This window comes from Lissotriton helveticus, chromosome 5_1 (genome assembly GCF_964261635.1).
Source record: "Lissotriton helveticus chromosome 5_1, aLisHel1.1, whole genome shotgun sequence".
In the NCBI taxonomy this organism is placed as follows: domain Eukaryota; kingdom Metazoa; phylum Chordata; class Amphibia; order Caudata; family Salamandridae; genus Lissotriton; species Lissotriton helveticus.
Genome location: NC_136065.1, coordinates 354,536,341 through 354,608,429, shown reverse-complemented (window position 1 = coordinate 354,608,429; position 72,089 = coordinate 354,536,341).

The window sequence follows — 72,089 nt, the reverse complement described above, 5'->3', positions numbered from 1 at the left end:
TGTCTCCTCTTCCTCTAGTTCATCCTCTTCCTCCTCTGTGTTGCTGATGAACTGGGGAGGTTGTCCTCTCTTCCCATGAGGAGGTGGAGGTGGTGGTGGGGGTGCACCAGCTGAAGCAACTAATGATGCCATTGCTCAACTATCAAAAATGGTCTTCCTCTCACAAAGATGAAAGTCAGAGTGAGGAAAGAAGGAGGGGTTTTCATCATTTGGGAAAAACAATAGTTCTAAACCAATGAAAAGTGTTATTTTTAGGTCACCTGACCTAGCCTTACATCATTATGAAACCAAAAGTGAAATGAACCAATGAAAAGTTTTATTAACAAATCACATGACCTGTTACGCTTATGTTACGCGCTGCGGATCGCGCCCCGGATCGCTTCCGGTTCACGCTCCGGAGCACTTCCGGGTGCGCTAACGCGGCGCGTCATAAGACGCATTACGCGGCAACGCGATACGTCGCGCTATCGCGACGCGCCGCGGATCGCTTCCGGGGAGCTGCGCTTTGCGTCTCAGTTCGCGTACCGGAGCACTTCCGGATGCGCTAACGCGGCGCGTCATAAGACGCATTACGCGACAACGTGATACGTCGCGCTTCCGCGACGCGTCACGATGTTGATTTCTAACGTGGCAGTTGCGCTAACGGAACGTTTACCGGTTCGCGGACTGGGTCGCGGCATCAAGATGAGCTAACGGGAAGCTTCCCGGTTCGCGAACCAGGAGCGAACAAAAAAAAAGTATTAAAAAAAAATTATTAATAAACATATAAAATATATTTTTGGATTTAAAGAAGAATACATTTTACAGCTACAGATATTAGCTTTTAAAAAACCAATGAAATTCACTGAAAAAACCATAGGTTATAGACCATATATAGTTAGGAATTAGCATTTACAAAACCTTGAAAATTCACTGAAAAAACCATAGGTTATAGACCATATATAGTTAGGAATTAGCATTTAAAAAACCTTATTTTACTCACACAAAACCATTGAAATTCCATATATAGTTAGTTGTACTAACTATATATCGCGCACCCGCAATCCACTGCTGATGATGTCACATATTACATCATTCATGACATGGTCAGTGACATCACTGATGACATCACTGATGACATCTCAAATGACATCACTGATGACATCACTGATGACATCTCAAATGACATCACATATATGCCGAGGAGTGGACATTTCACAGGAAAGCCAGGATGGGTTCCACAGTGGTATGAATACAGCGCTACGAGACCTCTGGGTAGAAGTGCGCTATATAAATACAAACACATGTGACACTAATGGGTTTGTACAAAGGTATTCACCTTATCACCTCATCATGTGAACTACGAATTGAGAATAAAATAATCAAGCGTAAAAGAAAAGTGATGTTCGTGCGCTTTATGTTCTTACTGAGAAGGTGAAAGGGCGGTTTTGAAGAAATCGATGTATATGTATAAATAGGTATGTATATATATATATATATATATATATGTATATGTATATGTATATGTATATGTATATGTCTCTATATGTGTGTGTGTGTATATGTATATATATATATATATATATATATATATATATATATATATATATATATATATATATATATATACACATATATATATATTCACTGAAAAAACCATAGGTTATAGACCATATATAGTTAGGAATTAGCATTTACAAAACCTTGAAAATTCACTGAAAAAACCATAGGTTATAGACCATATATAGTTAGGAATTAGCATTTAAAAAACCTTATTTTACTCACACAAAACCATTGAAATTCCATATATAGTTAGTTGTACTAACTATATATCGCGCACCCGCAATCCACTGCTGATGATGTCACATATTACAGCATTCATGACATGGTCAGTGACATCACTGATGACATCACTGATGACATCTCAAATGACATCACTGATGACATCACTGATGACATCTCAAATGACATCACTGATGACATCACTGATGACTACATCCAGTGACTGTATAATTCTGTAAAGTTAAAATATGTCTTACATATTGAAGAATGAGTGGATGTATAAGTGTCTTGACGAAGGATTTAGTAGGGGCATGACTGACTGTATGAGTGACTGATTAAATGTGTCTCACTGAGTGCATGGGTTAGTGACTAAACTGTCTTAATTTGTGCATCATTATCTCTGTTGTTCTGTAAACTGCTGCATGTGTTGATCAGTAGCTATATGATTGCCTTTGCTATGTCTCAAGATATAGGCTCCAGTGGTTTTTACGAAAATTAACTGTATGGGTTATTGATTGGTTGCCCAAGCATTTGTATGGGAGACTGAGTGTGTGTGTGGGTGGCTGGGAGGTGTATGACTCTCTGCATAGATGTGTGAGCAGTTGATTGACTAGATGTATGGGTTCAAAAGTGCATGTGGAAACAGCTGTATGGGCAGTTGACTGTGTGCATGAGTGTATTGGTGAGTGAATGGATATCTCAGTGCTACATGTTAAAGTAAGTACATATGTAAAATACAGTACATGTGAGAGTTGACATATATAAATAACTGTGCATAAAGGATTCCCCTGAGTGGTCTCTCTCTGTTCCTTTGGAGTGGATTGTTGTGGATACTTTCGCGCTAGTCAGAGGCGCGTGGGAGACCCCGTTACATCAAGAGGTTGGAGGTTTACTGGCAACCCGCTGCTCGCAGCCACAGACTTTTCAAGGTATTGATTCATCTCCAGCCCACCTTGTGTCATACGCCTGTATCCTGAGATTTTGCGCCAAGCAGCCTGTAACCCACAGGGAGACGAGGACACTGTGCCACTGTCTCATGGTTCAGCCGGCACACTTGTCACGAGGTTGTAACGTAGATGGGGACCGGAGAAATACCGGCGAGGAATGAGGGCTGCAACTCGCAATTGGACACTGCGCACATTTCCACTTATCAAATCCACCCATCAAGGGGGCTTGAATCATTCAGCTTCTGCCATTTCGCACTTACCCGGTTTGATGCATTCTGGGTGCTGCAGTTGTGAGAGAGCTGCAGTGAAGTCTGGCCCATGTGACTACTAGGTCAGAGGATCACCTCCAATGGCAGGGCTTCTGGACATTCAAATGTGCGGGTGGAGTCACACGCAGCCTGATCAGCAGCATCTGAGGAAGGCCGTTAGGCCGAAATGCATTATGCACACGCTGACATTCAGAAAAATAAAGGTGTTCCAAAGGATTCCCCTGAGTGGTCTCTCTCTGTGCCTTTGGAGTGGATTGTTGTGGATACTTTCGCGCTAGTCAGAGGCGCGTGGGAGACCCCGTTACATCAAGATGTTGGAGGTTTACTGGCAACCTGCTGCTCGCAGCCACAGACTTTTCAAGGTATTGATTCATCTCCAGCCCACCTCGTGTCATACGCCTGTATCCTGAGCTTTTGCGCCAAGCAGCCTGTAACCCACAGGGAGACGAGGACACTGCCACTGTCTCATGGTTCAGCCGGCACACTTGTCACGAGGTTGTAACGTAGATGGGGACCGGAGGAATACCGGCGAGGAATGAGGGCTGCAACTCGCAATTGGACACTGCGCACATTTCCAGTTATCAAATCCACCCATCAAGGGGGCTTGAATCATTCAGCTTCTGCCATTTCGCACTTACCCGGTTTGATGCATTCTGGGCGCTGCAGTTGTGAGAGAGCTGCAGTGAAGTCTGGCCCATGTGACTACTAGGTCAGAGGATCACCTCCAATGGCAGGGCTTCTGGACATTCAAATGTGCGGGTGGAGTCACACGCAGCCTGATCAGCAGCATCTGAGGAAGGCCGTCAGGCCGAAATGCATTATGCACACGCTGACATTCAGAAAAATAAAGGTGTTCCAAAGGATTCCCCTGAGTGGTCTCTCTCTGTTCCTTTGGAGTGGATTGTTGTGGATACTTTCGCGCTAGTCAGAGGCGCGTGGGAGACCCCGTTACATCAAGAGGTTGGAGGTTTACTGGCAACCTGCTGCTCGCAGCCACAGACTTTTCAAGGTATTGATTCATCTCCAGCCCACCTCGTGTCATACGCCTGTATCCTGAGCTTTTGCGCCAAGCAGCCTGTAACCCACAGGGAGACGAGGACACTGTGCCACTGTCTCATTGTTCAGCCGGCACACTTGTCACGAGGTTGTAACGTAGATGGGGACCGGAGGAATACCGGCGAGGAATGAGGGCTGCAACTCGCAATTGGACACTGCGCACATTTCCAGTTATCAAATCCACCCATCAAGGGGGCTTGAATCATTCAGCTTCTGCCATTTCGCACTTACCCGGTTTGATGCATTCTGGGCGCTGCAGTTGTGAGAGAGCTGCAGTGAAGTCTGGCCCATGTGACTACTAGGTCAGAGGATCACCTCCAATGGCAGGGCTTCTGGACATTCAAATGTGCGGGTGGAGTCCCACGCAGCCTGATCAGCAGCATCTGAGGAAGGCCGTCAGGCCGAAATGCATTATGCACACGCTGACATTCAGAAAAATAAAGGTGTTCCAAAGGATTCCCCTGAGTGGTCTCTCTCTGTTCCTTTGGAGTGGATTGTTGTGGATACTTTCGCGCTAGTCAGAGGCGCGTGGGAGACCCCGTTACATCAAGAGGTTGGAGGTTTACTGGCAACCCGCTGCTCGCAGCCACAGACTTTTCAAGGTATTGATTCATCTCCAGCCCACCTCGTGTCATACGCCTGTATCCTGAGCTTTTGCGCCAAGCAGCCTGTAACCCACAGGGAGACGAGGACACTGTGCCACTGTCTCATGGTTCAGCCGGCACACTTGTCACGAGGTTGTAACGTAGATGGGGACCGGAGGAATACCGGCGAGGAATGAGGGCTGCAACTCGCAATTGGACACTGCGCACATTTCCAGTTATCAAATACACCCATCAAGGGGGCTTGAATCATTCAGCTTCTGCCATTTCGCACTTACCCGGTTTGATGCATTCTGGGCGCTGCAGTTGTGAGAGAGCTGCAGTGAAGTCTGGCCCATGTGACTACTAGGTCAGAGGATCACCTCCAATGGCAGGGCTTCTGGACATTCAAATGTGCGGGTGGAGTCACACGCAGCCTGATCAGCAGCATCTGAGGAAGGCCGTCAGGCCGAAATGCATTATGCACACACTGACATTCAGAAAAATAAAGGTGTTCCAAAGGATTCCCCTGAGTGGTCTCTCTCTGTTCCTTTGGAGTGGATTGTTGTGGATACTTTCGCGCTAGTCAGAGGCGCGTGGGAGACCCCGTTACATCAAGAGGTTGGAGGTTTACTGGCAACCCGCTGCTCGCAGCCACACACTTTTCAAGGTATTGATTGATCTCCAGCCCACCTCGTGTCATACGCCTGTATCCTGAGCTTTTGCGCCAAGCAGCCTGTAACCCACGGGGAGACGAGGACACTGTGCCACTGTCTCATGGTTCAGCCGGCACACTTGTCACGAGGTTGTAACGTAGATGGGGACCGGAGGAATACCGGCGAGGAATGAGGGCTGCAACTCGCAATTGGACACTGCGCACATTTCCAGTTATCAAATCCACCCATCAAGGGGGCTTGAATCATTCAGCTTCTGCCATTTCGCACTTACCCGGTTTGATGCATTCTGGGCACTGCAGTTGTGAGAGAGCTGCAGTGAAGTCTGGCCCATGTGACTAGTAGGTCAGAGGATCACCTCCAATGGCAGGGCTTCTGGACATTCAAATGTGCGGGTGGAGTCACACGCAGCCTGATCAGCAGCATCTGAGGAAGGCGGTCAGGCCGAAATGCATTATGCACACGCTGACATTCAGAAAAATAAAGGTGTTCCAAAGGATTCCCCTGAGTGGTCTCTCTCTGTTCCTTTGGAGTGGATTGTTGTGGATACTTTCGCGCTAGTCAGAGGCGCGTGGGAGACCCTGTTACATCAAGAGGTTGGAGGTTTACTGGCAACCCGCTGCTCGCAGCCACAGACTTTTCAAGGTATTGATTCATCTCCAGCCCACCTCGTGTCATACGCCTGTATCCTGAGCTTTTGCGCCAAGCAGCCTGTAACCCACAGGGAGACGAGGACACTGTGCCACTGTCTCATGGTTCAGCCGGCACACTTGTCACGAGGTTGTAACGTAGATGGGGACCGGAGGAATACCGGCGAGGAATGAGGGCTGCAACTCGCAATTGGACACTGCGCACATTTCCAGTTATCAAATCCACCCATCAAGGGGGCTTGAATCATTCAGCTTCTGCCATTTCGCACTTACCCGGTTTGATGCATTCTGGGCGCTGCAGTTGTGAGAGAGCTGCAGTGAAGTCTGGCCCATGGGACTACTAGGTCAGAGGATCACCTCCAATGGCAGGGCTTCTGGACATTCAAATGTGCGGGTGGAGTCACACGCAGCCTGATCAGCAGCATCTGAGGAAGGCCGTCAGGCCGAAATGCATTATGCACACGCTGACATTCAGAAAAATAAAGGTGTTCCAAAGGATTCCCCTGAGTGGTCTCTCTCTGTTCCTTTGGAGTGGATTGTTGTGGATACTTTCGCGCTAGTCAGAGGCGCGTGGGAGACCCCGTTACATCAAGAGGTTGGAGGTTTACTGGCAACCCGCTGCTCGCAGCCACAGACTTTTCAAGGTATTGATTCATCTCCAGCCCACCTCGTGTCATACGCCTGTATCCTGAGCTTTTGCGCCAAGCAGCCTGTAACCCACCGGGAGACGAGGACACTGTGCCACTGTCTCATGGTTCAACCGGCACACTTGTCACGAGGTTGTAACGTAGATGGGGACCGGAGGAATACCGGCGAGGAATGAGGGCTGCAACTCGCAATTGGACACTGCGCACATTTCCAGTTATCAAATCCACCCATCCAGGGGGCTTGAATCATTCAGCTTCTGCCATTTCGCACTTACCCGGTTTGATGCATTCTGGGCGCTGCAGTTGTGAGAGAGCTGCAGTGAAGTCTGGCCCATGTGACTACTAGGTCAGAGGATCACCTCCAATGGCAGGGCTTCTGGACATTCAAATGTGCGAGTGGAGTCACACGCAGCCTGATCAGCAGCATCTGAGGAAGGCCGTCAGGCCGAAATGCATTATGCACACGCTGACATTCAGAAAAATAAAGGTGTTCCAAAGGATTCCCCTGAGTGGTCTCTCTCTGTTCCTTTGGAGTGGATTGTTGTGGATACTTTCGCGCTAGTCAGAGGCGCGTGGGAGACCCCGTTACATCAAGAGGTTGGAGGTTTACTGGCAACCCGCTGCTCGCAGCCACAGACTTTTCAAGGTATTGATTCATCTCCAGCCCACCTCGTGTCATACGCCTGTATCCTGAGCTTTTGCGCCAAGCAGCCTGTAACCCACAGGGAGACGAGGACACTGTGCCACTGTCTCATGGTTCAGCCGGCACACTTGTCACGAGGTTGTAACGTAGATGGGGACCGGAGGAATACCGGCGAGGAATGAGGGCTGCAACTCGCAATTGGACACTGCGCACAATTCCAGTTATCAAATCCACCCATCAAGGGGGCTTGAATCATTCAGCTTCTGCCATTTCGCACTTACCCGGTTTGATGCATTCTGGGCGCTGCAGTTGTGAGAGAGCTGCAGTGAAGTCTGGCCCATGTGACTACTAGGTCAGAGGATCACCTCCAATGGCAGGGCTTCTGGACATTCAAATGTGCGGGTGGAGTCACACGCAGCCTGATCAGCAGCATCTGAGGAAGGCCGTCAGGCCGAAATGCATTATGCACACGCTGACATTCAGAAAAATAAAGGTGTTCCAAAGGATTCCCCTGAGTGGTCTCTCTCTGTTCCTTTGGAGTGGATTGTTGTGGATACTTTCGCGCTAGTCAGAGGCGCGTGGGAGACCCCGTTACATCAAGAGGTTGGAGGTTTACTGGCAACCCGCTGCTCGCAGCCACACACTTTTCAAGGTATTGATTCATCTCCAGCCCACCTCGTGTCATACGCCTGTATCCTGAGCTTTTGCGCCAAGCAGCCTGTAACCCACAGGGAGACGAGGACACTGTGCCACTGTCTCATGGTTCAGCCGGCACACTTGTCACGAGGTTGTAACGTAGATGGGGACCGGAGGAATACCGGCGAGGAATGAGGGCTGCAACTCGCAATTGGACACTGCGCACATTTCCAGTTATCAAATCCACCCATCAAGGGGGCTTGAATCATTCAGCTTCTGCCATTTCGCACTTACCCGGTTTGATGCATTCTGGGCGCTGCAGTTGTGAGAGAGCTGCAGTGAAGTCTGGCCCATGTGACTACTAGGTCAGAGGATCACCTCCAATGGCAGGGCTTCTGGACATTCAAATGTGCGGGTGGAGTCACACGCAGCCTGATCAGCAGCATCTGAGGAAGGCCGTCAGGCCGAAATGCATTATGCACACGCTGACATTCAGAAAAATAAAGGTGTTCCAAAGGATTCCCCTGAGTGGTCTCTCTCTGTTCCTTTGGAGTCGATTGTTGTGGATACTTTCGCGCTAGTCAGAGGCGCGTGGGAGACCCCGTTACATCAAGAGGTTGGAGGTTTACTGGCAACCCGCTGCTCGCAGCCACACACTTTTCAAGGTATTGATTCATCTCCAGCCCACCTCGTGTCATACGCCTGTATCCTGAGCTTTTGCGCCAAGCAGCCTGTAACCCACAGGGAGACGAGGACACTGTGCCACTGTCTCATGGTTCAGCCGGCACACTTGTCACGAGGTTGTAACGTAGATGGGGACCGGAGGAATACCGGCGAGGAATGAGGGCTGCAACTCGCAATTGGACACTGCGCACATTTCCAGTTATCAAATCCACCCATCAAGGGGGCTTGAATCATTCAGCTTCTGCCATTTCGCACTTACCCGGTTTGATGCATTCTGGGCGCTGCAGTTGTGAGAGAGCTGCAGTGAAGTCTGGCCCATGTGACTACTAGGTCAGAGGATCACCTCCAATGGCAGGGCTTCTGGACATTCAAATGTGCGGGTGGAGTCACACGCAGCCTGATCAGCAGCATCTGAGGAAGGCCGTCAGGCCGAAATGCATTATGCACACGCTGACATTCAGAAAAATAAAGGTGTTCCAAAGGATTCCCCTGAGTGGTCTCTCTCTGTTCCTTTGGAGTCGATTGTTGTGGATATATATATATATATATATATATATATATATATTCTATCATAGTCTTTAAGCATAGGATTAGCACAGTGCCATCCACACGAAGATAGAAAGGGACAATGTATTTTGCCAGTATTAAAGCAAAGTCTTTAAGCATAGGATTCGCGCAGTGCTATCCATGCCGAGCTGTAAAATGGCCGAAGCGTTTTATCTCTCCAGGCACAGTATTGCAGCTTTGGATTGGTAAAATACTATCCAAGCCAACCTGAAATGAATAAAAGCAACCCCTGACATGTGTTTCACCGTCTGCCTATCTGGGTGCCCTGGTTCAGCACTCAGACAGGCAGTGGGAGCCTGGGCATGTTCTCTACCCATGCTGAAATGCAGCCTAGGTGGAGAACATGCAAAGTGCAGACTGTTTGACTGGCCCGAGACAGCCAGCCAAACATTCATGCACAGTTACAGTTTCCCACCACTCCTCCCCCTGCTCCTGTGTCAGCAGCCCAGCCCCTCCCTTTCCACAAAGCTGCTACAGCAGGAAAATATTTAATTATAATAACATCATGTTAATATCATTTTATTTTTCCATTTTTACACTGATGAAAAGTAGTGGGGTGATGATCCTCGGGCTTAGCGGAGGAGCTGCCATTGTCTGTGAGTCTGTGCATAAATGTGGGCTTGTGAATGAATAGGTAGGTTATGTATGTATGCTGGTGTGTGCATGTGAATTGATATGTGTATATGAGCATATCTCCCTGTGTATGCTTGTAGATAAGTGGAAGTAAGTGTGTGTGTGTGCGCACTCTACTCATTTTAATTGATGAGCTACACTGAAGGAAACTACAGTTTTCTATTGCTTTTATCACTCCATGCCAGGACATTTGCTCTCCCAAATGTGCTCTCCTCAAATCCGCGCTCCTTCACACTTTCTCCGTTTTGCTTCCACAAACTTGTCTGTTGCTTGCTCCAGTTTCTCCATTGCAACCACTAAATTTTGTACCACAGAAACTCGAGTGCTCCTTTGACACCACGTTCAATCCTGCCATTTCCCATTGTTCCTCATTTTCCCCATCCCCCCTCCACTCTTGGGCATTGACCTCCCTACACCCTCTCCCTAGTTCCTCCGACCTCTCACGTTTTGGTTCTATTTTTATATATTTTAGGTTTCTTTTGCTGCAATTTGCTACCAGGCAACACCTTTCTAAAAAGGAGCTTTACTCACATTTTATTATTATTTTTTATTTACCACTCCAGGAAGAGAGTACAACATTTTCTAACAATAAACACAAAAAATGGTGACAGCTTCATGCCCTGTGTGCATGCATGATGATGCATTCCTACGTACACATCACCATCATAGACTGGTATGGGAAACATCCATTACAACTCAGTCATTACATCGCACTGCTTTCACAATGCAACTGTTACAACGCAACTGCCTTTATTCACATGCCATTACAACGCATGCCATTACAACAGATGTCACTACAACACATGCTATTCCAACGCAAACCATTACAATGCATGCCATTGCAAAGCATTATAAGGTAAGTGATGGAGATTTTTGAATTTTAGGATGGGTATGGGTTTTGGGGTAGATGGGAATAGTAATTGTTACCCCTACACTATCCAACACTTTCCGTACTGTTGCACTCACTGGAGTGGGAATAGTAGTTTTTACCACCACACTATCCAACACTTACCCTACTGTTGCCCTAAAAGTATTACGCGTTGTAATGGTATGCATTGTAATCGTATGCGTTGTAATGGAATACGTTGTAATGGCATGCGTTATAAACTCATGTGATCTAATGGTAGTTGCGATGTAAAAACTGTGTTATAAAAGCATGCGTTGTAATTGTTTACGTTGTAACATCATATATTCGCTGGTATGGGAGCATAGTGCATCTGTGCACGTGCATAAAGCATAGATCAATAGATAAACAGGCAAACATATAGATAGAGGTAGATAGATAGATAGATAGATAGATAGATAGATAGATAGATAGATAGATAGATAGATAGATAGATAGATAGATAGATAGATAGATAGATAGCTAGATAGATGATAGACAGACAGACAGACAGACAGACAGATAGATAGATAGATAGATAGATAGATAGATAGATAGATAGATAGATAGATAGACTTAACTTATTCCTGATAATGAATCAAAGTTATTTAACACAGATTAGGCCATCCGTTAAGCTAATGCTATGTGCCAGTTCTTGCAAAACTATAGAGTTTGATTTGTATCCAACTCGGTCTATTGTTTTAAACAAAATTTACTTTTCAATTCTGTTACCAATTTGGTCTGTGCCATTATTTGGAGCTCTATTCATAGTTAAATCTCTGGAAATGTTTTAGCTTCTATGTCTGATAACTTTCACTTTACCGACAAAGAATAACTATTAGTTAAAAACAAGATACTATATAGAGAGATGGCTTTTTGATGACTCCTTCATTGCTATATCATACAAATGGCCAAGGTAATAAAGTAGTTTAATTTTGGGACATGTTTAAACTAAACACCTGTTAGCTTGGGCAGGTCCTGTAGGAAAGAAATAGTAATTATAGTAAATGTAAGTAATAAAGGGGCACGAGAGGAAAGGGAGGCCAAGAAACATAAGCATGAAATGCTAAAATAATTCAGTACCAGAGCCTTGATAAAGAACCCCACAACACTTACCAGTCCTCAAGAACAAAAGGGCCTGCAAGATTGAAAGGTTAGGCTCCAAACAGAGTTAACATGAATGCGGATGGAGAGGTGACCAAGAGTAAACCAGAAGATTTACAGAGAAAGGAAATTACTGAAATCTGAAGTATGAACAGGCAAAGATTTGGTTGAGAAACTAGGCATTGAAACAAGAAATAAACCAAATGCAATATATTGGATTCAAAAGAAGCTGAAATTACTGGTAAGAGACATTGAGTGTCAAACCCATGTTCCAGTGTGGTAGGAAGGTGCTAGGGTTTGCCCAACTCAATGAGAAGTGGAGTATTTGGTCTACCACACAGTGTGGGCTCTAATCACTAAATGAGAGGTGTTATTGCTGGTTGGTGGAGTAGATGGTGAGGGAAATGGAACCTCAAGGGGAAAATCTGGTTGTTCAGAATTTCCCACTTTGTTGTGGAATGTGGGAGGTTATTGGACTCAGACGAGTGATCAAATAAAGAATGAAATGAATAGGACACACAATATATGGGAGTAATATGCGCCTCTGAAAACATTTGACCATTTAACAAGATCAATCACCACCACACTTCAGATAAATGAACATTTAAATGGAATATCTACTTCTAGGAGTACACAATCCATTCCTGTATCAATAGCAGTACATTCCTCTTAAAAAGAGAATTATGACCAAGTACGCAGAAGAAGTTGTGGCTACAAAGAAAAACAAATACTGAAATGTGGCTATTAAAGTGAGTAACATAACTATTCCTACCCCAATACAGTACTCATCATGATCTCATATTCCCTTCCAAAAATACAAATGGGCACGATCATATGCCATGTTATGGGAACAATAGGTCAAGGGCCTGGCCTTTGACCAGACCTGGTACTTTGACCTGAGTGGCCCAACACAGCACTGATGGAGAGGGGGGGTAAGGGGGGTATGGTAATAAGTAATTTCTATTATTTGTGTTTTCATGTGATGATAACTCACATCTTTCTGAAATGGCACATTTTAAGTAGCCTTAATATAACAACATCTCACAGAAGCTGCATCCGACCTCAGGCCTCTAAACAAAGCCACATATTACAGTTTATCCGAGCATGCTGGACTACAACATGTGTACTGACCTGAATGCAGACAGATGACTCTTGGATCTGAGTACCTGAGCATGGCAAGGCTTGTGAACTGTGACATATGGCAAAAAAATATGGCAAATACATGCAAAACAAAACAGTTTCTATACTCTGTTAATTAAAACTGGTAGCGCTCTTGCAATGTCTTCTGGAGTAGTTTTGAACTTGTATTATTTCCCTGAGCCAACAATGGTCACTGTTAAGAGTGTGCTCTTATCACAAGAACTGTGTAACATGTTGAATGTTACTGAGCTTCGGAATTGTGCTTTAATGCTCCGTCAGAGGAAATGTATTAAACACTTTCCCCACTGTGGCTCTGATTGGAGTGGGAATAAAAAAATCTAACTCCTTCAAAGTCCAACACTTTCCCTGTTGTTCTGGTTACATTAGGAGTAGGCCCCCCTCCCCAAGCTTGTAGTTGCCGCTGAGTGCTTCCCCAGTACATTGATCCCAGACCCGTCTTCTGTGGTCCTCGCCTCAGCAGTCTCTCTTTTGTAAGGCCTACTTTGCCTGTATCTGCTGCATGTGTGCCTGTAAAACGCTGAGGGCCGGTACGCCGAATTCATCCGTGTGCTGACTTTGCAAAGGTGGGTCCGGAGGAGGTGGCGGTATTGCTGCAGTGACCGGGAGAGCTGACTGTGAGACCTGGCCTGGCGCTGGCAGAGACATTGGTTTGGCGGTCACCGAGGACGAGGTGCGGACTGGGACGGCGCGCTCTGGCTGAGGCGGGCCGCTGCCACAAGGCGCCGGAAACAGGGAAATTGAGCCTGCAGCCTTCGGAGTGTTCATCTGCTCATCTCCCTTCGACTAAGCTGCGCCCCCAGCCTTGGTGCACTGTGTGCGGCCGTTGAGGAGGTAACGTGGGTGCCGGGGTGCTGCCGCAGCTCGCCGCAGACTTGAGGGGCAGCGTTTTGGCTGGATCTCTGCGGCAGCCTGTCGTGCCTAGCGGGGAGTGGCTGGGATCTGTTGGCTGGTGAGTGCCGATTGAGGACAGTGACTCTGCCGCCACGTAGGCCCCTGCAGTACAGATCAGTGCATGGGTGCCCCTGGGGCCTGGATATCAAGGCGCCATCGTATTAACTTGAGATATCCTTTACCGAGAAGCCCTCCCCATAGCACCAGGCTGCCTCAGACTGCTCGGGCACTCCTCCTAGGATCAGGTCTGCCCCCCTCCTCCTTTCCATGGTGATTATCCTGGGCAGCATCTGCACAGGAGGGAGTTGCGGTGCCGGGTCTTTCTTTTTTAAGTTTAAAGTTTATTGAAGAAAAGATTAGAACATACACGGAAAGAAAAAGCATATGAACAGAAATCACAGTGAAAAGATTCTATGATCATTAAATTGGGGAAGAAAAAAGGAGGGAAGGGGAGAGGGAGGAGGGAAATATTACCTGAGTTACAATTCTAATTAAAACACCATTTGCAATAAGAAATACAATATAGCATATAAAACAAAGTATTCATGAAAAGGAAAAAGGAGTCACATCGGAAGTTAATCAACAAGAAACAATAAAATAAATAGACAACAGAGAGTTTATGGGGGTTTCCTAACTTCATCTGGAGTGCAGATTATGGTGGAGGAAGCTAGAGCTGAGGACGATAAATATGAGGATAAAGGAAGCCATAAAAGATCTCTTTTAATACATAAAGAAATAGGCATGACATTGCTTGTGTCTAACCTATGATAAAAACAAACAGCATTCCACCAAGCCCTGAAAGTAAATTTCTCAGCTTGTTTCCAGTTAGAAGTAATTAGGTGGAGGGCTATTGCTAATAGTAAATCGATTAGTGAGGGATAAGCATGAGCGAAAAATCCGCTCCGATCGCGGATTTTGCGGATTTTCGGTAAATCCGCGATCCGCGAACTCTCGCGAATTTACCGAAAATCCGCAATTCGCGAGCGGCGGATTCCCGGTCAAAAGTTCACGCCTTGCTGCTCTGTAACTGATTTACGATGGCGCCGGCAAGCTGCCAGCGCCATCCTAAAGTTACTTAATTAGCTTCAGCAGGAAGCTCTAATAGATAAGATAAAGCAGGGGCTCGAGCGCCTGCTTTATGTTACCAATTAGAGCTTCCGGTTGAAGCTAATTTAGTAACTATTTTAGGATGGCGCTGGCAGCTTGCCGGCGCCATCGTAAATTAGTTACAAAAAAACGGTGGTGTCTTCTTCAATAAATATGAAGGGCAGGGTTCATTCTGGCACGACGGTCCTGGCACAAAAATTACACCTCTTTGAACAAACTTTTCCGTGTTCCAAAAGAGTCAGAGCATGTCAGTTAGTTTGTTATTTGCAGGCTGAATTGAGACTATTTTTAAGCATAATTGCCCATGTGTACTAAAGTATTTTCCCCAAGCCCAACCTTTTGATGCTTGCTGCACTAAATGCCAAACAATGCTGCTGTTTTGGAAAAATACTTACATCATGTAGTCACAATTTCAAATGTGAATGGGATTAGGAACAAGAAAAATAACATACATGCAAAATGGCCCATTTTAAGAATAGGGTTTGGGGGGCAGCTGTCCTTGGGAGCTGTGCCCCGGGGGATATTGGTGGATGGGACAGCCAAAGCTACATTTGGGCTTGTCGATATAACCAGCAAGTTTCATCGTATCAGCCACCATTTTGGGAAAAGTGGCATTGTGGCCCCAGTAAAATTTGTTAGGTGCATTGAGGAGAATGATGGCAGACGATTCAGGCGGGAAGCCATGCGCCTACTGGCAGAGGCAGGACACATAGATTTCATTACATCGAGACGCATGTAGTGACATGCCCGGTGTGGCGTGCTGAGGGAGAAGCAGCAGTTTTCTCGTGCTCTGATGAGCCGCTGGCTAAGGTAAACAATAGGGGCCGTTCGAGAGCAAGGAGAGATCCCCAAGGACAGCGTGTGGCACATACGGTGTGAGAGACACTGCACGTAGGTCCTCGTTGGAATTTATAGTATCGCGGGCATACAATGAGCAATTGGAGGAGGCTGCATGGGAGACAGCCTCCTCTCATGAGATGAACAAGAAGGGAAGGTGAATTGAGGAAAGCTTTAATTCAGTGACTCATTCATCAGCCCAAAAACAATCCTGAGCGTTGTGGAGGCTGGGCAGTTGTGCCTTCTTCCCAAATATACCGTCGAAAAACAGCTGTGACGCTGGATACAGGCCTTTGCATCTTTGACCTTCACGAGCGCAACCCCCGTGCTGTTCTGTGACCAGGAGCTTCTGTTTCTACATCTGTTGCTCCGATCAGTCTCTGACCTTTTATACACACAAGAGGCATGTGCACTCGCATGGAAGCCCCGTCCGTTTGGCCCCGCCCACACACTCGAGGTGTGCACCGTGTTCCCGCACTATACATTTACCCAACGAGGTAGCACTTACTGATTATCCAGTAAAGCCCCGCCCCCAAATCCGCCAATCCGCCGATCCGCAAAATCCGCGGATTTTGCGGATCCACGATCCGTGAATCCGCAAATTCGTGAATCGTGGATCCGCAAAATCCGCCCATGCTTAGTGAGGGAGTGGAGGATGAGAACGGCCAGGAGGGAGATAAGGAGCCCAAAAAGATATTAGAAATGGAGAAAGGAATTTGAGTATTGAACATTTTATTAATTTAGGACCAAACCGAAAGCCAAAAATGGGAAAGAGAAGGACAATCAGAAAGCATATGCTTTAAATCGGCTGAAGGCCCTTTACATGACCAGCAGTCTGAGGGAAGGTCTGAAGAAGAAAAGGAGGCTAATTTCATTGGAGTGAAAAGAAGGTGTTTGTATATGAAATATAAGGTCTGAGAAGTATTAGCTGCTCTTGATGTTTTATGGATTTTTAACCATAATTTGTCCCAACATTCTACAAGATCCTTTTCCCAGGCCAATTCACATTTTCTTTTGAGTCTATCCTAAGAGAAAAAATAATTTCGATAAAAAGAAGAGGCCGAAGTAGTAGAAGATATTGGAACATTTGGTAGAAATAGTGGGGTTGGGTGGCAAAGAGAGAGGATATTGCCGAAGAGGAGGAAGGAGTGAGTCATATTGAGATTTACAGGAAGAGGGTAAAGAAAAGTTTAATTGAAGATCCGAGAAAGAGAGAGGAAGATTGTTAGATACCAGTTGAGAAATCCAGAGTAAACCTTTGGCTCTCCATGTTTTCCAAAAAAAGGTACGACCTTTAATACGTAATAAGTGATTATGCCAAATGGGTTGAAGGTCTAGTGAGGATAAAGCAGGGGAGGAGGATGGGAGAAGAGGTATTAATATTTTACGTGTTTGGGAGATCACTTGAGAACGAAAGGAGGAAATATTGTTAGTGAAAGCAAGAGATTCGTTAAACTGAAATGGAGCTACAAAGTATTTCTCGATCGACAACCAAATAGGAGGATGAATACTCTGACTCTGCTTCTGAGATAGCCAACGAGAGGATTGCCTCAAGGAAAAAGAAAGATGATAGGATTTGAAGTCAGGAAATTTAAGACCACCAGAAGACTTATCAGCTTTAAGAGCATTAAGAGCTATACGAGGAGACTTATTCTTCCAAAGGAATTTGTTTAAGATAGAGTTGATTTTTAAAAAAAAAGAAACCGGGAATATGGACAGGAATCATGGATAAAAGATAGAGAATTAGCGGAGAAAGTATTATCATAATAGAATCCAGGCGCCCTCACCAGGAGGGAAAAAGTTGGGGCCAATGATCTATAGAAGCAGACAAAGTTTTTGAAAGATAACCAAAGTTTTCTTTCAGAGTCTCTGGGATGGTAGGAGAAAACCATAAGCCTAAGTATTTAATTCTAGAAGTTTTCCAAGAAAAACCAGTAGAAATAAAATCATGTTTTAAACAAAGAAAATTTAAGGGAAGAACTTCACACTTATCCGAGTTAAGTCGGTAGCCAGATAATTGAGAGAAAGTGTCTACTTGAGAAAGGAAAGCTGGAAGAGAGGAAGAGGGGTTGGAGCAATAAAGAAGGATGTCGTCGGCATAAACAGACATTTTAACCTGTATATTATCAAGTTTAAAACCAGAAATTCTGTCATCTAGCCGGATTTTCATTAAAAAAGGCTCCAAGGCAATTATAAATAAAAAAGGGGATAGGGGACAACCTTGACGAACTCCTCTAAAAAGGGGAAAGTAAGGAGAGGTTTTCCCATTAACAAAGAGAGAGGCTTTCATTCCTGAATATAATAATGAGATGAGAGAAATTAATTTAGCAGGGAATCCAATCCACTTAAGAGCTTGGAACATAAAGTCCCACCCAATCCTATCAAATGCTTTTTCAGCATCTAATGCTATAGCAGCAATGGGATAATTAAGGGAAGAGGCTTTACTTAGAATATTAAAGAAAACCCTGGAGTTGTCTGAGGATAATCGACCTTTGACGAAGCCAGATTGTTCCGGTCCTATAATATTGGCTAGAACGGGATCAATACGGAGAGCAAGAACTTTAGCAAAAATCTTATAATCTAAATGAACCAAGGAGATTGGGCGATAATTTTTACATAAATAAGGATCCTTATTATCTTTGGGGATTAAACAAATCACTGCTTCTTGGAAAGAACCTGAAGAGAAATTATGTTGTATAAAAACTGAAAAAGCAATAAAAGATGGGGAAGTAATAAAGAGGCGAAATGAGCATAACATTCAATAGTGAAACCATCAGGGCCAGGAGCTTTACCTCTTTTTAATTTTGAAATAGCAGTTTTAATTTCAGATAAGGTGATATCTGAATCTAATAAGGAAAAACCTGTGTCAGGAGCGAGAGAGGGAGGAATCAAGTGAAAGAAAGAGGAAAGCGCAACAGAGGAAGTTTGTTGTTCCGGTGTGTATAAAGTCTTATAAAAAGAGACAAATTCATTGAGAATATCATCATCTTTGAATAATGAGTCGACAACATTATTATGGATAGACTCAATTTTTGTCCGCTCCTGACGAATTTTTTAATAATTTGCAAGTAATTTGCCCATCTTGTTCTGGCCTCCATAGTAATGGGCACTACTTCTCAAAAGATAAGAAGTAGCAGCTTCAGTAGAAGATTTCTTAAAGAAAATTTTTGCTTCAATAAGGTGTTTTAAGGAGATCTCAGAATTAGAGCGATAATAAGAATACTCAAGAAGGTATACAACCGTTACAACACAACTATTACAAAGGACTACTTTTACAACTCAATTTTTACAACGCAGGATCCATTACAACGAAATACCATTACAACGCATTTTTTAACAACGCAATACCTTTACAACGTAAGTATTGGTAAGTATATAATTATAGTAAAAATGTTTTATTTTGGGGTTTTTGGGTAAAGGGGTATTTTTAGGGTTCAGGGCAAGGTTTGGGTTTTTGGGTAAAGGGGTATTTTTAGGGTTCAGGGCTAGGTTTGGGTTTTTGGGTAAAGGGGTATTTTTAGGGTTCATGGCCAGGTTTGGGTTTTTGGGTAAAGAGGTATTTTTAGGGTTCAGGGCCAGGTTTGGGTTTTTGGGTAAAGGGGTATTTTTAGGGTTCAGGGCTAGGTTTGTGTTTTTGGGTAAAGGGGTATTTTTAGGGTTCAGGGCTAGGTTTGGGTTTTTGGGTAAAGGGGTATTTTTAGGGTTCAGGGCCAGGTTTGGGTTTTTGGGTAAAGGGGTATTTTTAGGGTTCAGGGCTAGGTTTGGGTTTTTGGGTAAAGGGGTATTTTTAGAGTTCAGGGCCAGGTTTGGGTTTTGGGGTAAAGGGGTATCTTTAGGGTTCAGGGCAAGGTTTGGGTTTTTGGGTAACGGGGTATTTTTAGGGTTCAGGGCCAGATTTAGGTTTTTGGGTAAAGGGGTATTTTTAGAGTTCAGGGCTAGGTTTGGGTTTTGTGGTAAAGGGGTATTTTTAGGGTTCAGGGCTAGGTTTGGGTTTTTGGGTAAAGGGGTATTTTTAGGGTTATGGGCCAGGTTTGGGTTTTTGGGTAAAGGGGTATTTTTAGGGTTCAGGGCCAGGTTTGGGTTTTTGGGTAAAGGGGTATTTTTAGGGTTCAGGGCTAGGTTTGGGTTTTTGGGTAAAGGGGTATTTTTAGGGTTCAGGGCCAGGTTTGGGTTTTTGGGTAAAGGGGTATTTTTAGGGTTCAGGGCCAGGTTTGGGTTTTTGGGTAAAGGGGTATTTTTAGGGTTCAGGGCTAGGTTTGGGTTTTGGGGTACAGGGGTACAGGGTAAAAATAAATTAAAAATAATATTAAATTAAAATAAATTAAATTAATTTTAATTAAATAAATTAAAAAAATTATTATATACTTACCATTTTGGGGTACAGGGTAAAAATAAATTAAAAATAATATTAAATTAAAATAAATTAAATTAGTTTTAATTAATTACATTTTAAAAAATACTATATATTTACCAATACTTACGTTGTAATGGTATGCATTGTAAAAGTATTGCGTTGTAAAAAAATGCGTTGTAATGGTAGTTCGTTGTATTGGTTCCTGCGTTGTAATAATTGCGTTGTAAAGGTAGGCGTTGTAAATGTATGCGTTATAACGTCATACATCCACTCAAGAAGCTTAATTTTGGCCAATAACTGGGTATGTTTGCTGTCAAAAAAATTTTTTTTCCGTGAAATAAAATTTATAATAAAACCCCTAGCAGCTGCTTTAAAGAATCCCAGATCATTACTGGAGAAGAGCCTGAAGAAGAATTAATAGAGAAGAATTCAGTTGCAAAAGAAGTAAATTGGCCTGTGAAGTTAGGGTCTGACAGTAATGAATTATTAAAACGCCATCTGCCATTATGAAGAGAAAAAGGCAACAAATCAAAGCCCACAGAAACTGGGGCGTGATTTGATATTAGAATAGAGCCAATCTCTGAATGTGAAACGAGTTAGGATAGAGGTTTACTGAAGAAGAGGTAATCTATTCTAGATTGAGATTTATGAGGGGGAGAATAAAAATATATTCTTGTTAATCCAGATTGCAAAGCCTCCAAATATCAGTTAAAGCTTTACGGTGTATGGCAGAAGTAAATTGTGAGTGCATCTTGGTGTTAGAGAATTTTACAGTGGAATGTCTATCTAGAATGGGGTCAAGGGCCTGATTGCAATCACCTCCAAAAATAACATAATCATCATTAAACATAACAAGCTTGTCTGAAATCAAATTCCAAAACTTATTATCAACAGTAACAGGAGCGTAAACATTAAGCAGTACTTGAGGTATCTGATCAATAAGTAGTTTAACAATTACCCAACGACCTTCAAGATCATTCTCTTGATGTACTACAGAAAGTTGATGTTTTTATGGCATAGGATAGATAAACCATCATTCTTTCCTAATGCGGGGAAGAGAAAACATGACCACCCAAACTTTTCTCAATTTAGTTGCTTCAACCTCTGAAAGATGAGTTTCCTGAATAAAAGCAACATCAGCATTTAATCTAGCTGGATGATTTAACACATGTTGCCTTCTTATAGAATTATTAACTCCTTTAACATTACAAGTTAAAACTCTAAGGGCCAGATGTAGGTCGCCAATTACCGGTCGGTAACGGCCGATTTCGGCTGTTACCGACCGGTAATTGGTTTTTGAGATGTAGGGGGCCCGAATTTTACCGAATCTGTAAATTTACCGATTCGGTAAATTTACAGATTCGGTAAAATACCGACTCGGTATATTTTCCGAATCGTTAATTCCAGATGTAGGTGGCACTTAAAATAGTGCCACAGGCCCTTAGGAATTCGTTATTTACCATGAAAAACTATCTCATGGTAAATGACGAATTCCTGTGTACATGCACATCTGTGCATATACAACTGTGCCATGTGGCACACATACATGCCCTAAGGGCATGTATGTGTGTCACATTGTACACAAGCCAGAATTAGGGGTGCAACAGGGTGTCAAAGTGACACCCTGTCCCCCTTGTAAATTCGGTAATTTTACCGAATCGGTATTTACCCATTCGGTAATTGACATTGATTCCTATGGGCCTCAAGGCCCATAGGAATCAATCGCAATTACCGAATCGGTAAATATCGATTCGGTAATTACCGAATGTTACAGATTCGGTAAAATATTCTGTAAATATACCTACATCCCGATTGCCAGTTCTTAAATACCGAATCGGTATGATTATTCGGTATGGGAGCATGCTCCGCTCCTAGCTTTGCCAACCTATTTGTAGGTTGGTGGGAAGAACAGGCGTCTTGGTGTAACATCAACCAGGATTGGACCAACCGGATAATAGGTTGGCATCGTTATATAGATGACCTGTTTATTATTCTAGACTGCTCTATAGAAACGGCCAATGTCTTTGTTGACGTACTTAACAACAATGATGTGAATCTTAAATTTTCTGGTCACATAAGCAGGAGTGCTGTCAACTACTTAGACCTCACTGTGTATATTGATGAATATGGTAATTTACAGACTAAACTGTTCAGGAAAGAGACGGCAGGTAATTCTACGCTTTTTGCTAAGAGCAGTCATCCTCGCCAATTAATCGAGAGTATCCCTTATGGAGAACTCTTGAGGTTAAGGCGCAACAATTCCAATGATGATGACTTTAAAAAGGCAGCGGATGCGAGCCTCCAAAGATTCAGGATAAGAGGATACAGAGATGGTGTTCTGAAACGTGCTTATGAGAGAGCTAAAAAGATACAGCGTAAAGATCTATTGAAACCCAAGCAGACTATTAGATCTAATAATGTGGCGTTCCGTCTCATTACCACCTTCTCACGTAATGCTGGTCAGATCAAGAAAATATTCAAAAAGAACTGGAATATCCTCTTGTCTGACAATATTATCAAAGCTGACCTGCCGACCAACCCATTGGTCACTTACAGGAAGGCTAGATCCCTTAGGGATCATTTAGTTTCCAGTCACTTTTCGGCTCCTGCTAGCATCCCAAAATTACCGGTACTCAGCGTTTTTTACCCGTGTGGCCGGTGTAAGGCTTGCAAGTTTAGTAAGCGGACGCTTACTTTTAAGATACCTGGTCTGGCTACTCCTAAAAAAATCATGAATTTTTTGACATGTTTCACGCCATATGCGATTTACTGTCTCACCTGCCCTTGTGGTTTAAACTACATTGGCAGCACCACCAATGCAGTGAAATTGAGAATTTTGGAGCACATGCGTGCCATTGCCAAGAAGGACGAAACCTATCCTGTGGCTAGGCACTTCGAGAAGATGCATAATAGCAACAGGGACCTGTTGTCTTACATCTGTCTCGATAGTGTTCCGGCACACATTAGAGGAGGTGATCGTCTCTTGAAACTTAGACGGCTGGAATCCAGGTACATAATCGATTTACAGAGCAAGAACCCTAGGGGCCTTAATATGCACGAAGAACTATGGGTACACCTGGGTTAGGCCGATTGTATATTTATGTGTATGCCTATACTCTGTCTGTTTCTTACTGTGCATTTTGACGTATTACGTTCATTGCAACTGTGTTTTTCCTGTTTTTCCTAATTTTGTATGGTTATTAATTTTTAATCATTATATATTTGGGATTATTTTTGAATATTTGACTTGGCTAATATATTTATGATGTAGAGATGTCAACGGCTGCGTCTTGTAGGTATTGCAACAATGCCCATCCAGGGCGAGATTAACTTTCATATTCATTCATATATATGGAGAGCGTCAGTTTATACACAGTACCATGAGCATTTGTGCTTTGATGTATGGTAATATTATGTGTTTTCTGCATATGGGACTTTGGCACGTGTTCTCAAATGTTGATCCGATTGCAACTCATAAGCGTGTCATGAAACATTAACTGGCTCACTCTCCTCTAGTGTTGTAATGCCTACATGTGTCATTAATTGCCGTGAGCATTGGAATTGGATTGCTTTTGCCCATCCAGGGCTAATTGTAGAATTCTGCTGAATGTACAATTTAGTAGGTAAGCCATGTCACATATGTGGACCTTAAAATTGATACCGTGTAGCAATATATGCGTAGTAAATGATGATATATATCGTTCCAACATGGCAGCCATTTAAGACTAAGACCCTGTAGTCCTTCCTTGCTCTTGATTGTGCTATGACGTCCTTTTAAGATTATGCGCGTCAATGCTTTCTGTACAACTTGACAAAGCCCTACGGCGAAACGCGTCGTTGCTGTTTAGTTCCTCCACGAATAAACTGATTTGGAACTACCCCCTGCGAGTGCTGCTTTCCTTTTGGATTATTGTCCTTGGATTTGTGGAGCTGAGATATATATATATATATATATATATATATATATATATATATATATATATATATATATATATAATGTACACAACAAATAAATAAGCAATATAATAGTGCAAAACCTTATTAACTAGGATAAAATAGAAGAGAGAAAATAAGAATGTAGAGGAGAATTAGGTGTAATTAAAAGAATAAGACAAGAAAAACAGGTATAGTGATAAAAAGAGAAGAGGGTAATAGAGAAAAAGAGAGACAGCGAAAGAAAGAAGGGAGAAACAAGGAGAAGAACAGGGAAAAGAAAGAAAAGCGTAAAACAAAGATGTAATTGAATAATAACATAAAGCATTGAAGAAAAATAACAAAGAGACATGCCACAAGAAGACAATGAGACGGGGGTGGTGGAACCTCATGAGGAGATGAGCACACCAAACCGGGAAGAGACCACAGGGACAAGTGAGGGAAAAGACGACCTCCAAATGCACATGAAGAATAAAACAGCTCATGAGGTCACAAACCGCATCTAAAGGAAGGTAAAAGAAGTGATGTTAACAAATTAAGGCAATAGAAGATCAGATTACAATACAAGATAGAGAATACAAAGCACAAAATTTAACAAACGAAAGGGTAGAGATGCAAAAAGAACACTATGACGAGGTATACCCCATAAGAGAGAGTAATTATGCATAGATATTTTGAATGAGGGATTACCATCGAGTCATTTGCACATGAGTCAAGAAAAAGTTGAAGCTGGGCTGGATCTTCATAATTGGTCGTCTTGTTGTTATAAGTCACTTTAAAAAGGCATGGATGGAATAAGCCATAGCGAGCATTCAAGAAATGAAGAGCAGGCCTCATGTCCAAAAATTTCTTGCGACGATCTGCGGTGTTTTTGGCGTAATCTTGTGCGAAAAAGAGATTGTAGCCATTCCAAGAGACCTTCCCTTTCTGCTTGGCAGACTGAAGAACTTTGAGTAAGTAAGTATACTCCAGAAAGTACAAAATAACACCTCTAGGCTTTACTGTAGAAGAAGAAGTAATGGTATGAGAGGGTGGACCCAGACGGTGAGCTCACTGAATGTTTAAAGCTGGAGAGTTCGGGAGTCCCAGGAACTGAGGCAAAAAAGTTTGAAAAAAGGTTATGGGATTTGATCCTTCAAGGCCCTCTGCAAGTCCATAAATGCAAGGATTATTACACCTGTTCCGATTCTCTAAATTTTCCACTTGATGTTTAAGACTTTGAATTTCTTTTTGCATGTTGGGAAGATGATCAACTTTTTGCTCCGTGTGAGACCAGTTATCCTCAAGATTTTGAAGACGAGCATTAGTGTCTGCCATATAAGTTTTGAGTGAGCGGATTTCCTCCATGTATGGCTTGAGCGAACAAATTTCTTCTAGTATAGGCTCCATAGAAATAGAAGAGGACTCATTGGTCGGTGATGGGAATTTATTTTAACTCGCTTTCTTGTAGGGGCAGACGAAGAAGGTATTTTAGTAGTAGCTTTGGTGGTCGAGCGAGAAGTATGCAGAGAGGAGCCTTTTGTGGACTGTGAGTCATTAGCTACATCTTCTGAGTTTTCCTGCAGAACACTGAACGGGTTAGCATCCTCCAGGGGCGCCATAACTTGTTGAGAAAAATTATGATTATGGCGCGGCATTGCCATTGGAAGAGCAAAAAGATCCAAAAGTGGAATGTTCTGACAGCAAGAATGGATCATGAATATTAGAGATTAACTCTCAACCTTTACATCCGAGGAGAGATAAATGTACACAGCCCTGTAATCTAATGGGAGAGAGTTACCATGCAAGACCTAGTAGGAGGAACAAATATATAAAATATCCAGGTGTAAAATTCAGAAAAAATAAATTGTTCCTTAAAAGTAGCAATGATAATTCCACAAAATGAGAATCATTTGTGAGAAAAAACGTTGGTAGGAGAAGAAACCCACATGGAGGAGACAATTGTAGACTTGTGAAGTGAAGATCATCTCAAAATGGCAGCCAAAGCATAACTATAGGCTGAAAGAGTAAAGAAAAATGGCCCATAACCAAAGGATTCTTTGTGCCAAAAAACGTTATTCACAGTCAGAAGTGCAAAGCAGAGGATATGTGGAGCTTAGCATAACATGACAGGAATTAGCAAGTGAGAGAGAGTGAGTTGCGCATATCGAGATGAAAGGCACCACCAAATGGCTGTCGCGATAAGACGTGAGCCGCCAATGCCGAAAATGCGCTAAAACAAAGGATTCCTCTCACCCCATGCAACGGCAGGTATTTCCAAAGAGGCAGCGAGCATTCTGCAACTCGAAACTGCGGCTCAGCGGACCTCACAGGCGGCGGTGGCACTTGGAGGAGTCTCGTCCCGGCTACGCCGCTGCGGAGATCCCCGGGACAGCAGCCATCTCCGTCAGTGCCGAAACCACGCCCCTCGCCGGGTCTTCCTAAACCTGAGACTTCTGGCCTCCAAATAGACCGAAATCGTATCATCAGCAGCAGTACTAACAGAGCGGAAGTGAGCCCATTATTAACCTTACTGACACTACTCGCATTTTGGAGTTACTTTTTTAGGTACTTTCGAGGTATTAGTTGGAGGCATCCTGACAACAGTGGCACGCCGTCCATTTCACCGGCGGCTAGGGAACTTCAACATCCATTGTCCCTTGCGCTGCTGGAGCATCATCGCGTGTGATCTGCGCCAGGTGGTGCATAAAGGCGGCTGCAGCTGGCCAACCCCTCTAAGCCGGGCTACTGTTTAGTGGACTGTGGAGCCCCTGTATGAGTAAGACTTTACTTTTCCTTGTTTGGGGTGTCATAAACTGTTATAAGCATGAGCAAAAGGAAGTTGAGACATGTAGTGCAACCTTCCCCCGGAACGACAAATACAGTCTTAAAACCTGTGGGACAACCTTCCTTACTGACTTATTTGACTGGTGCAATGGGTGCCATTGAAGATCAAATTAACACAGTGGAGGAGACCATTACGAAAGGGAGGCGGGGGGGCCCTAACGGATGGCTCAGCTCATTCGAACATATTAATTCTCTCTATTACCCCTATAAATGAGAAGCACACTGTCCAGGGTAGTAAGAACGGTGTATACAGGAAATTTACGACCACCTATAGGTGAGCGAGTTAGAGGAGGATCCCCGACCACCATCTAAACACATTAAAAACCCGACCTTGGACAGTACATTAGTAAATGAACCCGTAGGGGACAGTCAGGAAAATCGGTCTAAAAAATGAACAACTAAGAAAAGGAAAATCACTGGGAAACAACCAGCAGCTAAAACACCAGCATGCAGAAATATGGGCAGTACAGGAAAATCCAATCTGAATGCGCCAGTCGAGGAACAAACCCTGACACTAGAAAAAATATCTAACAAAATTGATGATGTGTATACCTATATGGTCTCAGCCCTGGGGAACCTAACAGAGTGGCGAATTTAGAGGGGAATTTAAAAGGAAATAATAAAAACACAATAGGAGGTGTAAACACGCAAGATGATGGTGTCCTATTAGATACTGACTCAGGGAATCGCCAAAGTGGTGCTATTGATATCAAACCCACTGTAATTTTGGATTCAGATAACCTACAGGTCGTATCTAGACCCATACCCCAAAAACATATTCACTCTGGAATGGGATAGAAAGCAAATAATGGACCAACTAAGTGTGGAGCTGGAAATAATAATACTTATACCAACCATGGGCCACTGGTGACCAAGCTGGGGTTTTCATTAGGTTTTATGGCGGGTGATCGCCTCAATTTACCGCCGGCAGCAACACCTTATTTAGTCATTTTAACTAATGTCCCTGTAATACACACACAGAAACAAGAACGTTGGAAGGAGCTCCAAAATAAATCTCTGCATTGATTGGGAACACACACTGATCTTAGTGATGTACTACATGACAAGTTCAAGATGGCCAGACAGGTTAAGTGGGTGGGAAAGAAAGAAAAAATCCTCCAAGGATATTGTATAGTTTTGACGTTCAGCGATCCCAGGCTAGTGCGCCTAATCCTCAATAGGATAGGGAATTTATCCTTTAACTATAATGAAATTAATGTATTACCACTAGGGGCTTTTTATCCCCCCTAATCGAGACACCCCCAAAAAACTCAAACTAGGTACCCTGGTCATGACATAATAAAACCATGGGCTAACCCACTTTATAATCGATTTGACCAGTTAGGGTCAATGGAAGACCTAGATTGACCAAACGCACAGTATGGGAGAAGGGATGGTGAAAGTGGGGAGGAAGGGTTACTTAGACAACACAATACCCTTAGAATACAGGGAAGTGGTTACATCTCCGCAAATGATGAGATATTAGATTGCATGGTGTAGCAAGAGGATAGAACAGAGAATGAGGAAAGCTATGGACAGGTATCCAAAACTAATGACAACAGTAATAATAGACTAGTTAAAAACATGAACCTTGAGTTTGACGGGGGATAAGCTAGGAAAAATTATACCTACTGCTACTACAGGGGAAGGGCTGCTAAAGGATAAAACTCGTAAAGTGTGCAAAATACTGTCTTGGAACGTTGCAGGGCTTTTATCCAAGGTGAGAGACTCTCATTGGTTAACCTTTATAGAAGACTACTCCTTAATTTTTCTTCAAGAAACCTGGGTAACCGAAGAAGTACAAATCAATGGCTTTAGAACATTCAGCACCCCAGCCAGTTTTAGTAAGCCGGGGCGAAATAAAGTGGATTTATGCACCTATGTGTCTAATACGTCGGGGTGCGCTAAAGTGAAGATCGTTAGTGAGACTGAGTTTTATCAGATATTTTCAGTGAGTCTGGAGAGAGAAAAGGGTACAGTCCTAATTAACTATAATAACATCCCCAAACCTAAGATAGTAAAGGTCTTAGGGGATGTATGTCAAATGTTGAACCATATGGAAGAAGTAATTTCTGGGTATATGTGCATTATATGGGTAGGTGACTTCAACTGTTTTTTATATCAACATAGTAAACATGATATTTGTGGTCTCAGTAAGGACTGTGAAGAAACTCTGACCCATTTTTCTCACACAACCGTGGGAGATTCACTAAATGAAATAGTCTTTCGTTTTGATCTGGGGTACGCAAATGAATTGTGTACACCCCTTGTACCCTTTGAGCCAACATTTAATGGGAGGGGATGTAATTCGATAATTGACTTTGCTTTGATGTCTAACAGGTATTCTCGTAATGTCTGTATTTGTAAAACTTGTGAAACACTAATGAGTGACCATTATCCGATTACCATGGAACTTTTTGTCGAAGGGAGTGCTAGAACCTCTAACAAGAATGAGATGAATTATAATTTCAACATTAATCTCGCTTGTACAAATGGATACTCCATAAACTGGACTAAAGTGGACCCAGTGGTCTATCTTAATACACTGGTTAAAAAGACACGAGAGAACTTTGAAATCTGTCTCACTCAGATGATGGATGACGTACACATTTTTGAAACCTTCCTTAAAATAACGGGAAGCTCGAATATTACGAACTAGGGAACGGAGACAGAGGACACATAATGAACAGGGCTGGTTCGATAGGGCATGTAGCAAGGCGCACACCCACTTGAAAAATGTCCTTCGAAATGAAAACAGAAGTAGGGATGAACTTAGATAGGTGAGATTCTCCTATCGATTAGCAATAAAAAAATGCAAGTTGTAATTGAAAAAGGAAGCCTGGCAGCCCCTCCATAAGGCAAGCGTAAACAAGGATAGTATTGGCTTCTGGAGAGCGGTAAATGCCCCCTTTTTTTAAATAGGGAGATTGATGTCATAGACGTAGCGATTACTGAGGAAAAGTACGTTGAATTCTTCACGGGTCTTTACAATGACAAAACTCTGGATCAAAGCGAGCCACCCTCCGCGGTTGGGGGAAGAGCAGTTAATGTACAACCGACAGCACTCCCTTTAGATATTGACATTTCATATCAGGAAGTTAGTAGGGCCATAACCGAGAGCACCTCAGGGACGGCACCAGGACCAGACGTTTACAAGTCGAACATTGGTTCATGGGCACCGCTCTCGACTAATGAGTTAACAAGTTGTAATCGCTATAGGTTTATCCCCACATGGTCAGATGCAATTGTTATCCCCATATTCAAAAATGGAGATAGAGATGATCCAAGCTGCTACCACCCAATTTCCTTATTGGACGCTCTAATGAAAGTTGGTGGGAGAGTTATTCTGAATAAATTACAAATTTAGGCAGAAGACACTTGCGTTTTATCAAATTTTCAATACGGGTTTCGAGCAGGTCTGGGCACGATAGAGCAGGGTCTAATCCTGGCATTAATTATGGGTAAATATTCATTAGCCAAGGAGGCTAACCTTTACTTGGCGTTTGCTGATTTAAGTTTAGCCTTCGATTGAGTAAAGCATGACAAATTATGGCGTATCCTCATAGACATGAAAATTGACCCTCCCTTACTATCCTTTATCAAGGAGTTGTATAGGGATGCAGGGGCGAGGATTAGATATGGGCTAAAGGGGGAATGTTCAACCAAGTTTTGTATAAAAAAAAAGGGGTGAGACAAGGCTGTATACTTGCACCTTTTCTTTTTTCCTTATATATTATTAGTATAGGACAATATTTGTTTGATCGCCGACAAGATTACCCTATTATTAATAATACTCCAGTCCCTATTTTATTGTATGCAGATGACGCAGTTATCATGGCACGTACACGTATAGGTCTACAAAGGACAGTTGCTAATTTTCCTACCTACATGCAAGAAATGGGTTTGAAAGTAAATATTAACAAGACTTATACCATGAGCTGTGGCATACAAAAGAGTAAAACATGCAACATTTTTATTGAGAAGAAAAAAACAGAAAGTACGGCTAGATTCTCGTATTTGGGGATTCATTTTGATAGGACTGGCTCGTGGAAAGCGGCCATGCAAGCCAGAAAATTGACTTTCTCAAGAGCTATAGGCGCTGTCGTTAATTTTTCAAAAAAATTAGGTGGTAGACCGGTCCCGGAACTACTAGACATTTATAAATCGAAATGCGTATCTACTGCGACATATGGCGCAGGCATCTAGGGGCTAGCAGATGTTGAACATATACAACATTGCGAAAATGCTTTTATTAGCTATCTTCTGGCAGTCCCCAGATCAACTGTGACTTTTAGCTGGCATAGGTAACTTGGCTTGACATATGTATCTGATATTATTAAATTAAATCCACTTTTATTGTGGCATAAGGTGTGGGTAACCCTGTAAACAGGCCTGAATAGAGATGTACTCAGGGATTGCCTTAAACTTGATGGGGCGGCAAAAATTCCTTGGAATAGTTATGTAAAAAAATTGTCATACGATATGGGTCATCCTGAATATTATGATTCCCCTATAAGTTTGGAAACAATATCGAGAAAAATGTTAAAATTAAATTGTTTACAGAACCTAGAAAACAAGCGTTGGCTCATTGAAAAAGGAAAAAGAACAGTCATGGAAAACCAGTTGATGATGACATGTTTAGGTATACAACCCTATTTAATAGAGGTAAAGAGTAGTTTTAGTCGAATGCTCCTATCCCGTTTTCGCTGTGGTTCTTTTTATAGAATGGTAACCTTCCCTGAAACAAATGATTGGTCTCAAAATTTGACGTTATGTGCTTGTGACGACATCTCAATATAATCTACATTACATTGTATTCTTTTTTGTAAATACTATGTCTTACCAAGGAAAAGGTTTTTAATTCCAATGTTGAAGATGTTGGGCCTTAGACAATGTAGACTAGCACTTTTGAGGCTACAATTTTTAGAAAATGAAATGATTATTATGTCCATCTCTTCTTTTTTAAAGGCGATTATAAGATACAGGAACACAATGTAAGGCTTGCATACAGTAATCATGAGTTTGATGTATTTTTCTATTTTTATTAATGGATTGTTTTAATGAACTGGCGATTTCATTATATCATGTAAATTATACTTGTGCTTGTTATCCTGTACTGTGCTTTTATGGTTTTTACTGTACAAAAATCGAATAAAGCTGTTTTTGATTTGATTTGATACATTAGGAATATTCATTGTAACTCCTTTGAATTTCAACATTTACCCTAGTGTTGGTTAGTTTGTCGTGGGATATAGTGAAATGTTAGAGACTTACAGAATTCTGAAGGCTGGTTTTCCAAACTGCACACAGTCAAAGAAAGACCTGCAGCTAACTAAACAAAGAGTGGAGTTAGGTTTTGTCTGTGTAAATAGGCATTTTAAGGGCAACATTCAGCCACACAAACGTTTGTGCATGCAAACCAGAGATGCCCAATAGATTACATGTCCCTATAAGGATGGTGTTTTGAGCTCTGTCAGAAGTTTAGTGCTTTAAATAACACAGGAAATGATCATGGGTGCTTGAAAATGACTTTGAATTCAGCCCCTTTGTCAAAGAGAAGCTCTGATCCCCGTGGATTTAACTTTTGCCATAAGTCTGACTACCAGATTACATGATAGAATGGTAACGGTAAATAGTTTCAAATAAGGAATCCTCCCTTAATAGGGGAGGTAGATGATTTTGAGGCTTTAAAATGGTTTAGTCAGATAAATACTGACATAGTAGATTGTATAATTCCATTAGTTAAAAAGTATAATTTTATCAAACAAAGATTCAAATTCTCCCTGATGGTAAACAAACAGACTTGGTTTAATAGACAATGTCAAGAGTTGAAAAGAACACTGTTGAAAGTGCAAAACAAACCCTCTGGGTACATGGGAGAGAGCAGTATTTAATAGGGTGAAAGAGTAGTCTAAGGCTCTGATAAAAACTAAGAAACTCAATTATTATAGACTACATTGGGATGAAATGGTTAGAGTCTTACTTGAAAAAGGCATTAAACAATTTTGTAAACTAGTGGTGGTGGGCTGCAAGAAGTTAACAGAATCAATAAGGTATACGGTTCCGGATTAAGAGTGGGTCTCCTATTTAAGTAATATTTACAAAGCCTCTGAGTTGGTAGAGCTATGAGGGAGCCCCCGAAAAGAGTTGTTAAAGCCTACTAACAAAGGAGTCACTAAGCAAATGAATAACCCCTATAAAGCTAACAAGAGCAGTAGGACCAGAAATCCTATCAGTAATCATTTTGAAGTTAAATACAAAATGAAGGACTAACTTTTTTCAAAAACCCTTATTTCTGTAACTAACTCCGGAACCTTTCTGGGTAGCTGGAAAGGGACTATACTAAAGCCCATATTTGAAAAAAGTACCCAGCTGATCCCAGCAAATTTCGCTTAATTAGTTTGATTGCCTTTGGGGCGTAGTTATACTCTAAAGCCATCTTATTGTTTATGAAGGAGTGGATAGACCAACAAACAGGGGTCCATTGAACAAGGAGGTTTTAAGTAGAGACACTCATCCATAGAACATTGCTTGGGTTTGTGGGCAATTGTCAGAAGGAGGTAGAAACAACTGGAAATGTATTCTGCTGTTTTGTATATTTGCGTTTCACCTTTGATCTTGTCAACTGGAACATTCTATGGGCTAAACCATGTAACGCGAGTATCGGAAATGGTTTCCTACCAATTTTAGAAGAATTTCATCTAGAAAATTATGCACAGGTGTAGTTTGATTTAAGTGGTTCACTTTCAGAGAAAGCCTTCTTAGAAAATGAGTTAAGGCAGGGGTGTGTTTTGCTCCCCACACTGTTTTCTTTGCATCTAGCCGACCTCCCTCAATGCTTGATGCTACATACTGAAAATTTGATGATCAATGATTTGACACAGGTGGGGCTGGAAAGGAATTTTGATACATTTAGTAAAATTGTGCAGCTAATGATCCGACCATCAATGTGGATAAAACATTTTTTTTTAATTGGTTGATAAATCTAAACCGTACACATGGATAATGGGAGACAAATAGGAGGGGTTGTTAATGCTTATAAGCATTTAGGGATGATTTTTAATAAGCAATTAAACTGGTCTCAGGATAAGGAAGCAGTGAAAGTCCGAGTTTTGTCAATGGCATGAAGGCACTTACATTTTAAAAAGATTTTGGAGGGCCCTACTTAACTCCTGTACTAACAGCATATGAAGCAATTGTTCCCTCTCAAGGCTTGTATGGGGCAGAAGTTCTTCGTCTTAGCTCCATCCCTAATTGGGATAAATGTGAAGGAAAATGTTTGAAAAAATGATTGGGATTACCAAAGAGCACTGTGAGTTCCGCCATAAGAATCAAAACAGAAGTACAGTTGTGAAATTTTCTAGCTTGGATATCCACTTTGGGGTTTTTGGGAAAAACCCTGGGATGTGGAAGAATGAAGAATTTTATCATTTTATGTCAAAGAAATTTCTAATATTGAACGTCTTTGGGCTGGGAAGGTCAGGAATAGATTAGTAAAATCGCAGCTAAGTCAAAGATCAGGCATTATAAGGTTGCAGAGCCACCCCAACTTTCATTGGAAGGTGGGATGTGAAAGAAAATCAAAGCTCAGTGATCTCCAATATTCATCCTTGAAATGTTCTGCTGGCTATATGTTGGAACCATGGCAGGAGTATTGCATGTAGCCGTATATATTGTCGCTAGTAGACCCTCAGTTGGGCCAGCTGTTATTGAGATTTTGGGTCACTTTTAACTGTATATTTATAATTTATGATACATTTAATTCCTTTCTGGATGGGGATGGAAAATATAAATGCGGATTACAGAACAATAATTTTAATATGAATTTATTACTTGATTGTTTACATTTGTTTTAGAATTAGACACCTGCTTTTAAAACCAATTTTCTTAAAATTATAAAATTAATAATCATAGTGAGGCAATAATGCTTTTTTTTAAATACATAAAGAGTTCTATGATGTAACATGCAAATTGAGAAGGTTTTTAAAAGTGACTTAGATATTTATTTAGTTTTAATCATCATTAATGAATGTATTTGTTTGGTTTTACAGACTATGGTCTAAATAAGCTTGACTAATACTTGACTGACTAGCTAATAATTTTTTAAGTTGTTTTATTTTTTAACTTTTTATGTCATTTAATTTTAAAACTATTTTTAGGTTAATTTTATGGTCAATTTATTTTTTAAGTAAAATATTTTCATTATTTTTTGTTTTTGTTTTTCATGACTTGTAATAAATAGCATTGTAGTTTTCTGTAAATATTATTACTGTGCATGTATGATTATTCAAGATTATTAAATAATGGCATTTATTTACATATTATGTTTATAATTTTTTACATTTATTTTAAAATGTATAGGTTTAACTTATGTTTTTACATTATGAAATGTGTTTATACATGTTCTATTATACATGTCTATAATGTCTTAAATGTAATACCTTTTTAAAGTTGATATATATTTTAAAAGTTAATGTAATGTTAAATATTTCAAGTTTGATAAACGTATCTATGTTTTTGTGATCAATATGTTTATACTTTAAATAGAAGGTATGTTAAGTTCATATTTGTGTCCTTGATATGTTTTGGCACTGTTTAGTAACAAAATATTTCATAGAACCACTCCCAACATTACTGCCCATGCTACTTACATCTCATTCACTGATATTCCAACTTTTACTTCCAGCCTGTTCCGCAGTCTTAAATTGTGCAAATCACTTCACACTGCATACCTAGGGCAAGGCAGCAATCTTAAGAAGCCACCTAATTTATAACAAGTGGCAGAAAAATTCCCTTTTAATCCGGGTTTGGGAACAGTCAGCAAGGAAAGAGTTATTTTTTAAAGCATTGAACCTGTTGACCCCATTACAGATTTGGCTATGCTATTAAAGTTTCGGACGCCGTGAATCTTCAATGTTGATGTATTTGGAAGACTTCACATAGAAATCCTGTCATTTCATAATACGTTATCATCATTTTGATACAGTGTTTATTTTTTTTACTGTAGTTCATCCACCTGACACTTTTGTGTACTTTGTCCTAATAAAATGCATTCATTTCTATTGTGCCCTATCATCAATATTCCTTTCTTCTTGACATTTTTCTTGTCCACTCCTTATAGCTAGCTACCCAGCAAATTAAATTTTGTAAACAAGAATCCTTCCCCTAACAACAGAAACTTGTGTAGACCATTGATATGTAATCACCAATATGATGTTGTGGATTGAGTCACCTCATTTTAAATCATCTTGGATGAAACTGTATACAAACATTCTTCATCAAGTTCATTCACTCCAATAACAAAATCCGATGTGGTTTGAGAAGCGATCTTCACATATGTTCATTATCACAAACAGTGAAAAATTCTTTCAACTCCCCCATTGAAAATTAACCAAATTGAGATTACTTGTTAGACCTGCTAAGGACTAGCACACGTAAACCAAGTGTCTGATATAGAGAGCAGGTCTGCGCCATGATGGTTTGTGAAGGACCATGGGAAGACTTATACATTACCAAGCAGACCTGCAGGGAAGAGTGATTCAGCAGTTTCCACATTTCACCAGAGAAGGTGTGGGTCAGGCAGGAGTTCCAGATGATGTGCCCTATGTAGACAGACAGACTGTGAGCATCTGGCAGTGTTTTGTGGAACAGATCTTAAGATGCGCTCCTTTTCATCTGGGACTCCCTGTATGGATTCTTGCTCCAGTGCTGAAAATGATGGACAACATGTCCTTCCAGGCATGGAGGGAGCGAGGATGTGAAATATTGGCAGACTTATACCCAGGACAGATATATTCATCTCCTACGAACAGGCTTGTGAGTACTTTGGGCTCGGATGGGGCCACTATTTACATTCAGGTAGAATATCAGACCTGTTTAAAGCAGCATGGCCCACGTATCCAGCCATGACATGAACACTGTACATAAAGCTCACATGTGGTGCTGGGCGCAGTCTTGTATCCCTCCTCTAAAATGCAATGAGGGCTGATTCGACAGGCCGCCATCCCAGGACACGGGCGTCATTAAATGTGGACATGACAGAGCCCCTAGGTGAAAGGACATGGAAAGCAATAAGTGAACTCACACATACAGTATCATGCAATGCACATTTTAAATTAATACTCTACAACTACTTACAACACACCTACATGACCCCAGTAAAGTTGCACCAAATTGTGCTGGACCGCCCAGATACTTATCCTTGGTGCAGAGAAGTGGGGTAAGTCGATTCTGGGCTCAGGTAGTGGAGCTGGTGCTGAGTGGCACAGGCCCTTCAGATGGAGATGTCACCGCTACACTGCTTGCTGGGGCACGATCGGAAACCCAAAAAGAGCAAGATAGCTTACAGACACTGGCAGCTGCTTATAATGTTAGCGATAAAATGGATGGGGAAGCGTACCCCAGAGGTAGATATGTGATTGAGGGATGTGCGCGATTGGACACTGGCGGAGGAAGCCCATATGAAAAGTAACAATAAATATTATGGCAAGGTTAATTGCTAGCGCAAACCTTGAGTATTCCCAACTTAATCTCAGAAATCACGGTGCTCCAACGGGAAAGAGTGGCCACCAACACTCTCAATTTGTTGGGGAAAACTTTAATCACCTAAAATAAATGCAAACCCAGAGCAGCGAATATTCAAAAACTGTGATGTATGAGTACAAAATAGTTTCTTTGTTCTTTGTTCTTTTATTTTCAAGTACATATCCATCTGGAACATTCAGCTGTACATATTAAGAAGAGTGCACCAACAATAATAGATCACAATACATTCCAATTAACAAATAAAACAGAAAAACAAAAGTCACTATCAACAGGGCAAACCAAAAAGGTGGTCAATATGTCCAGAAGAAATCACTCCAGTACTTTTCTGCCCCTTTTTGTTTGCAGAGTTTTACATAGCGTGAACTTGACCCGAATCCGAATCCACTCCACTCCACCATTGCACTGTACACCACTCTACCCTATGTCAATTGAATCTACTCTGCGCTGCTGCATTGAACGCCACTTCTCTTTACGCCACTCAACTCTTTGTCACTCCATGCCACTGCACTATACACCACAGCACTCTACGCTAGTCCACGTTATCACCTACACACTATGCCATTCTACTCTAAACTACTGCACACTATGCCACTGCACTTTACTCTGGTCTTCCGAAAGCAACTGCTCTCTACGCCACTCTACTCACGCCACTCTACTCAGCACCTCTGCTCTATATGCCACTCTGCTCTACTCTGAAACACTCTAATCTATGCCACTACACTCTAAGTCATTCCACTCTTCTCTGCACCACTGCACTCTATGCCACTGCACCCTAAGTCACTGCACTCTACGCCACTGTACTCTGCACCACCATATGCCACTGCACTCTACACCAATGCTCTCAATGTTACTATACCCTACCCTCACCACTTTACTCTAATTCACTTCACTCTATGCCAATCCACTCTACCCGCCTCTATGACACTGCACTCTAGGCCACTCTACTCTACTCTTCACCAATCTAATCCATGTTGCTGCATTATATGCTACTGCATTCTACATGCTGCATTCTACATCACTATATTTAATGCCACTGCAATCTAAACCACTCTACTCCGGTGTAGAGTGCATTGGCATAGAGTGGAGTGGTGCATCCTACTCTACAACACTCCACTCTATGCCACTGCATTCTACGCCAGTCCATTCTACTCTATACCACTCCACTGTACGCCACTCTATGTGACTCCACTCCATGCTACTCCACTCCACTCTATTACACTCCACTCCACACAGTGCCACTCTAACCCCCTCTACTCCACACAATGCCACTCTACTACAGGCCACTTAACCCTAGGTAACTTCACAATACACCACTCTACTCAATGCCACTCCAAGTCACTACACTCTATGCCATTCTACACCACTTTATGCCACTGTACTCCACTCTAAACCAGTCTACCTCATTCTACTTTACTTCACATCACTCTGCGCCATGCCACTCTACTGTACTCTGCTTTACTTTACTCCATACGACTTCACTCTACTCTACACCACTCCATGCCACTAAACGCCAATCTACTCTATCCCACTCTACTCTACACCAGTACTCTCTTTTCTAGTCTATGCCACTCCACTCTGCTTTGTGCCACTCCGCTCTATGAAACTTCACTAAATTCCAGTCTATGCAACACTACTCTCCTCCACTCCACCCTTCGCACTCTACTCTACTCCACTATATGACACTCCAACCTGTGATACTCCACACTACAACACTCTACACCACTCTACTCTATGTCATGACACGGCACTCTACACTGTGCCACTCAATACCATACAATTCTATGCCACAACACTCTACGCTTTGCCACACCACTCGATGACACTATACTCCACTCAGTTGCTCTCCACGCTATGCCACTCAACCCTCTGACACTTTTCTCCACTAAACAGCACTCCACTGTACAGCTTGCCACTCTACAACACTCCATTCCGCGACACACCACTCTATGACACTACACAATATTCGATGCCACTCTATGCTACTCCATGCCACTCGATTAACTTTAAGACATGCTGAACAGCAGCAGTGCTGGTGTACAACATGACTAAAACACATTGGCATTGTAATAGCTATAAGTGAGTCAATTGCTTAGGCAAGACCTATTGGCTTTGCCAGTGCTTGTTCAAAGGAGATGATGTAGCAGCACAGATAAACTAAGGGGCAGATTTATGAGGCCCTTGCACCTCTTTGCGCCGCAGTTGCGTCATTTAATGTGACGCAACGGTGGCGCAAACAATGCGCCATATTTACAACGTGACGCATCTAGGAGTTGGGTCACGTTGGAAAGCCCTGCGCCATAAGGAGGCGTTCCTGCGCAGGGGGGGGCGTTCCTGCGCAGGAACGCCTCCTAAAAGTGGCTGAGTGAAATCTATGAGATTTCACTCAGTCACTTTCTACGTCAATTCCTTACGCCTGCTTGAAGCAGGCGTAAGGGTGACGCATCATGCATTGAAGAGGTGGCCCCTGTGCATTGCAGGAGTCATGTCGCACTTGCGACATGACTCCTGCAATGCGCCGCCCGTACGCCGAGAGATGCGTCACGCATCTTCACTGCCTTGCACCATGGTGCGCCGCATTGTAAATGCGGCGCACCATGGGTGGCGGAGCAGTGGCGCACTGTGGCGCACATTAACTGGCGCATCCCTGGGGATGCGCCAGTTAACATAAATCTGCCCCTCAGTATGAGGAACTATAGCGCAGCTGGTAAATACATCTGTCAGTAGTATGTGTGTGTATGATTGTGTGTGTGTGTGTGTGCACACGTAACTGCAGATTTCAAAATAATGCACTTGAAGTGTGACTTGGCATTTCATCATCGAAAGATGCGGACATGAGTGTTGTTCATGTGTCTAAGAAAGAATGCCACTGTTTATTTTCCGTGCTATTAAATTGCAGGGCTTTTGTAACTCATACTGCATTCTTAAATTACTTCTTCTTAAGATTCAAAGTATCGATTCCATGTGCAGTCAATTACTTCTATTACATATCTTAAACATACATATATGTTGGCCCAGCTTAAGGTAGTGTTTATTCAAATTCCTATTGATTGAGGTCTATATAAGACTACAGACATACCGCATATGTGATATTTACAGTACTTTGATATCTTTAAGAGCCTCTATCACGATACATAAAAACACCTAAGGCCTGCATCAGCCAATCTTCTCAATTACAACCATACTGCTCTGGAAATGCCAAAGGAACAAGGGCTTGCAAAGCCTTTATTGAAATACTGGATGTGAAGCATGGGAAATGTGTACTTGTATTCGTACTTGCTCTCCAGTCTTGCCATAGATGTATACACCTCCACTACAAAGTGCTCAAGGATCCACTTAAACACGAGACAAGGTCAAAAACCGACCTCTTGGAGCCGCTCAGCCATGTTGACGTTCAGTGAGCATTAGTACCACATCATTATGCTCTGATGAAACCTGGTTTTCTCACAAACAAAAGCCCATAAATCACAACGCTTCACCCAATCAGGCCTCTGTCACTGTAACTAAACAATGACTCGGGGAACACCATGCCTCTATTGGCCGTGACAGGGGGATATAAATCTGCCGGTGGCCAATCCACTGTAGGCAACAGGCCATATCATCAAGGCTGACAGCCAATCAAAGGCTCTGCGAAGAAAAAGGATCTGAAATACCCTCTAATTTGACAAGGGCCTAGCAATTTGTGCTGCGTCTGCGAATGGGACTTTCATTGTACTCTCATTTTACAAAATAGCAAACCATTGTGTTTAGTTTTTCTCGGAAAAGTCAATTTAGGTGGTGTGAGGTTATGTGTCAATTTGTGACTAGGTGTTGTGTGAATTTGACCTCCTTTCCCTCTGTCTTGCAGAAGGCTTGACATCATCATGGGGAATAGTTCGGTGAAAATGAGTAGATTAAATCCTGGTATAAGGGAGACATGCTGGGGTTTCAACTAAATAGCTAAGAGAGCTCTGCTAAAGTCAAATGGAAGACTTGAATACAACTTTCCTTGGTCAAATAGTAGGGTGGTTAATACATACATTTTAATACATATAGAACGCACTGTTGTCCTACGTTGTCCTTGCACTAAAAGAGTTTCAGATAGAATATCATAGTACTGGCGAGTCTGCTCTGCATGTGATTTTGGAGACTGCTGCAAAAGCATCTACATGAATGTAAATAAGATGGCATGTAGGTGTGTGGATGTGTGTGTTGCTATATAGTGCAAGACTGCATTTAGTAAGTTCTTTCAACTCAGGAAAGTCGAATATTACTGTAAGATAAAAGTGGACAGAATCTGTACACTTTGCTGCGTTCTCCTTAAAGTTGTTATTTCCCATGCAGGCCAGTTGGAAATGCAGATTGTCAATAAGAACTTAGGGGTATATTATCAACGGCCAGCGCACTGGCCGTATATAGCGATAGAAATATTATCGCTGGCTATCACTGAATATTGCTATGGCGATAATATTTCAGCGATGGCGGTGTTTTCAATGGAACATCGCTGGTTTTCCAGCGATGTTCCATTTGAAAACAGCAATAACATTGCTGATATAACCCTGTGGTCGTATCAGCATAATGCATCTCTCATTTAAAGTATGCCTTAGTCAGGAATTTAACAGACGTTAAATTCCTGAGTTAAGGCTGAGGTAGCGCGTTTTTTCAAATCGCTGCACCTCCTTGTTAATATCGCGAAGCTGCCTTCACTATATTAACATGTGTTGTTTTAACAGCCTCGCCTTCTTTGCATCTCATTAGCGATGCGAGGCTGTGAAAAAACGGGCTCTACATCAAGGAAACACGCGCTAGCGTGTCCTTAATGATATTGCGATATAATTATCGCCGCTTTACTCCCAAAAACGGATGCTAAAGCGGCGATAATTATATCGCCAGCCCTGGCTAATATGCCTTTAAGTCATGGAAATTAGACTCCCCAAGAGCAGATATTTCCTTTTAAAGGAACGTGGATTAAAGGGGTTACTTAGACCTTGGCAGATGCAAGACATTATCACTGCCATCAGAGGGCTCAGTAGGTTAAATAACAAGGCACACCTCCTAACGATTATGTGACTGCAGAGGGTGTCTCCCTTCACCCTTTGCCCGGACCAGGGTGCCATAGCTTTCCCTAGCCAGGGTGTATTTATACTCATTGTGAAGGTAGGAAATTCCGTTTCCCACAAGAGAATGTTTGGATAGCATGTGAATTATGGATGCAATTAGCCCTGATGAAAATCTGTGACCATTTATTGACACTTGAATGGGCTGAAACCTGTTGGCATCATCAAAGGGGAATGGCCATTACATCAATTTATAATCTTTTGTTATTTCTTATTAAGAACTCCCTTGGCATGAGGATGCATCCATCTTGATAGAATCGCCTTGTCAGGGTGGAATGAGGTTACCTATGATGATGCATGCCACAAATGTGTGGGTGAGGGTATATACTATGGGATGTATATACTGTATGAACGAGGTTACCTAGTTGTTGCCTAATCATTCTTTAACCATGTGTGCCATTGCATCCTAGTAGACTCTATGAAATATGGGGCATCTGCCAAACATTGTCAGATTTCCCAACCACCCTATTCAGAGGGTTTACATGGCTATACACTCTAAACAGGATGCTGCAGATATATGCCTATTTTTTATGGATATCTCACATCAAACTATAATTGTCCCTGAAAGGCATTCACTTTCCCTCCTGTTGCTCAGCTTGGAGTGGAAATAATAAATCAGACCCCTTCCAAAGTCCAACACTTTCCCTACTGTTGCTCAAGTTGGAGTGGGAATAATAAATTGGACTCCTCCAAACTCCAATACTTTCCCTACTGTTGTTTATGTTGGAGTGGGAATAGTAAATTCCACACCTCCAAAGTCCTGCACTTACCCTATTGTTACTTATGTTGCAGTGGAAATAATACATCTAACTCTTCTAAGTCCAACACTTGCCCTACTGTTGCTCAGGTTGGCTGACCCCTCTAAAGTTCAACACTTTCCGTACTGTTCCTTAAGTTAGAGAGGGAATAGTAAATATAGCCAGTGGCAGAATGCAGAACCCTGAAGCTCATGGGCCCCCAACTATCCATGGGTAGCCCAACACTTCACGGGGACCCCATTGCCAATGAATGGCTCTAAGATCGAGAGATTGTACAATCAACAATAAAAATAAGAGAGGGACCCCTTAGTAATGTCAAGGGAAATGAGGTACTACTACCAAGGTAAGAAGCAATTCCCTTGAACCAAGTTGGTACAAAATACAATAGTCAATCAAAAATATTAAAATATTCAATCTAACATTCAATTTATGATCATTACATTTTATTCAAAAATCAATTGTATATTCAATACATAATATAAAAACAATTAAAAACACATCAAGTTAAACACTTGTATAAAAAAATATTTTAGCCCTTATTATAACTCTGTTCCTAGATACAGATTCAAAGGAACTCTGAAACACCCTAGTTGATATTTTGATTCAATCGACATTCAACTATTTTGTGTTACTCCTTGAATTGTGTTACTGACAGCGTTGACGCGTTTCAATGGTTTCCAAATTATACTGCCACCTTTATCAAGACACTAACTTTATGTCTCTTATTCTTGTTCTCCACAATGTTAAATCCTTATTGTAACCCTGTTCCTAGTGTGATTTGAATTTATGATTCTTTCGTTCTGCATAGCATCGTGAGTTGCATACTTCAAAACATAGCTGTGCAGAGTGTCCGTAACACAATTCAAGGAGTAACACAAGATAGTTGAATGTCGATTGAATCAAAATATCAACTAGGGTGTTTCAATCAATCAATCGATCAATCAGTGACACTTATAAAGCGCGCTACATACCCGTAGGGTCTCAAGGCGCTGGGGGGGGGGGGTGCCGCTACTGCTCGAACAGCCAGGTCTTCAGCTTCTTCCTGAAGGAGAGGTGGTCTTGGGTCAGGCGCAGGTCGGTCGGGAGGGAGTTCCAGGTCTTGGCGGCCAGGTAGGAGAAGGACCTTCCTCCTGTAGTCGCTCTTCGGATGCGGGGGACGGCGGCGAGGGCGTGGTTGGCTGATCGGAGGTGGCGTTTGGGAGCGTAGAAGTTGACTCGGCTGTTGAGATAGCTCGGGCCTTGGTCGTGTAGGGCTTTGTGTGCGTGGGTGAGGAGGCGGAAGGTGATTCTTTTGTTGACGGGGAGCCAGTGAAGGTCTCTCAGATGTCCGGAGATGTGGCTGGTTCGTGGGATGTCGAGGATGAGTCTGGCTGAGGCGTTCTGGATCCGCTGGAGTCTCTTCTGGAGCTTGGCGGTGGTGCCGGCGTAGAGGGCATTGCCGTAGTCCAGCCGGCTGGTGACGAGGGCCTGGGTGACGGTCTTTCTGGTCTCGGTGGGGATCCACCAGAAGATCTTCCGTAGCATGCGTAGGATGTTGAAGCATGACGAGGAGACGGCGTTGACTTGTCTGGTCATGGAGAGGGAGGAGTCCAGGATGACGCCCAGGTTTCGTGCATGGTCTGTCGGTTTGGGTGCGGTGCCCAGGGCGGGAGGCCACCAGGAGTCGTCCCAGGCGGAGGGTGAGGAGCCCAGGATGAGGACCTCCGTCTTGTCCGAGTTCAGCTTCAGGCGGCTGGTCGTCATCCACTCGGCTACCTCTTTCATCCCTTCGTGCAGGTTGGCTCTGGCGGCGGCGGGGTCGTTGGTCAGGGAGAGGATCAGCTGGGTGTCGTCGGCGTAGGAGATTATGCTGAGGTTGTGTTTGCGTACGATGGCCGCGAGGGGGCTCATGTAGACGTTGAAGAGGGTGAGGCTCAGAGATGATCCTTGGGGGACGCCGCAGATGACTTCGGAGGCCTCTGACTTGTACGGTGGTAGGCGGACTCTCTGTGTTCTTCCGTCGAGGAAGGAGGTGATCCATTCCAGTGCCTTGTCCTGGATGCCGATGTTGCTGAGGCGCCGTACCAGGGTGCGGTGGCAGACCGTGTCGAATGCCGCGGAGAGGTCTAGGAGGATGAGGGCCGCTGTTTCTCCATTGTCCATCAGGGCTCGGATGTCATCGGTGGCGGCGATGAGGGCGGTCTCGGTGCTGTGGTTGGCTCGGAAGCCGGACTGTGAGGGGTCGGGGGATCCGTTCGTCTCGAGGAAGGCGGCCATCTGCTTGTTGACGGTCTTCTCGATGACTTTGGCTGGAAACGGGAGGAGCGAGATGGGGCGGTAATTCTTGAGTTCGGTGGGGTCCGCTGTGGGTTTCTTGAGTAGAGCGCTGAGTTCGGCGTGCTTCCAGCTCTCGGGGAAGGTGGCGGTGTCGAAGGATGTGTTGATGATGTCTCGCAGGTGGGGTGCGATGACAGCGTCGGCCTTGTTGAAGACGTGGTGAGGGCAGGGGTCGGTCGGTGATCCGGAGTGGATGGAGTTCATCGTGCGGATGGTGTCTTCGGTGCTGATCGGGGTCCAGGCGTGGAGGGTGGTGGTGGGGGGTGGTTGTTCGGTCGTGGTGTGCGTAGGTTGGTTGTTGAAGCTGTTGTGTATGTCCGCGATCTTGTTGTGGAAGTATGAAGCGAGGGAGTTGCAGAGGTCTTGCGATGGGATGATGTCGTTGTTTCCTGCGCTGGGGTTGGAAAGCTCTTTCACGATGTTGAAGAGTTCCTTGCAGTTGTGTGCGTTGTTGTCCAACCGGTCCTTGAAAGCTGTTTTCTTGGCGGCGCGGATCAGCTGGTGGTGTTTCCGGGTGGCAAGTTTGAAGGAGGTCCTGTTGTCCGGTGTCGGTTCCCTTCTCCAGACTTTCTCGAGGGCTCGGCAGTTCTTCTTGGAGCTCTTGAGTTCGTCGGTGAACCATGGGGCCTTCTTGCTGCCGGGTCTGCTAGGCGGGGTCCTCAGTGGGGCGAGCTCGTCCGCGCAGTTGCTGATCCACTTCGTGAGGTTGTCGGCGGCTTGGCTGGGGTTCGCTGAGCTGGCAGGAGGGTGCTGGCTCAGGGAGGTGGCGAGCTGGTCTGCTGTGATCTTGTTCCAGCTTCTGCGGGCGGTCTGTTTCTGGTGGTGGTGGGTCGTCGTTCTCTTGAAGAGTTCCATTGAATCTGTAAGGGTATTAGACAAGGGTTACATCATACATTGGTTTTGTCTCTTTTTATGCTGGTCATAATTAGAAATTGTTATATGAAAAATTCTGCTTTTCTTTGATGTATTTGTGGTATTTGTAGGAAGGAAGAATTCGAAAATATTTTTTAATACAAGTGTTTAACTTGATATGTTTTTAATTGTTTTTATATTATGTAATGAATATACAGCTGATTTTTTAATAAAATGTAATGATCATACATTGAATGTTAGATTGAATATTTTAATATTTTTGTTTGACTATTGTATTTTGTACCAACTTGGTTCAAGGGACTTGCTTCTTGCCTTGGTCTAAGATCGAGGGACTCAGGGGTCTTTCATCACGTTCTGCATAGGGCCCTGTCATTTTGTGTTACGCCACTGAATCTAGCCCCTCCAAAGTGCCATACTTTCCCTTGTGTTGCTTACGTCAGAGTGGGAATAATAATTCCAATCCCTCCAAAGTGCAACACTTTCCCTACTGTTGCTTAGATTGGAGTGGAAATTGTTAATTTGACCTCTCCAAAATCCAACACTTTTGCTACTGTTGCTTATGGTGGGGTGGGAGTAGTACATCCGATTCCTCAAAAGTTCAATACTTTCCCAACTGTTGTTTGTGTCAGACTAAGAAAAGTACATCTAAATAAAATGTTCTACTTTTCTCTAATATTTGCCATGTGGGGATTCCCACTAGACTGCAGAGTCACCCTAGAGAAAATTAAAACAGTTTATTCAACTGGAAAAACATTTTTAAAATGTTTTTCAAGTTAAATATTATTCTAAAAGAATTGTCTATATCACAATACCTACTGAGACTGTAACCTAGCTGACAGTGAGAGTACAGAGAGACCTCTCCGCTAAGTGCTTCTGCTCATGCTGTTGACTCATACAAGAAGTAAAAAAGATGGTCCCAACCAAGAAAGTGGTCTGTTACAAGAAGGAGTCAGTTGCCAATGCCACCATTTGCATCAAGCTCTCATTTTTTCCCAGCAGGTTTGCACTCCTGCTGCAACATCCTCAGGGCACGAATGAGCTGGGAGGAATCACCACTGAAACAACCACACCACCATCACCAGCAAAAAACAAGGCAGATGTCTCTCAGCACTGCGATAACTGTGGTCATGACTGAGAGCAAAGAATTGGAAATTGAATTTTCCCAGCAGTAAATGGCATTTTCACAACAAACTCAAAAGCAAACTCCCTCCTAATCTTTCGGAGGTAGGAACAGAATAGGAAGTTACGCGTGCTGCTAAACATGATGTTGCTGTGATTTCTCTTCCTTTTAACACACTAGCTTCATGATTTCATGCAAGGAAAAGAAAAAGCCTTTCCTTATCATTCCAAGCCCCCACTTGATGATCTTGATATTAATTGTACCACTCAGAGGCCCATCAAGAGAGACAAGGCAAAGGAAGATTTTCAAAAACCTTTGAAGTGAGTAAAATGATGCATCAGTGATTGTTTCCTTTGAGGGTGGAACATAGGAAGTGCAAATCTCCTCACAACGAAACAACATCTATGTCCAGCAAGGCATCATTATACCACCAAAGTCATGAGTTGGTTCAATTATACAATAGGAAGCTGGCCAAAATGTTAGCGATTGACCTAGTTCCTTTTTCTTGATGGAAGGAGATAGGTTTTCTGAATTTGTGGAATTCTATCCAAATGTTCTAACGTGGACCTATTTTTCCACTGTTGCAGTGCTGGTGCTGCACCATCAAGGGCTGGAACTGGTTGGTGACCCAATGAAGGAGAGCGCTGGACAGTCCATCCACTTCATGATAGACATGTAGACCAGTAGTGAAGCTACAGACTACATGTGGATTACGTCACTCTGGGTCTCTTTCAACAGGTTAAGCAAAGGCTGGTCTCACCACCTAGAACCCTATTTGTGGTATTCGACACATGAAGCTGTTGCAATGTTCTCCATAGGGAAATCACATACAGTTGCCAACATCTTGGAATAATTTATCACCTAAGTCTATTAATAGTTTCAACCCAGAGTTCTCAGCATTGGCTTTGTTCCTGCTGACAATGGCTGCAATATTTATTGTCTAAGCTATGGCTAACGGAGGGTATTTCGTAGACCTATATTTAGTGCATTGCGTCAACCTAATTTTGCAGGACTTGGTAGTCAACGCCATTCTGGTCACCTGTCACTGGATTTGTACTAATTTTAGCAATTATTTAAAAACCTGGATGCAGTTGAGGATCATTCAGTATACTAATGACGCAGTTTGGACCCCTGCCTATGCAAATCAGTCTTAACTGTGCTCCAATTGCAATGATTTAGTCAGAATGTCCAGGTTAGTTCCTCTTTGAACTGGAACACAAGCAACCCAGGACCATTTTTGCCCACTTAGTCACTTTTGAATATGCTAGTATGTCGCTCTTAGTGGGATGAGTATGCCCAGATGTGGATCCTGTAGACATTGTGTCACTAGAAACAAGCTATAACTGCTGATGACCCCTAACTAGGGGGAAAACGGTCCTGGGCTGTTTGTCTGCTAGTTCTAGGAGAACCTGGCCTGGCAGTTTGGGCTGGGCCATTATCACTGGGCTAGGGTCAAGACTGATTTGCATATGACTGTGTCCAAACTGAGCTTGCATGGTGTGAAAAATAATGATAGGATGTGGCCCAAGTAATTACCAGTCGCTGAGTATGTTTCAAGCATTTCATCCATCATGTTTTTGTATACTTTGGCATGTTAACCTAAGTGAGCCAGGTATACCCAGACGTGGGTCCCATGCACACATAGGGGCCGATTCACAGAACTAACTTACGACAAAATCCTAAACGGACTACTTTTGGTATTCACAGAAGGCACTTAGTAGTCTTAAATTAGGATTTTGTCTTAAAGTAGGATTTTGTTTTAGGTTAGGATCTTGTCTTAAGTTAGGATTTTGTCCTAAGTTTGGATTTTATCTTTAATTAGGATTTTGTCTTAAGTTAGGAGTTTGTCTTAAGTTAAACTTAAGACAAACATAAGTTAAATTTAAGTATTACTTAAGATAAAATCCTAATTTAAGACAAAATCCTAATTTAGGACAACATCTGCATATATCTGTGCCCAAACTGGGGTGGTATGGTATGCAAAATAATGATGGACTTAGATGAGGCCTGAGGAAGTGCCAGTGGCTAAGATAAATTCATGCATTCCATTCAGCAATTTTATGTTTACTTCCGGCGGGTATGCCCAGATGTGGGTATTGAACAACTGTGCCACTGGAACCAAGTTGTACCTAGGTGATGAGCCTAACTAGTGTGACACCAGTCCTAGGTTGCCTGCTTTCGGGTTCAGCGAGGGATCACTGACATAATATCAATGACCAAAATAGCCCAATACACAAATATCGACACAAAAATATCGATTGCCAATATATCGACATCCTATCTTTATAATGTAATGAGTAAAATGTAGAAAATATTGTTTTTATATATAAAAAAGAAAGTTAAATTAACGAAATAATAAAATTACCTTTAAAAAAATCTTTTTTTTTACAATACATATATAACAATTAATATATAAATGTAGTTTTACTTTAAAATAATTAATAAACTAATCATTTTAATTTATTTTAAAATGTTATAAAAATATAAAAATTACAAATATACACATATATATATACATACATCTATAACATACAATCTAATTAAAAAAAATATATTATAAATCAAAACATTAAAATATTTAATAATGTTAAACTTACATTTTAAACTCCATTGAGTGCAACATTAGGGAAAGTGTTGGATAGCCGAGGGGAAAAAAATACTATTCCCACTCCAGTAAGTGCAACAGTAGGGAAAGTGTTGGATAGCGGAGGGGTCAAAATTACTATTCCCACGCCAGTGAGTGCAACAGTAGGGAAAATGTTAGATAGTGGAGGGGAATAATTTACTATTACCACTCCAGTGAGTGCAACGGTAGGGAAAGTGTTGAATAGCGGAGGGGAAAACTTTGCTAATCCCACTCCAGTGAGGGCAACAGAAGAGTAAGTGTTGGATAGCGGAGGGGTACAAATTACTACTACCACTCCAGTGAGTGTAACAGTAGGGAAAGTTTTGGATAGCGAAGATGTAAAAATTACTATTCCACTCCAGTGAGTGCAACAGTGGGAAATTTTGGTTAGCGGGGGGGGTAAAAATTACTATTCCCAATGCAGTGAGTGCAACAGTAGGGAAAGTGTTGGATAGCAGAGGGGTACAAATTACTATTCCCACTCCAGTGAGTGCAACAGTAGGGAAGTGTTGGATAGCAGAAGGGTAAAAATGTATATTCCCACTGAGGTCAATACAAAATAAAAAACAAACAAAATATCAACTACAATACAAAAAATGTTAAAACACAAAAAAATATATAAAAATACTAATTAATACAAGAAATGGAAACATAATGTTAAAAAATCTAAATAATTACTTGCAAACATTATTTTATACAAATGTAAAAAATATGTTCAAACAAATAACTATATTTAATAGAAATTAGTTATTATCAAAAACATTAGTTGTTACATAAAATTAATATTTTTTATTTCCTACCCTATAATACCACACAATTCACAACACACATCTAAATTTCTAAAAAATGTACTTCCATAATTAACATAATTATTTATCAAATAAACAAATATTATTAATTGATGGTTAGGCGTGGGTTTTTTAGTTAAGTCAGGAGAATGGTGCTCAGAATATTGCGTGTGTTAACGATGGACCCATATCGGTACGGTGCTGCCAGGTCGGGGGAGTAACTTGATAACCCCCGGGGGAATGTGTGAATCACAGGATCCACACTGTAAAGTTGGCACAGTCCTGGGCACACGTGGTGAGGATATTTGTAATATTACAATAAGTTTCAAAGTGTTATATCAATGTAGTGGTCGTTACCAGTATAAGTTCAAAAACGTTTCTTTATATTGAGGCAACGACTATGTTGAACAAAGCAAACCAGCCAACACGTGTTTCCTTACTGGGAAAGGTCCTGTGACTCATCAGGGCTATATGTGAGATTCTGAATCTCTAAACGGCTATAGTGTCCCTGTAGTGCCTACTTATCCAGATCTCAGGCGCCTGCATCATCCTGAGAGCGCTCCATCGTACACGTCTAACTTCTCCCGCACCTGGGCTCCCCTCCATCACCACCCTACGCCGACCCGGCTCCTTGCTACACACCATGCCGCGGGAAACTGGACCCCCTGCTCCTGACATCCCAGGTTTCATCTACTTTCCAGGCGCCTTGGCGCACCCGCCCCTGCCCTTTGCATTTTTCTTCATATACACCGCACGGCTCATCCCCAAACTGCGGCCTTTGTCACCTGCTCTCTATTATCAGGGTGGCGCGCTATCAAGCGCATCATTTTGCAGTTCCTCCAGTCACCCACTAGCCCCCAACCGGGTTGGAATTATCACCGGTTTTTGGGGGCCTGCTTATCTGCTGATACAATCACGTATAGCCCTGATGAGTCACGGGACCTTTCGCAGTGACGAAACATGTGTCGGCTGGTTTGCTTTGTTCAGCATAGTCGTTGCCTCAATATAAAGAATCTTCTTTTAACTTATACTGGTGTCGACCACTTCATTGATATAACGCTTTGAAACTTATTGTAATATTACAAATATCCTCAGATGTAGTTGCTGAGATGAATTTAAGCATTCTAACCAACACTGTTTTATATACTTTAGTGTGTCGCCCTAAGTGGGATGGGTATGTTCAAACTTGGGACCTATGCACACTGTGTTACTGCTTGATATTAATTCAAGCATTTTATTCATCACTTTTTTGTATACTTTAACGTCCAGAGAGCACAGTGTTGGTTTGGAATCAAGAAGCATATCACTGCTGCAGCAGCAACACCAACATGGGAGACTGAAAGAGACTTCGTATTGCACCTTCGTGATATTTGATAGAGCACTTATTTGAACAGTCTCACATGGGAGGTCGCTAGAGCTTTTAGTGTGAACAATAGTACCATATCCTGGCTATTTCGTCACTTTTTCATGGTGCCCACAGGGTTGTATGATTATTTGTTGGAAAACAATAAAATTCTGTTAATAACACCCACCATTGGTAACACCATAGCTTTCTACTAACCCTCCAGCACCAACAGTTTCCCTTTTAACATCTGAAATTAGTTGATTTATGGATATAGCAGAACTTAAATCAAATGCCCAGGTGCAGGTACTTTAGAAATAACAAGTGTCAACAACAATGACACTCTAGACCAGGGGTCTTCAAACTGCGAGGCGTCCCCCCTGGGGGGCATGATTGGGTTCCCAGGGGGTGCAAATGCCTCTGCAAGTACATGTAAATAAAGATGGCCTGGAAGTGTGGCGATGTTTATTTTCTGCATTTCCAGGCAGTCTTCATTTAATCAGAAGCACTTGAAGTGAGATCAGAGTGCTGTGGGGCCGTAAGTCAGTGAGTGTACTGCTGTGGACTGATGGGCAGTGTCGGGAGTCTTATCTCCAGCACGCCCAAGTGTTTCACAGGTCTTTAAAGACCATTTGCATATTTACATACCTTTGTAAACTGGTTACACAGGCTTACTGTTTTCTGGTTCCAGTACCCTCAGGGCCCCCACTTTGCCTTTTCCTTACATTTGTATTTTACATTTACTAGTGTGAGAATGCATTTCATGAAATGGAATAGAAAGTAGGGTTGACAAAAGAAAAATGCTAGCTATGTGTTGCTTAAAGAGCATGCAAAGACCTTGTCTTGACACTAAATAGGGTTATAAATACAAAAGTGTGCATTCATTTGTAATGTGACTTTTCTGTCTTTGTTCCCTTTAATTATGAATTATTCAGGCCGCCCTAGAATACAAATAAAAGTGCTTTCTATTTATATTTGCTGTTTGAAGTATGCACAGATAAGTGCTGAAAATACAGCTTTAGGTGACTGTTTATTTTTGTACCATCTGCGACATCAAAATAATGAGCTGGCAACCCTAATCATAAGACTGGAAGTTTGTTGCAGGATCAACACATTATTTAGTTCTACCACCCTCGATCCCTGATTAATGCCATAATAGCAATAGTTAAACTTACATCTGAAACCCCACACCGCTGTCAATACATGCTGATTTACTTTAAGTGTCTGGGAATGCACCCTGCATTCAGACAACTCACTCTTCATTCTCACCCTTCACTTTCATGCTCACCCTGCACTAATAGCCCATTGTTATGGATTTCCTGCATTTGCCACATAATCCATCAGTTGCTGCATAATTACCAGATAAAAAAAAAACTTGATTCTAGCTCAAACGGTTCAAAAGTTATTAAAAATGCAGCAACACATGTTACCTCGCAGTGGAAGGCCCTTTATAAAGGTTGACTGGTCACCTTTCTGTACTGAGGTGCAATAAAAGACAGGACAGTGTGAACAAGTGTAAAAATTGCAAAATAATGCAGTAATGCTATCATAAAATATGCAGCATTATGCAACATAATTCACCTTTGCTTGCTGCAGAATTTAGTTAGCCCTGCTGCATAATTTGGCCTTCTCCTGCCACATAATTTCACCTCATTGGTACCAGTTTAACACCCAAATACAGCAGTAAGCAACTCCAAGATAACCAGTCAATCTTTGCAAAGGGCCTTCTACTGCTCCGGAACACTTTGTCACGCTTTAAGTAACTTTTGTTCTGTTTGAGCTAGAATCAAGTTTTTTTTGTTGAAATCTGCAGATTATGTAGCAAATGCAGTAAACTGATAAAATTGTGGAAAACGCTGCTGCTGCAGAAACTAATTATTCTAAGGTCCCTGGATTTAAGTGACTCAATCATTTAATTGCTGGTAAGAAGGTTGGTTTCTTTTTTAACTTTCTGCACTACCACCACACCTTTCGCTTTCAGGCAGAGGCACCTCAAAGTCAGTATTAACCATTCAGGGGCAGATTTTTGTGAAAGCTGAGTCCATGGGGTGTCATGTAGAAGGCCTGCAGGGTTGTATTCAGTTGCAGTGCCCTAATCCTCTCGATCCCTGGGGCTTCACAGTAATGGTCTAGGAGACAGAGGAAAGGAGTGAGATTCATAGATATTGTAAAAGAGAAGGCCCAGAACAGGGAGCACTGTATGGGGACTAATTTTTATGTTTACAGATGGCCAGAGACAGCTTCTTCAGAGAGATACCCCAAAGAAGGGGAAAATATAAGTGTTTTTTAAAGGGACATTCAGTAGTGAAGCTGGTACTGCTGCCCAGTGTGTAAGTGGCCACTGCTGGTTATCATTAAGGAAGCAGATGCAGCAGGACTGGGTTCCTGGAATTTGAGGTGCCAACTGCATCACAGTTATGACTGTCTACCTTTGAAAAAGGGGCTTTGGAGCTTATATTCCTTTCAAGCATTAGGACTGAGGTGATATCCGTCATGGTGGGGAAGAAGTAAAAGATGCAGAGGACATAGCCTGCTACTGAGGACTGAAGTTATCATTAGTGCAGCAGGTGTAGTTGCATTGGGATCAAAGAGTTTGAGGGGCTCAAAACACCCCAGTTTTGGGGAGCAGTTTGTCTGGGATAATATCTGTTTTTGCTTGATGCATTTGCTGTTTTATAAGTCTCATATTTAGTGTGGTTCATAAGCTGTAGAAAATGTATTCCTGAAATCATCTCATAAGCCCCGCTCCAAGAACGCAGGCATGTCCCTGCTGCTCCCCCAATCCTTGCCATATAGTTTTGGAGGGGGGCCCAACCTCAAAACATTAGGGGGGGCTCAGAGTAAAAATGTTTGAAGATCTCTGCTCTAGACAATGGTACAGGACTATATGTATGACCCAACAGAGGTCTACCTGGATCAAGAGCCATTGACCTACTACCATGGGAAGAAGGAACAGGGGCCAGACATAATTAGGCTAGCAATAAAGTATTGGGCATGCCCTGTAGCCATTGCATCTTCAGAGCTTGTGTTCAGTACAACTGAGGCAGGTGTCACAGTCAGAAGGACCAAACTGTTAACACCAAATGAGGAAAGACTAATGATGATTAAAATTAGCCTGCATGAAACACAACAATGTATGAGGGAAGTTTCTCAAACATGATAAGTGTGATGAGTGATCAATCTCCAGACAACCTCCCTAAATTTGAGGATGAACTCTACATTCCAGATTTGAGAAAATGTGATTTTAAATGTTTTTATATTATGTGTGTGGTTTATGTAAATGAACTTAAATAGTCCAGCGTGTGAGGCATATATAAACAATCAAGGAGGACATTGCCATTTGGTCTGCTAAGTGAGTGATGAGAGATGACAAAGAAAGAAATCTAATTCTACCTTAGGGGCGTCTGTAGATGTTAAAATGACCAAATGTACTATCTTTCTCTGCAATGGAAGCCTCAATTTCCTAAAAAGAACAAGATTCCTCCCTTGACTAACATTTCATTCTCATACTCAGCTGAAAGCGACGATTAAAGCAACTACACTGTTTAATTATGTATATCACTTTATGGAAAACAGAGGCACATAAGTAAAAGGACGCCACAGTTGGAACAAATGGTTTGCATCATTTGATGGATGAAAGGGCATTAGGTGAGTTTGGTATTTATTTATTTAATATATAGGTGATAATTCTTAATCAGTGCTTCCACATGTCACTGGGAGTAGTTTACATGATTATCTCTCTTTAACTGAAGTCCACCACATCCTGGTTTTTCTAAGACCATTAGGATTACCTAGAATAGCACTCAATTTCTTTCATTTTTCTCCTTCAGGTGTATCTCTTTTTCAAAGATATAAAATGTGCAAGTGCTATCGCCAATATCTAGCTGATGGACCAATGCCTTTCTACATCTCTGGAAAACTACATGGCGCAAAGAGGCCTACACCTATGAAGTAAATTGTGATGATTGATTTTGACTAGTGGGGCACAACTACGTTTTGTTATTGTTTGGGTGATCAGGGTTCATGCAGCTAGTTGTCTCATTGTCTAGGTTTGGTATGAGATAGGCTCTTAGCTAATGGTATACTAGCTGATTGAGCACACTCTGATTCCTCCTGCAACATTGTTTACCTTGACACTCCAATAATATAATTTTGTTTTAATTCATCAGGCACTCTCTTCTGCATATATCCACTATGGTGCCCCAGCCTAGCGGTTCAGCCTCGCTCCTGGGACAAACAATACCAGGGCAAGAGGACTAGCTGCCCACTTCCTGGACCTTTATTAGGCTCCAGGTACCCTATCCCGGGGCATTGCTCCCGCCGGAGGGAGCAGCTATTTATGCTGCTCCCTCTAGGCGGGACCAATATGTTATTCGGTTTCCTGCCCGCATTAGTGCGAACAGGGAAACAGATTGCAAGCATGCTTATAACCAGCTAGAGCATTTTTAAAGCTGCCGCCGATTGGGAACTGACTTTGTGTTTGCTCCCGTTTGGTGGGAGATCTTAAATTGCTCCTTCAAGACCAAAGAAAGCACTTTTCCCTGCTCAGGCTGGTGCAGGTAGGGAAACTATTGTGTCCCTTGAGGTGGGCGCCCCAGGACACAGCTAGTGAGCCGGCCATGGGACCATTAAAGGTTCTGAGAGGGGGCACCATGGTCCTCCTCCCTTTAACGTTGAGATATTGCCCTGGGGGAGGGGGACCCAAGGGTCCGCCCCTTAAAAAACTACCTTGGGCCCTGGAACATGAGGTCTCTGAGGCTGAAAAAGGCTAGTGGAAGGTGCACAATCCCCATCCACTTAAAAAATACTTTGCCTCAAAGTGCGGAGGTGGGCAATGTGCCCCTCCTTAAGTATACCCAGCACTTTTCTTGTAACATTATTGACATTTTAGTAGAATTCTCTACTATGCATATGACACTGTATATGCAGCTGTTTTAAAATATAACCAAAATGACTTCTATATTATCTGTCTACACGCCACCTGCAATAAAAGAAAATTTCCGTTCCTATGGAGTGCTGTCTCCTGAGTAATTTTTCTATTGGGAGCAGTTTCACATTATAGCGTCTGGGCACGGATGCTAACGGGCACCTTTGGTGATCAGGAAGCAAGCCGCATACGTCACCGACTTCCTGTTTAAAGACGGTATGCCCCCGCTATCTCCATTGCAGTAGCAGTTCAGCCCTTAAGGTAAGTTTAGGGCGGGCGGGGGCAGTAGAGCTTGCACTCATTTCTGAACTGCCTTGGAAGCTGTACCTATTTTGCACAGCGGGAGCCGTACGAGTTTGGTATTGTGTACTGCGCACACCGTAACTCACGTGGGATAAACGATTCGATCTGGACATTCTATCCAATCCTTAAGCATATATTGGTTGGCGGCATGACAGAGGATGAAATTAATGCTAGTCTCAAAACAGCTGAAGGACTATTCAGGGATGGGCCGAATAATGAAGAAACAAGGGGCCATCTAAAGAGGACTCTGCAAAAGCAATACTTCTACACACTCAGCCGTAAGCTGAAGTTTCTAAGTGGTGGGAGGTACAGTCCTTAAGGTCCTTAAGGTGGTATATTGAGGTGGGCAGAGTCCCCATGGACTGAGGATTACGATAACCCACACCTATGAAAACCCTCATCCTGAATTAATAAAGTAATGGGCTGAATTAAACGCTGAGAGCTCAAAGCAGATGACATTATTACTGATCAAATATGCCACCATTGATAGGGAAGCCATACTACAACAAATTAAGGATGTAACAGCATAACTCAATTATATATCAGATAAAGTTACAGTGACCAAATTTATCAAGGAAATTAAAGTAAGGGTCAAAAGGTGCAAAGACGTTATAACAATAAGAAAGGTGCATACATTTCAGAGCGACAGAAGAGACTACAAGAATGACAGGATATATATCTTCTTGCATAAATACGATAACATCAGGAGGGAGAGATTGGAGGCTTCCTACAAAATCCGGAAAGAAGTATCTCTGAGTGACCTCAGCTCAGACACAGGTTCCGAGTCCTCAGACAGCGAAGGCTCGATGGAAAATCTGAAAATTACCACAGTTCAGGATGAATTAAATTTTTTACGCTTAGGGCGCTACACCAACAATCGCCCACAAGCCCAACAGAAAAGAGGAAGAGGAGCCACAGAACGGGCGGCAAGGTGATGAGGAAATGGAGAGAAAGAACGAGCAGTGACAAGGAGTCAATCCAAGAAATATAATGAAAAGCAACACAGTCATCAACCTCAGCCTGGTCCCATTGACCGAAGAGGACAAACACATTTTGAACTTAGGTTTATCTTATTGCCCAAAATCTAAATTTAATAATGATCAGACCCATATTGACTTATATCAGTTTATACTCAAGTTGAAATTGAGAAAATACTTTAAATAACAGGTCAAAAATAGGAACAGAAACAAGATAATAATTAGTGATAGAGATGCGACTATGTCCACTGTGGATGCTAATCTTTTACAGGTTCTTAATGAATTTGAAACTGAGGGATGCACAGATTTAGTTTACCTGAGCCAAATCTCAGGAACTTCTACCAGTCTTCATAAGTCCCCTTTCAAGCCTAAATCGAAGTTCAATCTCATTCTCTCCTATGATAGTATTGATTGTAGTATAATCACACTGAAAGAGTATAGCTTCCTCAAAGTTAACCACCCCAGAGTCCCAATCTTGGGTATATTACCAAAGATACACAAAAATATTGAGGGCCTCATTTATGAAAAGTGACGCATCGCTGCGTGAAAACTGCAATGCGTGACTTTTCACTGCGTCCTCCTTGCGACACCAATGATGCGTCATATTTACAGTATGACGCATCATGGCGCAAAGAGTTACAAATACGTCAGTATTTCTGACGTATCTGTATGGTGCAAAAGTGATTCATTGCTGGAGTGTGTCACAAAAGTGACGCAACTCCAGCAATGTGAGCCTGCGTCAGTCATACGCCAGCTGTGAGGCAGGCGTAAGAAATTGATGCATTTGTGTCCTAGAAGTGGCGCAGTGAAATCTTATAGATTTCACTGCGTGACTTCCATGACCATTTCTTGCGTTAAAACGCCCCCCTTGCATACTTTATACCTGGCACAGGTAAAATGTGGCGCAGGGGTTTACAAAGTGACGCATTTACCTAGGTGTGTCAATTTGTAAATATGGCGCAACAAGGCGCATTTTTTACTCCACTGGTGCATCACAAAAAGAGACGCACCGGCGGCGTAAAAGTGACGCATAGCCTCATAAATGAGGCCCTGAGTGTCCACCTTGAAGACCTATAATTTCAGCTATAGGGAGCCTGTTGGAAAACGTATCCAAGTACGTTGACTAATATTTACAACCAATGGTGAAAGATCTACCTTCTTATATACAGGACACCACAGACTTTTTGAAACAGATTTTTGATGTACATTGGGAGGCTGACTTTCTTATGGTGTGTCTGGATGTCAATTCCTTTTATACCAGCATTCCTCATGAAGATGGACTTAGAGCCATCTAACAATATCACCAGCGATTAAGCATAAGTCATTAGTAGAAGTCAAGGAAAAGGCTCTTTAGTCTTCACTTTATGTGATTGTCTGAAGAATGGTCCATGCACATTAATGCACTTGCATGGGCTCCATATTCAAAAGTCAATATGCATCAGAAAGACAGATCTACGCCTTAACTGATGGACTCTGCTGCACTGTCAATCAGATGCCCACAAACCATCATTGCTGGACTCCCTGCTGTACACTATCATAGAACCGAATAACCCAGGATTACTAAATGATCATGCAAGGGATCTTGCTGCACTGCACTGCCTGACAGGGAGAGAGCAGAAAGGTGCCATATTTATTCTCCTTGCACTCGCACACTTGTGGCAGCTGAGCGCCAGGGCAGGCACCTGTGCCCCATGATGCAAAGGTACCTGCATTGTGGTCAGAATAGCTTTTGTGCAGAAGGATTACTTTTCTGCACAAACACTGTTCTTATATACTTATTCAGTGTTGCTTGTATGCTGCGGTACACATGTAAAAGGAAGCAACGAGGATAAACAAAGATATTTCTCCTCTTTACATCATCCTTTGGTAGGTGCACCCTTTTATGTAAAACTCAGGGTTATAGATTTCAGTAAATCTGGGTTTGCATCAAAAGTGGGCATTGTGTGGTCTAGTAAATCCTGACAGAGGGAGTGTGTCAAAAAAGTGACACAATCCCAAAACAAAATGTTAGTAAATCAGGGCCACAGTGTCCTACCCTCTCACTGCTGGATTCTCCACTGCATTGGCCTTCATTAGACAACCTTACAGCCATGAACTAACACTGCTGGACTCTGTGCTGCACAGTCGTTCACTGCCCAACATTATCCTGGAAGTGCATTGCTGAAATGTAGTGCACACCCCCTCAGGGCTTAATACCGTACTCACACTACGTGGATCCCTGCTGACTCAATCCATCACCGAGGTCCACACGCTCACTGTTAGGCTCTCTGCTGCCCACTCCATCACTGAGCCTTCCACTGTCACTATTCAGCTGCTTGGTGCAAACTCATCACTGAGCCCCATAGCATCAGCTCTGGGCTGTGTGCTGCTGATGTCATCACTGAACCCCCTCACTATCGCTGCTGGGCTCCATGTTTCCCACTCTACCACCGAGCCCCACACTATAACTGCTGAGCTGCTCCCTACTGCCTATTCCACATCTGAGCCTCACCATATCACTGCTGGCCTCCCTACTGCCGGTTCCATCTCTGAGCCCCACACTATCACTGCTGGGCTCTCTACTGCCTGTTTCATCTCTGAGCCCCACACTATCACTGCTGGGCTCTCTACTGCCTGTTCCATCCCTGAGTCCCACACTATCCCTGCTGGGCTCTCTTCTGCCTGTTCCATCGCTGAGCCCCACACTATCACTGCTGGGCTTCTTACTGCCTGTTCCATATCTGAGCCCCACACTATCCCTGCTGAGCTGCTCCCTACTGCCTGTTCCATCTCTGAGCTCCTATCACTGCTGCGCTCCCTACTGCCTGTTCCATATCTGAGCCCCACACTATCACTGCTGGGCTCCCTACTGCCTGTTCCATCTCTGAGCCCCACACTGTCACTGCGGAGCTGCTCCCTACTGCCTGTTCCATCTCTGATCCCCACACTATCACTGCCGGTCTCTCTACTGCCTGTTCCATCTCTAAACCCCACACTATCACTGCTAAGATGCTCCCTACTGCCTATTCCATCTCTGAGCCCCACACTATCACTGCTGGGCTCTCTACTGCCTGTTCCATATCTGAGCCTCACACTATCACTGCTGACCTGCTCCCTACTGCCTATTCAATCTCTGAGCCCAACACTATCACTGCTGGTCTCTCTACTGCCTGTTCCATATCTGAGCCCCACACTATCACTGCTGAGCTGCTCCCTACTGCCTATTCCATCTCTGAGCCCCACACTATCACTGCTGGGCACTCTACTGCCTGTTCCATCTCTGAGCCTCACACGATCACTGCTGGGCTCCCTACTGCCTGTTCCATCTCTGAGCTCCTATCACTGCTGGGCTCCCTATTGCCTGTTCCATATCTGAGCCCCACACTGTCACTGCTGGAATCCCTACTGCCTGTTCCATCTCTGAGTCCCACACTGGCACTACTGGGATCCCTACTGCCTGTTCCATCTCTGAGCCCCACACTATCACTGCTGGGCTCCCTACTGCCTGTTCCATCTCTGAGCTCCTATCACTGCTGCGCTCCCTACTGCCTGTTCAATATCTGAGCCCCACATTGTCACTGCTGAGCTGCGCCCTACTGCCTGTTCCATCTCTGAGCCCCACACTATCACTGCCGGGCTCTCTACTGCCTGTTCCATCTCTGAGCCCCACACTATCACTGCTGAGCTGCTCCCTACTGCCTATTCAATCTCTGAACCCCACACTATCACTGCTGGGCTCTCTACTGCCTGTTCCATATCTGAGCCCCACACTATCACTGCTGAGCTGCTCTCTACCGCCTATTCCATCTCTGAGCCCCACACTATCACTGCTGGGCTCTCTACTGCCTGTTCCATATCTGAGCCCCACACTATCACTGCTGAGCTGCTCCCTACTGCCTATTCCATCTCTGAGCCCCACACTATCACTGCTGGGCACTCTACTGCCTGTTCCATCTCTGAGCCTCACACGATCACTGCTGGGCTCCCTACTGCCTGTTCCATCTCTGAGCTCCTATCACTGCTGGGCTCCCTATTGCCTGTTCCATATCTGAGCCCCACACTGTCACTGCTGGGATCCCTACTGCCTGTTCCATCTCTGAGTCCCACACTGTCACTATTGGGATCCCTACTGCCTGTTCCATCTCGGAGCCCCACACTATCACTGCTGGGCTCCCTACTGCCTGTTCCATCTCTGAGCTCCTATCACTGCTGCGCTCCCTACTGCCTGTTCAATATCTGAGCGCCACACTATCACTGCTGGGCTCCCTACTGCCTGTTCCATCTCTGAGCCCCACATTGTCACTGCTGAGCTGCTCCCTACTGCCTGTTCCATCTCTGAGCCCCACACTATCACTGCCGGGCTCTCTACTGCCTGTTCCATCTCTGAGCCCCACACTATCACTGCTGAGCTGCTCCCTACTGCCTATTCAATCTCTGAACCCCACACTATCACTGCTGGGCTCTCTACTGCCTGTTCCATATCTGAGCCCCACACTATCACTGCTGAGCTGCTCTCTACCGCCTATTCCATCTCTGAGCCCCACACTATCACTGCTGGGCTCTCTACTGCCTGTTCCATATCTGAGCCCCACACTATCACTGCTGAGCTGCTCCCTACTGCCTATTCCATCTCTGAGCCCCACACTATCACTGCTGGGCACTCTACTGCCTGTTCCATCTCTGAGCCTCACACGATCACTGCTGGGCTCCCTACTGCCTGTTCCATCTCTGAGCTCCTATCACTGCTGGGCTCCCTATTGCCTGTTCCGGTACACAGTCAAAATATCGAGTTGAAAATTTCGACCTACCAAAATATCGTGTTTAAAATTTCGAAGGTACAGAATATCGATGTCAAGAATATCGTAGGACAGAATATCGACCCTGAGGTAAGTAATATCGAATTCATTTATATCGATGTAAGTAATATCGAAGTTAATAATATCGATAGCATATATATCGATGTAACTAATTTCGATGTTAATAATATCGATATTTGTATTATTTTTTAGATTTTTATTATGTATGTGTTATATGTTTTTGTAAAGTATTTTAATTAATTTATATAATATGTGTATTATTTTTATATATTAATAAATTTATTTTTAAGTAAATTATATGTTTTAGTACCGGAGCGGGTTGTGGGTTTATAGGGGAATAGGGTGGGAAGTAATTTAATTGTAATAATTAATTGGTAATTAATTATTTTAATTGATAAATTATTTTTTTAATTGGTAAATATTGTTAATTTTTATTAAATGTTATGTTTTAGTACCAGAGCGGGTTGTGGGTTTATAGGGGAATAGGGTGGGAAGTAAATTAATTGTAATTATTAATTGGCAATTAATTATATTATTTGATAAATTAATTATTTAATTGGTAATTAATGTTAATTTTTATTAAATGTTATGTTTCTGTACCAGAGCGGGTTGTGGGTTTATAGGGGAATAGGGTGGGAAGTAATTTAATAGTAATTAATTTGTTTTTTTATTTAATTATTAATTGGCAATTAATTATTTTAATTGATAAATTAATTATTTAATTGGTAATTAATGTTAAGTATTATTAAATGTTATGTTTTAGTACAAGAGTGGGTTGTGGGTTTATAGGGGAATAGGGTGGGAACTAATTTAATAGTAATTATTAATTGGCAATTATTTATTTTATTTGATAAATTAATTATTTAATTGGCAATTAATGTAAATTTTTATTAAATGTTATGTTTTAGTACCAGAGCGGGTTGTGGGTTTATAGGGGAATAGTGTGGGAAGTAATTTAATTGTAAATAATTACAAATTTTTATGTGTAATATTTTTTGTAAATATTTATTATTTGGCATTCCCTACTGTTGAACCCTTTTGAGTTGGAATAGTAATTTTTCTCCCTACGCTATCCAACGCTTTCCCTACTGTTGCACCCTCTGGAGTTGGAATAGTAATTTTTACCCATATGCTATCCAACGCTTTCCCTACTGTTCCACTCACTGGAGTTGGAATAGTAATTTTTACCCATACGCTATCCACCGCTTTCCCTACTGTTCCACTAACTGGAGTGGGAATAGTAATTTTTACCCACCCGTTATCCAACGTTTTCCCTACTGATGCACTCTATGGAGTGGGAATAGTAATTGTTACTCTAACACTATCCAATGTTTTCCCTAATGTTGCACTCATTGGAGTGGGAAGAGTCATTTTTACATACCCGCTATCCAACGCTTTCCCTAGTGTTCCACTCACTGGAGTTGGAATAGTAATTTTTACCCACTCGCTAGCCAACGTTTTCTCTACTGTTGCACTCTCTGGAGTGGGAATAGTAAATTTTACTTTTACGCTATCCAACGCTTTCCCTAATGTTGCACTCTCTGGAGTGGGAATAGTAATTTTTCCCCCTATGCTATCCAATGTTTTCCCTACTGTTGCACCCTCTGGAGAGGAATAGTAATTTTCCCACCTACGCTATCCAACGCTTTCAATACTGTTGCACCCTTTGGAGTTGGAATATTATTTTTTAGCCATACGCTATCCAATGCTTTCCCTAATGTTCCACTCACTGGAGTTGGAATAGTAATTTTGACCCTTACGCTATCCAACACTTTCCCTAATGTTGCACTCATTGGAGTGGGAATAGTAATTTTTCTCCCTACACTATCCAACACTTTCCCTACTGTTGCACTCTCTGGAGTGGGAATAGTAATTTTTCCCCTTACGCTATCCAACGTTTTCCCTACTATTGCACCCTCTGGAGTTGGAATAGTAATTAGCCAATCTACGCTATCCAACGCTTTCCATACTGTTGCACCCTTTGGAGTTGGCATAGTAATTTTTACTCTTACGCTATCCAACGTTTTCCCTAATGTTGCACTCATTGGAGTGGGAATAGTCATTTGTACATACCCGCTATCCAACGCTTTCCCTACTGTTCCACTCACTGGAGTTATAATAGTAATTTTTACCCACCCGCTATCCAACGTTTTCCCTACTGTTGCACTCTCTGGAGTGGGAATAGTAATTGTTACTCTTACGCTATCCAACGCTTTCCCTAATGTTGCACTCATTGGAGTGGGATTAGTCATTTTTACATACCCGCTATCCAATGCTTTCTCTACTGTTCCACTCACTGGAGGTGGAATAGTAATTTTTACCCACCCGCTATCCAATGCTTTCCCTACTGTTGCACTCTCTGGAGTGGGAATAGTAATTTTTACTCTTACGCTATCCAACGCTTTCACTAATGTTGTACACATTGGAGTGGGAATAGTCATTTTTACTTACCCGTGATCCAACGCTTTCCCTACTGTTGCACTCACTGGAGTTGGAATAGTAATTTTTACACTTACGCTATCCAACGCTTTATCTACTGTTGCACCCTCTGGAGTTTGAATAGTAATTTTTACCCTTATGCTATTCAATATTATTTATATTTATTTATGTATTTAAGATGTTACATAATGTTGTATTTAATTAATTTTAAAAATATTGAAAGTATATTTAATTGTTGTTATTTATTAAATATAATTATTTATTATTATTTATGTTATTATTTTATGAGTGTTGATGTATTTTTAAATTGTAGTATTTGTTAATATTTTATAATTATTTAAGAAATAATGTATATATTATATTTATTTAAGTATATATTATATATTTAATTATTATTTTTAATTAAATGTTTAATAGTAAATATGTATTATTTATTCATTTTAAACATTATAACACATTTTAACATAAGTTTAAAATATATATAAGTACTATTTATTTAATTTTACCTTTGTTTTAAAAAACAATATTTTTAATTACGATATTTTTAACATCAATATTTTTGTTTCGATATTTTTGTACTTACCATGTTGTAGATAGGGAGTCGATATACTTGCCTTCGATATTCCAACGTCGATATTTTGTCTGTCGATATTTTCAGCCTCGATATTCTGTCAGAGATCCACCTGTTCCATCTCTGAGCCCCACACTGTCACTGCTGGGATCCCTACTGCCTGTTCCATCACTGAGCCCCACACTGTCACTGCTGGGATCCCTACTGCCTGTTCCATCTCTGAGCACCACACTATCACTGCTGGGCTCCCTACTGCCTGTTCCATCTCTGAGCTCCTATCACTGCTTGGCTCCCTACTGCCCGTTCCATCTCTGAGCCCCACACTATCACTGCTAGGCTCTCTACTGCCTGTTCCATATCTGAGCCCCACACTATCACTGCTGAGCTGCTCCCTACTGCCTATTCCATCTCTGAGCCCCACACTATCACTGCTGGGCTCTCTACAGCCTGTTCCATATCTGAGCCCCACACTATCACTGCTGAGCTCCCTACTGCCTGTTCCATCTCTGAGCCCCACATTATCACTGCTGAGCTGCTCCCTACTGCCTATTCCATCTCTGAGCCTCACACTATCACTGCTGGGCTCCCTACTCAATCAATCAATCAATCGGCAAATTTGTAGAGCGCGCTACTCACCCGCTAGGGTCTCAAGGCGCTTGGAGGGGGGTGAATCACTCCTGCTCGAACAGCCAGGTCTTGAGTTGCTTTCTGAAGGAGAGATGGTCCTGGGTCATCCGAAGGTGGGTGGGGAGGGAGTTCCATGTCTTGGCCACCAGGTAGGAGAAGAATCTTCCTCCGGCGGTGAATTTGCGGATTCGTGGGACGGAGGCGAGGGCGAGGCTGGCGGATCGGAGCTGGCGGGTGGGTGTGTAGAATGTGAGGCGGCTGTTTAGGTATTTCGGGCACATGTTGTGGAGAGCCTTGTGTGCGTGGGTGAGGAGTCTGAACGTGATCCTCTTGGTGACGGGGAGCCAGTGCAGGTCTTTCAGATGGGCAGAGATGTGGCTGTGGCGAGGGATGTCCAGGATGAGTCGTGCAGAAGCGTTCTGTATGCGCTGGAGTCTTTTCTGGAGTTTGGCTGTGGTTCCGGCGTAGAGGGTGTTCCCGTAGTCCAGACGGCTGGTGACGAGGGCCTGGGTAACGGTCTTCTTGGTTTCGGTGGGGATCCACCGGAAGATCTTTCGGAGCATGCGCAGCGTGTTGAAGCAGGAAGACGAGACGGCGTTGACTTGCTTGGTCATCGTGAGGGAGGAGTCCAGGATGAAGCCCAGGTTACGTGCATGGTCCGTTGGCTTGGGTGCGGTGCCCAGTGCAGGGGGCCACCAGGAGTTGTCCCAGGCGGAAGGGGATGGTCCGAGGATGAGGACTTCCGTCTTGTCTGAGTTTAGTTTCAGACGGCTGATCTTCATCCATTCCGCAACGTCTTTCATTCCTTCCTGGAGGCTGGCTTTGGCGGTGGCGGGGTCGTTGGTGAGGGAGAGGATCAGCTGGGTGTCGTCGGCGTAGGAGATGATGTTATGGTTGTGTTGGCGTGCGATGGCAACAAGAGGGCTCATGTAGACGTTGAAGAGGGTGGGGCTGAGTGAGGATCCTTGTGGGACGCCGCAGATGACTTCGGTGGCCGCGGATCGGAACGGGGAGGCGGACTCTCTGGGTTCTTCCCGCGAGGAACGAGATGATCCACTCCAGGGCTGCTCCTTGGATTCCGGTGTTGCTGAGGCGCTGGATCAGGGTGCGGCGGCATACGGTGTCGAAGGCTGCTGAGAGGTCTAGGAGGATAAGGCAGCAGTTTCCCCGTTGTCGAGCAGGGATCTGATGTTGTCGGTAGCTGCGATGAGAGCGGTCTCGGTGCTGTGGTTTGCTCGGAAACCGGACTGTGATCGGTCGAGGGATCTTGTTGGTCTCGAGGAAGGCGGAGAGTTGTCTGTTGACGTTCTTCTCAATGACTTTGGCTAGGAAGGGGAGGAGCGAGAGGGGGCGGAAGTTCTTGAGGTCCGTGGGGTCCACGGTGGGTTTCTTCAGGAGGGCGCTCAGCTCGGCGTGTTTCCAACTCTCCGGGAAGGTGGCGGATGCGAAGGAGCTGTTGATGATGTTCCGGAGCTGGGGGGCGATGATGGAGTCGGCTTTGTTGAAGATGTGGTGTGGGCAGGGGTCGGTTGGGGAGCCGGAGTGGATGGTGTTCATCAGGTGGGTGGTGTCTTCGGTGCTGACAGGGGTCCAGGTGCAGAGGATGGTGGTGGGGGGCGTTGGTTTGGTGGTTGGGTGCATCGTCTGTGCACCAAAGCTGTTGTGTATGTCGGCAATCTTGCGGTGGAAGAACGAGGCGAGTGAGTCACAGAGGTCTTGCGAGGGTGTGATATCGTTGTTGCAGGCGCTGGGTTTGGAGAGCTCTTTGACGATGCTGAAGAGTTCCTTGCTGTTGTGGGTGTTGTTGTCCAGTTGTTCTTTGAATGTTGTCCTTTTGGTGGTGCGGATCAGCTGGTGATGTTTGAGGCTGGCGTTCTTGAGGGCTGTCATGTTTTCTGCTGTCTGGTCGTGGCACCAGGCTTTCTCGAGGGTGCGGCAGGTTTTCTTGGAATTTTTGAGGTCGTTGGTGAACCACGAGGCTTTCCTGATGCCGGATCTGCTGGGAGGGTTCTTCAGTGGTGCGAGGTCGTCGGCGCAGGTGGTGAGCCACTGTGTCAGGTTGCGGGCTGCTTCGCTGGGGTCCGTCGTGTTGGTGGGTGGGTTCTGGCTGAGGGCGGTGGTGAGCTGGTCGGCGGTGATCTTGCTCCAGTTTCTGCGGGGGACCTGCTGCAGGTGCTGGTGGGTGGTGGTTCTCCTGAAGTTGAAGTGGACGCAGCTGTGATCTGTCCAGTGTAGTCCGGAGGAGTGGCTGAAGGAGATGTGCTTGCTGGAGGAGAAGACCGGGTCAAGCGTGTGGCCGGCGTAGTGGGTGGGGGTGTTCACCAGTTGCTTGAGTCCGAGGTTGGCGATGTTGTCCAGCAGGGCGGCGGTGTTGCTGTCATTGTTGTTCTCCAGGTGGAAGTTGAGGTCGCCTAGGAGGATGTAGTCTGATGAGGTGAGGGCGTGTGGACTGATGAAGTCTGCGATGGCTTAGCTGAATTGTGTGCGTGGTCCCGGGGGTCTGTAGATGAGAGTGCCTCTGAGGGTGGTCTTGGGGTCCGTGTGTATCTGGAAGTGAAGGTGCTCGGCGGCAGTGAGGGTGTCGTCGGAGTTGGTCGTGATGCGGATGGTGTTTCTGTGGACGATGGCGATGCCTCCTCCGGTTTGGTTGACGCGGTCCCTCTGGGTGATCTTGTAGCCATCCGGGATGGCTATGGCGATGTTGTGTCGAGGAGGTTCCAGAGTTCGACGGAGTGCCTGTGGACGGAGCAGGTGTTGAGCAGGATGCACTTGAGGTGGTTGTTGCTGGTGCTCGGCTTGGCGGGTGCGGTGCAGGTTCGGAGGCAGGTGAATTGGCAGGCTTGGCAGGTGAACGGTCCGTGGGTGCGTTTCGGGGTGGCTCGGTAGCAATCGCGGTTCCGGCCGTCGTTGAGTGCGTGGAGGGTGGCGGCGTCGTAAGTCCGTCTGGTGGGCTGTCATTGTTGGGGCCCAGGGTTCCTGGCGCTGGGTGCACTCCAGGCATGGACGGGCGTAGACGGGCCCGCCTTTGGCGCGCCTTTGGCACGCAATCAGCGCCCGCTACGCGTGGCCGCTGCGCATACGTGCGGTCCCCGCCATTTATGGCGAAGTGGGAGGGAGGAGCAGCTGGAGGCGGGAGCGGGGCGGCGAATGGGGAGCGGGAGACAGGAGAGGGGGCGGGGCCGCAGGAGAGCAGCGGCGGGGAGCAGAGGGGGGAAAGAGCGGGAAAGCGGAGCGGGGAGAGCGAGGGCAAGCCTGGGCATGCCTGGAGATCGGGGCAAGCCTGGGCAAGCGTGGGGAGCGAGGGCAAGCCTGGAGAGCAAGGGCCCTAAGGAGAGGCGGCAGAAAGAGGGCCAAGCAGGCAGCGGCAGCAGAATCCGAGCACACGGGGGCACATGGGGCTCCCTACTGCCTGCTCCATCTCTGAGCTCCTGTCACTGCTGGGCTCCCTATTGCCTGTTCCATCTCTGAGCCCCACACTGTCACTGCTGGGATCCCTACTGCCTGTTCCATCTCTGAGCCTCACACTATCACTGCTGGGCTCCCTCCTGCCCGTTCCATCTCTGAGCCACACACTGTCACTGCTGGGATCCCGACTGCCTGTTCCATCTCTGGGCCCCACACTTTCACTGCTGGGATCCCTACTGCCTGTTCCATCTCTGGGCCCCACACCTGTCACTGCTGGGCTCCCTATTGCCTGTTCCATCTCTGAACCCCACACTGTCACTGTTGGGATTTCTACTGCCTGTTCCATCTCTGAGCCCCACACTATCACTGCTGGGCTCCCTACTGCCCGTTCCATCTCTAAGCCCCACACTATCACTGCTGGGCTCCCTACTGCCTGTTCCATCTCTGAGCCCCACACTCACTGCTGGGCTCCCTACAGCCTGTTCCATCTCTGAGCCCCACACTATCACTGCTGGGCTCCCTACTGCCTGTTCCATCTCTGAGCCCCTATCACTGCTGGGCTCTCTACTGCCTGTTCCATCTCTGAGCCCCACACTGTCCCTGCTGGGCTCCCTACAGCCTGTTCCATCTCTGAGCCCCACGCTATCACTGCTGGGCTCCCTACTGCCCGTTCCATCTCTGAGCCCCACACTATCACTGCTGGGCTCCCTACTGCCTGTTCCATCTCTGAGCCCCACACTGTCACTGCTGGGCTCCCTACAGCCTGTTCCATCTCTGAGCCCAACACTATCACTGCTGGGGTCCCTACTGCCTGTTCCATCTCTGAGCCCCTATCACTGCTGGGCTCTCTACTGCCTGTTCCATCTCTGAGCCCCACACTGTCACTGCTGGGTTCCCTACAGCCTGTTCCATCTCTGAGCCCCACACTGTCACTGCTGGGCTCCCTACTGCCTGTTCCATCTCTGAGCCCCTATCACTGCTGGGCTCTCTACTGCCTGTTCCATCTCTGAGCCCCACACTGTCACTGCTGGGCTCCCTACTGCCTGTTCCATCTCTGAGCCCCCATCACTGCTGGGCTCTCTATTGCCCGTTCCATCTCTGCGCCCAACACTACCACCCACCGCAGGATTCCGTTCTCTTTGTTGGAGCTCCATTGGGGCACCATATCGCGATATATGATCAACGTTAACCATAGCACCTGGTGGTATTTCTCTGGACAACCCCTTTTGTTTGTGGCGGCTACTCGGGTGCGAAGAGGTGCACTGTGGGTGAGTGTGACTTTGCCCCGTCCCCCTGAATTAAAGGGCTTAGAGGTGTGTCAAGTTGGCACGTACCAGATCACACATTGCATTACACTGCGGTAGAGAGAGAAACGTGTCCATTTCAATTTGATCCTGATCCGGCCGCATTTCCATCTCGCGCTCTGCCTTCATATCCCTGATAGATAATGGTTTAATACGCGATCTGTTTTTGATTTAAAGGGTCGGTCGTAAAACCCAGATCACGTTTCTCGCTCAGTGGGTTAAAAAACCGCTTACGCTCATTTCTGCAATGTAAAACGACACTATATCAAATCAAACATTTCCAGATGTGGCCAGCCTCTGTGTGCAAACTGAGTGTGTTTGTGTGCATCAGAGAAGCGGGAACAAGTCTGTTGATGGGTGAAAACTACTAAATAATTCTGGAGAAGGACTGTACCGCCACCTACTGCCACAAATGCGATCGACATTAAATAGGGA